The sequence below is a fragment of the Erithacus rubecula genome (assembly GCF_903797595.1).
Source record: "Erithacus rubecula genome assembly, chromosome: Z".
NCBI classification, from domain to species: domain Eukaryota; kingdom Metazoa; phylum Chordata; class Aves; order Passeriformes; family Muscicapidae; genus Erithacus; species Erithacus rubecula.
The window spans coordinates 16,562,662-16,634,750 of NC_136661.1; the positions used below are offsets into that span (position 1 = coordinate 16,562,662).

General features: G+C 39.4%; 1 protein-coding gene across 1 annotated transcript; it reads left to right on the top strand.

The window, feature by feature from the left end:
• The first annotated feature begins 7,074 nt into the window (after positions 1-7,074).
• Positions 7,075-40,086, top strand: LOC306814414 (chondroitin sulfate proteoglycan 4-like). The gene is made up of 10 exons (XM_079330414.1): positions 7,075-7,268; positions 12,213-12,376; positions 12,966-16,526; positions 17,336-17,806; positions 18,596-18,772; positions 24,530-24,728; positions 28,172-28,303; positions 32,333-32,505; positions 36,914-37,097; positions 37,599-40,086. The coding sequence occupies exons 1-10, from the start codon at positions 7,193-7,195 to the stop codon at positions 39,638-39,640; spliced, it is 7,179 nt and encodes a 2,392-aa protein (XP_079186540.1). The 5' UTR covers positions 7,075-7,192; the 3' UTR covers positions 39,641-40,086.
• Positions 40,087-72,089: the final 32,003 nt, after the last annotated feature.

Here is a 72,089-nt window from a genome sequence, read left to right on the forward strand (position 1 = left end):
GGCACAAATGAGGTACAGCTGCCCATAAAGAGCTTCAGCTGAGAGCCACTAATTTCCAATCATGTTCAGGGGCAGTTTTGCAAAAATGGAATTAGATAAAAGACAAGGATGAGTGTAAGCCATCTAAATGCTTTTAAGATAGAGTTCAATAAATGAGTAACAGTGATAATTGTATGAGGTAATGTTTGCAATAGCTGGAAGGTCTCATTTAATGATACAGGTGGTTCCTTCCATCCTATGTCATTATGCACCCACAGCCAACGTTGTTCGTAACCATGGCTAACAGAAAAAAAACAAAAGAGGCAGAATCACATAACTCCTAATGCAAGTGCTTTAGTAAGAGCAAAACAGTCAAAATCATGAAGGTTGTGAAATTAGCTAGTGTGAGCCAGAGGTAATTTAGCCCATGCAGCAGCATCTCTGTAAGATTGATGCAAGATAGGAATCTCATCCAGATATCAACAGAAGGTATTGATTTAGACAGAGATAGTTTTCTGCATAGCAATGGTATGAACTTACTACAGCTGCAATTTGATAAGTAATCCAAAACCAAAGTAATACAAAATACATTTGCAAATGCACTTTTTAATACAGGCAGCAGGAATGAGCCACAGGAGTATCAGAGCAGGAGGGCCATAAAGACACCACTCACTTCTAATGATGTTAAAGACAGCATATGAAAAAGTGTGAGATCCTCCACTGGAACAATAACAGTGACACTGAGGACAGTTCTCACTGATCCACTGATCCAAATTACTTTTATTGGAAGAATCCAAACCATTTGCACAGGGAATTGAGAACAACAGATTTGTGTGGAGGAATATAAATGGTTTTCCTAAAGAAAAAGTGTCTAGCCAAAGAATACCAAGTTACTAGCAACATTAATGAAATTTCTGATCTGCAGGAGCAGCATAAATAACTGCTAAAGCCAAAAAGTATTAGTAAAAGTATTAACTGCTCAAACCAGTGCAACAAAAAAAAGCCCTCAAACCCAAAACAGTAGGAATGTTTTTGTTTGTTTTTTTCTACTTAATTGCTTTTATTCAGCATTCTGACGTACAGCTTGTAAATGAGCTGCCTCTTTCTCTGATCCCTATGCAGTCTCTAACTCGGCCATTTAATGAAACGAGGTATTTTTCCCTAAAACCTAAGAACTTAAATTCTTCAAATACCTTTAAAAAGACTATACAAAACTGCTCTGGAAGTTGCTTTATCTCTTTCTGGGTACTAAAGCCGGGCATGAAAGCATTTTCTTTAGCAGCATCCCTTTGAGTTCCTCTGCCTCCTTTGACCTGTACAAAAGCTGAGTCTCCTCCCTGTGCAAAGATAACTTGCATAGTTTTGCTGCAGTTGTGTTTCTGTTTTTACTTTGCTGGACTTTTGGCTGACTGTCAGTTGCTTTGCTCTGGCAGATAAGAAGTGAAGATCTGTTTCAAGACTCCCAGTTCTGAAAGATTCTGAGGAAAGACTATCTCTTTTGGAGTTGGATGTTTTAAATAGGCACCCAAGAAAGAAATGACCCAAGACTTTTGTACAGATTTGCAGAAGAGAGGACACTAAACTACAGCACATAACACTGAACTTAGGGCAAAGGAAGGTTCCTTTTAAGGCCAGTGTGAAATTTCAGAATCTTTCATATATGTAAATTGGTAAACACCTGAGATAAAGAACCATATTTTCCACATAGTGAAGCAGAACAAGCAAGAAAAATAATACAAGCTAAGGCATCTGCATTGTTTTCTGCACTTCCCTAATTTGCTTTAAAAAGAACAGACTGATTTCAAGAATACTTTATATGCAAGCTTCTATACTACTCATTCTATTCTGTAAATTAAGTAATTGTGTTGCTAGAAAATAATGACAGTTTGATCCGTGACTCGGAGAGATCACAGAGTGAGTGTCCTGTGTTTGCAAGCACTTACCCTACAGGCAATAAGGTAAACTCCATGCCATGGCAGCATCATAATTTATACTCACACTTCTTTGCTGCATGAATCTTCTAAAACTACTGCTTTAGCAGAAAGAGCAGCCTTTATCAGAGCAATGGAGCAGCCACGACCATTCAAGCAGGAATACGAGGACAGCACGTGAGGACAGCAGATCCCTCACTGCACAGTCTGAAGATGTGCTCAGCTGCAAATTGATGTAATTGAGCCTCACCACCATAGAGGAAAACAGGAGGATGAGCGAATCTTTACCCCATGAATAGCTCAAGGGAGAAAAGTCTGCTGTGTGGCCTGGCCTTCTCTTGCCCTGGTAACATTACTACAGTGGTGATCTCCATTGGGCTGGTCATTTAACAGCTTGATCTCAAAGGCACAATACTGCCATGCAGGTAAAGGGCACCACTACCCACCAGGGTCATTCCACCAATTTCTTCTCTGGGCTCTCCAAACCTCTTCCTCCCAGTAACAGCTACAGTCTCCTGTGCTGACTCCTGTGTTGAGTTTCTCAGACTATGCCATTGTAGCAGAAAAAGATAGTTTTATTTTCCTGGATGACCTATGCCTGAGCCAATCTCAGAGCTCCCCAATATTGCTCACTCAACATCAGGAGAGGAGCAAGAGGTGAGCACTCATTCTGTGAGATCCTGGAAGGGACAAGAATATGGTGAATACCTGAAGCAGGCTAAGAGGTATTGGTTTGTGGAATAGGGAAGCAAGGAAGCATTTTGATCCCTAGTGAATGCCTGTGTCTTCCTCCTGCTTCATTCAGAGCATAGAGCTTTGTGTTGCTTTAGGCTTACAACTTAGGATCTCCCCACATTACAATAAATATTCCCAATCCTAGCGGCACAGGATATACTATAATTGTGAACTACTGAGGACTTCCAGTCCTGCATGCATGTGAATTTCTCTTTCAGATACCTACAATTTTCAAAATTGTTAATATGGTTTAGGGACATGCATGGACCAGTATACCACAGTAACTTGTGGGATGCAACATGGTGCTTTTGGGAAACCTTTTTTTAATTGCAAATGTGATGTTTACAGCTGACAACTGATACTGACTTCAGCAAAATTCTTTAGCCTAACTTGAAAACTTAGAGCCTATTGATCTTAAGGCTTCAGTTAGGTATCATGAGAAGATCATAGCTTTGTAGAACAGGTCCTTTGTATTTCAAATTACCAGAACAATAATGTGAGAGTTTTTTTTTTAATGCTGACTTAAAATACATACTTTACTGGAAAAAAAAATCAAGCTCTTATTAAAAAATGCCCTTTTAAAAATTCACTTTTACTAATGAATCTTTGCCAGCTTATAATTTAGAAGTTATATGCTGTTTGATCCCATCTAAATTGACAGCTCCTCCGTTTTTCCCAGAAGCTCTGTTTCAACATTTTCATTTATAAGGCATTGTTTACTTAAGGAATTGTTACAGGAAAAATAGTTTCTTGCTGCATCAGGACTCCCTCTAGTGTCATTCCAGCCAGAATTTGGTATCTGTAGGGGCCACTCAAAGTTTGTGTTTGCTTTTGATGAAACAACAGAGCATACGTCTGCAACTACTTTGTATCTGTGATATTAAGAAACTTTGATCCACTACTCTGCACCTCCATTCAAGAAATCCAACTTCAGCACTTTCCATTTGACAATGTAGTCAGTGTTCAATCCTTCCCATTAGATTTATCTAGGCATGCCTGCTAAGTGTTTGTTACTTACCCATAACTGCAATTTCAGCATAATTTAACCAAACTGAAACAAATAGAAGTTGTTTCAAAACATGTTGAAACCTTTGGTGGTGGATTTTTGCTTGTTTGTTTTTGGTTTTGTATTTCCCTCCCCAGTTTTCTGAAAGCCTAAGTGAACTCTAAGGAAACTTGCAGCAGCAATTTGTAAAGAGTATTGTTAGTCAAAAATTAAATAGAAACTAATCTTTAAAGTGGTTTCCAGTACCACACAAAAATACCATCTTCTCAGTGGAACCTTCTTCCAACCAAATAAAATAAAAAGAAACTGTTAAACTGATAGTCCATCAGATGCAAACAAGCAGATCTCCATCATAGGTAGGAAAGAATATGTCAATTAGTTTCATGATTTTTGACATTTGCATGGAACTATTCAGCACTGCGATCAACTACTGGATATGCAGTTGGCTTATAGGAACCATTCCATGACTGGAACCTTTTGTAGGGAACAAATCCTGTTGTGCTTTCAAGTCACATTAAATCCTTGAATAATACATGCCAAAGATTATGAAAAGGAAAAAAAATTAAACCCCCCCAAATCAGAGACATACCAGAAATGCAGAAATAAAAAAAAGGAAGTAGATCAATGGTGCTTAACAATGAGGAAGTATGGTTTAACAGGAATACTATTTATCCAAATCTTCAACATATTTCTTTAGAAACCTATGTTCTGCTAAAAGCAACTAGGATCAACAATTTGAAAATCTTAAATGACTTAAGCAAATGCGCCTTAAATTATAGCCTTGCAGGCATTTCTCAAGATGTGGCCTTTCTCTTTTCAGAAGTCTCAGTATTCTTTTAAACATCCATGAAGATTTCTGAGTCACAGCTCCACAGAACAGCTGAGATGGGAAGGCACCTCTGGAACTTGCCCAGACCAACCCCTCTCTTCAAAGCAAGGCCAGTGCCAGCTGGTTCCTCAGGGCTATGCCCTCTGAAGTTTTGATGGAGACCTAAAGATGGAGACTGTGTCTGAGCAGCCTGTTCTAGTGCTTTATCCCAAGTTAGAGGAATACTTTTGTATTTAAATGCAATTTCCTTTATTACAGTTTGGGCTGAATTGTGCTTGTCCTTTCCCTGGACATGTGAAGCAAGTCCTACTTCCTCTTTTTCACATGCTCTCATCACCTGTTCATAGACATTATAGACATTGGTAGAATCATTGCTTAGATTCCCCTGAACCTCCCCTTCTCTAGGCTGAACACTCCCAGCTCTATTCCTTCATTCTCTGGCCTTAGAGTCGATTGTCTTTCTTTGGACAAAAGGCAATTTTAAAATGGGCATATTAAAAAAAAAAAAAATATATATATATAATTTTGTTTAAGGAAAATACTAGTTCACTGATTACTGCTGTTACTCACTAGAGACTGACTACATTTTTGTGACTGTACTGATAGCCATAACGCAAAACAGATTACCTAAAATAACTGCATCATATTCCTAAATTTCATCCTATACCATAAATCACAAGGTATTTTAAAAAATATGGCTTGGTTTTTTTTCACAAAATCTTGGTAGCTCAGCATCCAGTGACATTTTTCCTTTCTCTGAACTCAGACCTCCAGTGGTGATTGGGTCCAGACAGATGTGCTGCCTGCTTGCACACCCATGTATGGGATACTGGGATACTCCTTTATTACCTTGTGCTGCTCATTCAAGCACCTTGCTGCAGCATTTTTTGACTACTGCTTCTCAAGGGGGCCACAGTGCAAGTGATGCTGTTCCTTCTGAGGTGTAATCCAACAGCTTTCGCTGCACACTTCTCTGCACAGGGTAGGAATATGTTAAGTGAGACCTGTGTAACTGATGAATGATGCAAAGGCAAAACTTCTCCCCAGGCTTCCCGCTGCAGCACAGGGGTTTATTGATGCATATCTGGAGATCTGTTTTTCCAGTATCAGTCATGCTATAAATTGCTATCCCACATTAAATCCCCTTTTTGACCTACTTGTTCACGTCTTAAATAGAGGTCTTTTTGCAACACCTTCTCCAAGTTTTCACAAATCTTCGAGTTCCAGTCTGAAGTGAATGAAGTTTATTAGGCCTCTGTCTCTGAGATCTTTAATAAAGTTTTTAAGTGATATTTAGGGGAAGATCCCTCCCCACAATTTCCATCTGGGCACAGATTCCCCTTGCTGTCACATACATTATTCTAAAAATGTAAAGATAGCAAAGTCTGCCAAAATTGTAAGGAAAATCTAGACTAAAAGATGATTGCAAACCTCAAAGGAAGAGAAGAACCAGACAGCTGACCCAGAAAAGATATTCATGCCGTCACCATTTTTCTTCTTTTTTTCAGCTTTGGTATCTACTCTGCTTGCTTAGTGTCAGATTTCAGGGCACAGATTCCAGTCCTATGTGTAAGTGAATAACAAGTTGAAAAAATAATCAACCTGTTGAGACACATTGCAATGCACCCTGCCAGTTGATAACATTGCAGAAAATTTTATGACTGCAGGGCGGTTCCTGGCATGGATGATTTATGTAAACCAAGCTACATCTGCCTATTTGAATTAAGTGTGGTAAAGGCTTATAAATGACTGGTGCAAATGTGCTCTTTAAAAACATTTTCTAAGCTGACCCTTCATCCCCTTAAGACAGGACACCAGTTAGGAAATGTGAACTGTATATTTTTTCTAATTTAGGACCTGTTATAATGAGACTTTATCACTATAATTAGCTTGGAGGACGTTGCAGGCAGCTGGGGGTCAGCCTCTTCTCCCAGGAAACAGGGCAAGAGGACATGGTCTTAAGCTGTGCCAGTGGAGGTTTAAGATGGACATTAGGAGGAATTTCTTCACAGAGAGGTGATTAGATGTAGGAATGGGAGGGCTGCCCAAGGAGATGAAGTCACTTTCTCTAAAGGTTTTTGAGGGAAGGGTGGATATGGCGCTCAGTGGCATGGTAGAGTTGAAATGGTGGTGTTCAGTCATAGGTCGGATTCATTTTCGGAGGCCTTTTCCAGTCTAATTGATTCTGCGATCATCTAAATATGTGGAACTGTTGTTTGGTCTACCTGTAACACATTTCTTCCCTAAATCAGTGTGATGTGCTTCTTTATGGAGAGCATGCAAACACTCTGAGGGATGGAGATGCTCCGGCCAGGAGAGGGGAAGGTCTGGGGTACCTCAGAGCAGCTTCCCACTGCGACAGGCAGGCCAAGGGGACAGAGGGTCTGTCTCCATGTGCGCAACGAGTGAACCACGGATAACAGCTGTAACCCACAAGTGGGCAGGTCGCACTCGAAGCACACACAGCCGAGAAGGGCGCTCGGGGCTGCGGGAAGGCCCCGGCCCTGCCCCGTCCCCCGTGCCCCGTCCCAGGCCGGGGCTCCCGGCGCGGGGGCGGGCCGGCGCAGGGGCTGCGCTCGGAGGAGGGCGGGAAAGAGGGGAGGGGGAGGAGGCCGGCCCGGGCCGTCCCGCGGCGCCGACACTCCCCGCCGCTCCTCCGGGCTGCCCCACCGCCGCCCAGGCCGGGGGAGCGCGGCCGGGCCCGGCTCCGGCATGGGCGGCATGCCCGCCGCGGCGCTGCTGGCGCTGCTGGTGCTGCTGCTGGCCTCCGGCCGGCCCGCTCTCGCAGGTAGGGCCGCGGCGGGGCCGGAAGGCACCTGCGCCCGCGGGGGAAGGGGCGGCCCGGCCGCAGCCCGGCGCTGGGGCTGCTCGGAGCGCTGCAGCGACTTGTCGGCGGTGCTCCCGCGAAAGCAGCAGCCCCGCGGGGAGCGCTCCTGCCGGGCCGACAAGCCGCCGCAGCCCCTCGGCCGGGAGCGGGGGCGGGCAGGTGGCGGGACAGCGGGCATTTTGTGGAGGCGTGGTGCCTTTGAGTGAAGGGCGAGCTGTCCGCTCGGGTGTGAGCCCGCCTTGTGCCTGCTTCCCCTCCTACTGCCAAGACGCTGGGACTTGACATAGCTAGTCTTCCTAATGAAAACGTGGATGCTTTGCCAGCAACGTAGATGTAAACCTTTCCCCTCCATCTCTTACCTTAACTGTAGTATGTCATGAGGAAAAATGCTGAGGCATAAACAGGGATATTCCCCAATTCCTTCCCCTGCTCTGGCGTGTGTGTGCACTAGCAGTCCCCATGAGTGTCAGCCCGAAGCTGCGGGTGCCTGGGTTTAAGCTGTCTTGTGCCTGGCTCTTCAAGGCACGCCGGTCCCCTCTCCAGGAGTGATGCACGCTAAGGGGCTCTTGGGCAGGCATCGAAACCATTGAAACAGGCGAACACTTGAGCTGCAAATTCTGTTTCTTCTTGAGATATAACTTGAAGTACATTGCAATTTGAGTTAAAAGACTGGTAATGAAGTTTATTATTTAAATATATTCTAAAAACTATTGGATCAGCACACAGTTGAAGAAGTGTGTTTTTTCATTCACCTTCACCCAACTTCTATCCCTCGCTGCAATCCCATGTGAGACAAACCAGTCTCTAATGTTCTTTAAGAATGTCGGGTGGTCAGTTTCTGTGGTGGTGTTGTGGCATCTGTTTTACTGTTTGACAGGACCGTTAGAAATGAACTAATATTTAATTGTAACCTTTAAAAAGTAGTTTTTATTTAAGAAGTTAATGAAGCGACTAGAGAAGGGGCTAAATTCAGACACTAAGTGAAATACACCAATCTTTTCTTTCCATGAGAGAATTCAGTGCATGGAGCTCTAAGTGATGTTTTTGTAAGTTCTGTGCGTGCAGACCCTACAGCCTGTGTGGATGGAGGAATTTTTCTATTCCTTACTGAGATGTCTCAGACATACCAGGGATTGTCAGAAGATGTCTGTGCCACTGAAATGGCAGTCTCTAGTGATAGTAGCAGTCTTAGATGACATGACAAAGGGTTTTGTGGGTATTACTGCTAGTGGTGTTAGGCCAACCAGTATGGCTTGCTTTAGTGTCCTCTGTCCCTGGCGCTGCAGGCAGTGCAAGGCAAAGCCAGACAATACATTTCCAAACCACCTGGTAGGGACACAAGCCTGCTGCTTTGAGGTGCTCTGATGCTCTGCTTCAAGCTGAGATTTGCTAGGCAATGTGGACTGACATAATCACCAGGAGGGCTTGTTAAAATCCAGCTCTCTTCATTTACTCTGGGTGCTGTTACAGCTTTAACCTCACCCAGAGGTAATCTAGCAAAAGGGAAAAAAACACTCGATTGCTGGGAAGGAAAAACACCCACTATCTTCTTATAGGCAGTGCACTGAAATTAGGTTTAAAGTAGTTTTCTCAACTTTCCAGTTTTCAGTGAATTTCTGTGATAGAACTGGAAAATAACATCATTCATTTCATGTTCAGTGCTTTAACTATAGGATTGTCTTTTATCTGGAAGTCAGAACACTTTGGTTTGGAAGGGACCTTTAAAAATTGTTTCTGGTGTTTAGATGTAACATGGGGATATTCTTCATTGGGTGCATTTTAGGTGAGTGTAAGAGGCTTGTACACTCTGGTAGTGTTTCATTTACCCTCAAAATATCACAGAATTTTACACTGAGAAAGTGTGAATCTACCCTGAATTTTGAATAATTGTTATATTTAGCCTTAAAGGGCATTCTCAATGAATGTGGCAGCTTTCTTTTCCACTTCTGTTTCTCCTGTGTCTTTTATGTGCTGTTGGTATCATCTGCTACGAGCTTAGATAAGGTGACAAAAATGGAGGACTGTTTCTTCATTATGAGGTGTCCTATTTTGATTCTTTGGAGGGTTTTTTCACCCCTCTCATTCTGCTGCGTTACTTTTGCTATTTGTCCTTGTAGCAAAGCTTCATTAACACAACTCCTGTTTGTGAAATACCACCATGTTTTGGAGAGTGTAAGATGTATAAGCAAACCATATTACCTATTCTATGATGTTTTTCAATCCCAACAGTTGAATTTGATCTTATCTGTGATGCAGCAAGTAATGTGTCACAGAAAGAATATTAAAAATATGGTTCTATCTGGCCGTAAAAGAAATCATGCCAAGGCACTGTAGGTGGTCCAAAATCTTGTTTACTCTTGGATCAGTGCCTATGTGCCCCACCTTCAATGACAGATTCTGATTTTGAAGAATTTTATGGGTGGCAGAAGGTTTAACTTAGGTTCCTTTTTTTCTTTCCAGAAAATTCATAAAAATAATATAAATACCCAACTGTTGCCCAGTGGTACTCTGCAAAATAGTGACTTTACATCTTCATTCTAGTTATTCTAAATGGCACTGAGTAATCCATAATCTCTCTGCTTAATTTCTTCCCCCAAAATCCAATGTATACATTAAGCATAATATAAAAGAAGTATAATTATTTAGCTTATTTCCCATCTGATTTTTTAGGCCTTGCATATACTGGGGATTTGCCTCTAGTTATGTTGTTCCAATACTTGCTTTAAAGAGGAGGTCTTTCTTTATTTACCCCACAGAATAACATTTTTATGTACAACAAAGGGCATAGGTCCTCTCAGTGTATAAATTTAATGTAAAATCTGTGAGGTGTATTTGAGCTATTTGATGAAAGCTTATTTTGGACTAGAAGCAAACTGCTGGTGAAGAATTCCTTTGGGAATTCGACTTGGGAATTCCAGTGGGATTCCATTTGGGATCAGTTTTTCTAGGCACAGTGGTGACTCTTCCTTTGGAAGAAATACGTGCATTTCAGTAATGTAAAGATCTTCCCTGTGTTATTCTGGGTATTTAATAGAACTGAATATTACATAGTTGTTGACTGTGGGATTTGCTGAAATCTTGTTCTTGGGAAAGCTACCTAGAATTCTTGTATATCCTAGAGCAAATTTTTAGATACCATTTCTGTTTTTTATTTCATGAATGAGCTGCTAAATGAGGTCTTTGATTTGGTACTCTGCACAGAATCCAGTTCAGAGTCAGAGTTTATTAGATTAAGCAAGGAGACAGCTAGTGTAGGAACCGGAACATTTAAACCTCAAAAGTCCTCTGCAGTAATGCTTGATTTTAAAATGAGAAAATAATTTCAGAATAAAGCTAAAAACTGCAAATATTTAACCTGTGGTGTTCTTAAAAGCTGTATCCAAACACAACTAAAAGCATCATAAACTCTGGCAGATGGAATTTGAAAATAGATATGTCTGGGAAAAAAAAAAAAAAAAAAAAAAGGTCAAGGATCAGCTTGAAGGAATCAAAGCTTTTACTAAATCCTCCTTAAGTACATCAAGAACAAAAACCCTGCAGAGTCTTTGCTCTTGATTAAATTACTAGTATAAAAGAAGCACTCAGAGGGCATGGCTACTGCAGAGAAACTAAACTAAATGGTGTTTACTGCTAATTGGAAAGATTCCCAAACAGAAATTCCTTTTTTGGGGTGATGGCAGGGGAGGAGAGGGGCTAACCTAAAAAAACTTCTCAACGAAATAACTTGCTTGCTGAGGGTAATACCTGTTCTCCTGCTTAAACTCCCTGTTACCTGAAGTATGGATAGTGTAGATTTTATGCCAGTATTTAAAACAAGAATTGCTTGTAAGCCTGACATTCATACCTCAAATTTATAGGTATTGGAACAAAGTTTAAAAGATGCTCAAGTGACAAGGATCAGTTTTGGAGAAGTCTGTAAGATTTCTCTGAAAAGTTCTTTGCAAACCCCTTGGAGTTTTCTTGATAGGAGTGGGCAAGGTGGCTAAGATTTAGAGTTTCAAAAGATTTGTATAAAGTTTGCTGCTAAAGACTTTTTAGTATTCATTGGAGTGCAGGGCTTTGTTTATTAAGTAATTAATTAAAAAGGAGGAGTGGTAGATGACTGATAAATATTTTTTTTATGTGTCAGAGGGAAGTTACCAGCAGAGTTTCGGAGGATTTGGTCTTAGGATCTGTGCTGTTCAAAATAGTAATAATGGGGATGGTGAAAGCAGTGAGCAGTTGCACTTACTGGTATTAGTGTTCCTCAGAGCAGAAAAGAGGGGAGGGGACAATGAAGGAGGCTTGCACAGATCTGAGTTACTGGCCAGCAGGATGGCAGGGGTGCTTGGAGGTTGCATACAAGAAACAAGAGGGCAGTTGTGCCTGGCATAGAGAGATGTAAACATCTGAAAATGACTCAGGTGCAGGGAGACTTGTGGATCTTCTCTGCAGAGATGGCATAGATTGTGTCTGATGGATGTGTTTGAGTATGTTGTGGATGAAAATATTTCCAAAGAGAAATGAGAGAAACACTTCAGGGAGGAATTCGGTATCAGTAGGAAATAGACTGGGTATGACAGGCTCAGGAAAATACCTGAAACAAACCAACAAACAAAATGAAGGAGTATTTGAAATAAATTATACAGTTTAATTGCATGGTTCTTACCTTTCCCAGTCATCACTGTTGAAAATAAGAAAACTGGACTGTATTCATCCTTTGCCAATTCTGGTATGGCTATTGGGCTCTTATTAAATTGCTTGAAGTGATGAATTTGATATCTGAGATTTATTTTCATTTGTATACAAATAACTATTTAGAAAATAATATAAATTGTTTACATGTATTTAGGTATGAATAAGAAAAAGAGATTTGTGTGTGTGTGTGATTCAATTTCTTATTTATTTTCCTTTATTTTTTTTCAGTATCATTTTATGGTAATAGCTTTGTGGAGCTGATCATGGTGGAAGCATCCCCTCAGACATCCTTGCAGTTGCAGTTTCGAACAAGCAAGCCACAGGGAATGCTTTTTCTTGCAGCTGGGAAGACCAATTATTGTTTAATGGAGCTGCTCTCAGGATATGTACAAGTATGCTTTATAGCTGTAGCTGAAAAATACATATAGCCTGCATTGCTCAGAGTTTTTCTTAAAGCTGTTATCTATAACAAGATCTCTAAGCAAGTTTCTGTTTAAATAAATGGAAAAGTCACTTACTATAATTGATAATTTCAAAGTATGGCTTTTATTTCTTACAATTATATCACTATAGCCTTTGAGATCTCTAGATCATAAAATCAAGATTGTTGTGTTGAAAGCATAAGATTCAGTGAAGGCAAAATTTCGGATTTGATGATGATTACGGAGAGTGCTTGAATCTGATTAATTGTTTTTCTGCAAGCTAAGTTCTTGAAAGATCAGTTTAATTTGGGTTTTCAGGAGTTGGTGTTCCTAGCACAACTGTAGAGGAGTCCATTCCTGCCTCTGCAGTTATTCAAATGCTTGTGATGGCAAGTAAACCTACACAGAATATTAGTAGGATTTGCCTTTTTTCAAATATATTCTGTAAATTATATGCTTAGTATGAAAATAGATGAAAATTAATGTATAACTATATATTAATGTATGATTGTGAAAAATATCACTTTGAATTTTGATAGTAAAATTTCATCTCTTGCAGCTGAGAATTAACTTTGGTGTGGGAGAGCAAGTACTGCATTCTCAGCAGAGATCTCAGCTGAATGATTTGGCTTGGCACCTGGTTGAACTACATCATGAACAAGATAATGTCACATTGATAATTGATAAGCGTGATAGAACTAGTGCAAAAATGCCCGGAATTCTTTATGAATTAAACATTGATTATGGATTCTACATAGGTGGTACTGGTAAACTTGATGTTCCCTACCTTGCTGGAGCACTGCCCAGTTTCCGAGGATGTATTGATGGTGTGTCATTCAATCAGTTAGACATTCTGATGCCTCTGAGACCTTCTCCTGGCTTCAAAAACATCCATGAAGTTTCAGTGGGATGCAGTGATGAATTCTTTGCAGGTGAGGAAGAACCCATTAGTTTCTTCAGTTCCAGGTCATATATTTCTTTTCCATCATGGAATGTGGACAACGAGGGAATCTTCGAGTACACTTTACAAACTTCAGCTGCACGTGGCTTACTACTTTATCATCCTGGGCAAGCAGGAGATTTCATTGCAATGGAAATGGAAGATGGTTTAATTAAAGCTTACATTGGAAAGCATAAAAGTACAACCCATCTTTCTTCTCGTAGGTCAGTCAATGACAGTCGTTGGCACTATATCAAACTGAAATTTACTGCAGAATATTTGCAGCTAACATTGGATGAAGAAACTGTGGAAAAGTCATTACCTCCCCTGAGTAAGTTGCCACTTCTGAAGGGATCCTTCTTTGTAGGTGGCGTAGATGACAGCATACGATCAGAAGTGATTAAGTTAATCTCAGTATCTGGGAAGTATGCCAGAGGAGGATCCTTCAAAGGCTGCTTAAGAAACCTGAAAGCCAATTCAGAAAAGAAGTCGCTGAAGAATGTTCTAGTAACTAAGGACATTTCAGCTGGATGTGAAATGCAGAGCTCTTTTAAAACAAATCTTTCTTTAGAGATGATTGTAAAGAGCCCTCCTGTGAAAGCAGCTCCTGTATTTGCCATTTCCCAAGAAAGCTCAATTTCTCTGGACAAGGAAGACAAAAGGCACCTTTTAGTTCTGAGTGACTTGATTGTGCTAGAGGGCAAGCGAGCTTCACTTGAATCTCAGCATATTAAAGTTAACTTAGACTTCCAGAAATTAGGAATTAATCAGTCACAAATTATTTTTGATGTAAAGGAGCCTCCCTCTCATGGACACTTGAAACTGAATGTTGAACCGTTGCGGGGGATAAATACATTTACTCTGCAGGATGTGTGGCAAGGGAAGATTCTATATGTCCATGATGGCTCTGAGGACACTTATGATTGTTTTAATTTCTCAGTTTCTACCAGCAGTGAGAAGATTGTATCTCCATATTTGCAAGGAAATGTGCAGCATATGTTTAACATTACTGTTATTCCAGTAAACGATGCACCTGAGATCATACTTCCTGAGGGAAACCTGCTTCTTCTCTTAGAGAACTCAAAGAAGCGTTTGACTAATGACCTGATAAAAGTTCTAGATGAAGATACGGATTCTGTGGGTCTCAGACTTTCAGTCCTTGGAAATCTGAATGCAGATGCAGGATTTTTAGAAAATTCAAGGCATCCTGGAAAAGCTATCACTTATTTTTCTAATGAGGATTTAAGCAAAGGCGCTGTTTTCTTTGTCCACACAGGTGTGAAGAACTCGAGGATTGTTCTCAGGGCAAGTGATGGTGAGAAGGTGAGCAACACTGTGGTGTTACGTGTCATGGCCATTACTTTGGATTTCAAAGTTGTCAACAACTCAGGAATAAATCTTCTCCAAGGTTTTACAGCTCTTATAAAACCGAAGCATCTGGCAGTGGAAACAAATGTTGTCCTCCAGGAACTGGAGATACGGTATGAGATCACAGTGCCACCTCACTTTGGTCAGGTCCAAAGGCAGCATTCGAGGGGGTCATGGAAGGAAGTCACCTCTTTTTCTCAAGGCTCTCTTCAACGCAACCGGGTGAGATACTGTAGCACTTTTAAAGATATTCAACTGGAAAATGTTACAGACCAATTTAAGTTCAAAATTAGCATAGGAAACAGAATCAGTGAAGAGTATACATTTCCAATCAAAGTGAAATGGTTAAGGTACAGTCTACTGAAACATGCTCCTCTAGAAATTGAAAAATCAAAAAAGAAGTACTTGAATTCTGATAATCTTTTTGCTGTGGTTGCAGATCTAGAAATACCTGAAGATGAGCTTCATTACAAGCTTCTGTCCCTACCAAAGAATGGACAGATACTGCTTAATGACCAGCCTTTGAAAAAAGATTCAATCTTTAGCCAAAAAGATATTAGTGATCAAAAAGTGGCATATGAATTAATCAGCCAGTGCCGTGAAGACTATGATTCATTTAGATTTCTCATTTCTACAAAGTATCTGGATTCAAATTTCTATGACTTTGAAGTCTACATCAAATCAGATTTCAGAAACATTATTTTGACTAACAATGGCCTTAATGTTACTGAAGGGGAAGGAGAATTAATAACAAGCACACAATTGTTTGTGCAAACACCAGATAATAAAACTTTCCAATATGAAGTTATACAGTTTCCCAAGCATGGAAAATTAAAACTTACTAATTGTTCTGGTTCATTTGAGAATAATGGCAATCTTACAACTTTCACTAATAAAGATATAACTGATAAGTGCCTTATGTATGTGCATGATGATTCTGAGACCATGTTTGATGAATTTCTTGTCAGAGCTTCTAGCAAGGAGTCAGGAAAGGGGACAAACTTTGATCCAGAAGTAGAACCTTTGTCACTAGAAATTAGATTCTATGTTTCTGTCCAGCTGAAGAATGATGAGAAACCAGTTCGTGTAATTGATAAGATATTTGACATAGTGAGAAATGGTCAGCGATTATTAACTTTGGCAGATCTTTGCTATCATGATCCTGATTCTGATTTTGATGATGGACAGTTGCTATATTCCAGACGTGGTATTTCCAATGGGGACTTGGTGCTAACAAATGATACTTTGCATAGACTCTACCAATTCAAACAAATGGACCTGGAGCAGAAGCAAGTCCTGTTTATACACCATGGTGCAGATTTTGGGCGTTTTGTGCTTTTTGTGACAGATGGCAAGCACTATACTTCCTTGCTTCTGGAAGTTAATGCCACCAATCCTTATGTTAGGTTGGCAAATAATACAGGATTGTTGGTTCAAAAAGGGAAAGAAGAAACTATTTCAACAGCTAACCTAAGTGCTGCTACAAACCAAGACATAAGAAATGATCATGAGCTTACATACGAGATACTCTCTTTCCCAAAATATGGAAGAATATATGTGAATAATGTATTAATGGATTCCTTTACTCAGCTTGATCTGATAAAGGGGCATGTCACCTACAGACATGATGGCAGCAACAACCTTATTGACACATTTAACTTTACAGTCCATGCTGCAGATGTCCATCTGGATGCTGGATTACAGGTTCACATATATTTGGAAAGTCATCAGCAGCCACCAAGGGTTGTGAACAAAAACAATCTCTTGGTCGAAGAAGGAAAACCAGTTAAAATCAGTAAAGGAAAACTTCAAGTAGGTAAACCATGTTGTCATTTCCTCCAATCTTGTAGCAAGTTTTCCTCACTTTTTTTAACCATTGCAGTGTTTAACTCCTTGTGATTACCACTAATATGACTGCATTCTGGGTGCTTTGTTAGGAGAGGCTTGTACTAGCGAGCTTGTATTTTTAGGAAGGAAAACTGATTATGTTAAAGAAAAAGACTGCCCACAGTCTTTGTTATATATTGGTGCTTAAGAAAATTGTTTGGAGATTCCGCATGTATGCATTTGTTTTAGGTGTAACAATTATTTGTACTCCATGTAATATTCTTAATTGAGCTGGTGGGAAATGCCAAGGAAGAAAGAGGCTTTGTTTGATTTAATTTGGAGCTAGCCCGTTAAAATTATTTGAGAGTTACATCCAAAATTTTAAAAAAACAAATCAAGTCACAAACCGGAGGTAATTTCTGTTAGATTAGTTCTTTCCTGCCCAATTTTTGTGTGTACCCTTCCAGTAACCACCGCCAGAGGGCCCTAGCTGCACATTCCTGAAATCCTGAATACCTTTTTTTCAGGCAGGGATCTATAGCTGTGAGGCCAGTACGTTCCTTTTCAGAACTTAAAAAACATATTTGGGGTTACAAAATGGCTTCTGTGCCACCTTTATTTGACATGTGTCTGCTTAAGATATTGTGCTGTTTTAGGGATTGGTAACCCACCTAAGAAGTGTCAGTTTAGTTTGGTAGACAATCCCAGAATTAAAAGTGAAAAATTCAGAAGAGAATTCTAAAATTTTTCCCACTTCCATTTGAATAATCTTGGAATATGTTCTTAAATTTAAGGTTGCTCATGAAAATAGTTCTCCATCTGAGATTGTATTCACAGTAAGACAGCCTCCAGTACACGGATACATTCGGAAGTTTTCCTCAGAAGAAAGTTACCTCAGTTCTGATCAAAGGCCAACTTTGAGCTTCACACAGCAAGATGTCGACGAGGGCAAAGTTCAGTATGTGCAGACAGTTTCTGACCAACTAGATGACCTTTTTTTTCTGGATGTGACCAATGGTGTCAGAACAGTGAGTGGAATAGAGATCTCTGTAGAAATCATCCCCAGAATGATTCCACTGGAAGTGCAGAACTTTACAGTAATTGAAGGGGGCTCAAAAGCCCTGGTGCAAGACTATCTAAAAATTTCTAATAGACACTTTGCAGGACTCAGTTGTGAATTCATTTTAACTGAGCAGCCGAAACATGGGTATGTTGAAAACTCTCATGTTCCTGGAATAAAGTTGGCTACATTTACCAGAAAACAGGTAATGCCTTTTGTTCTTCTTAGACATAGTCTTGATTAATTATTTGTTTGTCTGAAAATTGCAGAATTTGGTGGGACATGGTGAGAGACATGAGTTTTTGCTTTATTCTGGCCTTGAGTTGAAGATCTTTCTGGTGTTTCTAGCTTGTCATTTGGAATGGGAGGGGGGCTGCCTTATTGTGAATGAACCACATCACTTCTTTGATGGCACTGTTGACATAGACTAGTGTGCAATAACCACAGTAGTCTGGTGGGCCACTCATATACAAGCAGAGTTGTAGACACTCTGGACATGTGAGAATGTGAGTGCATTTTGAAAAGACCAGAGAAATGGTATGTAGATTGAACAAGTAGAAAAGTGGAAAAAAGCCATTTTTAGGTTATTTCTTTTCTCTCAGGTAACCTCTATATGCATAATGTGCTAATTTTCAGTCATTAGGTCCAAGAAGCAAAATGGTCTTGTAGGCTGGCACTGTGTTGAGTTTATAGATTACTGGAAACATTGTTAAGTATAGTGGGGTTGGATTTCTATTTTTCCTTCAGGAGGAATGGAGAATGATGAGACTGGCAAAATATTCTAACTAGAGGAATGTACAGATGATCAGTAAAATTTACTGTTGTGAATGGAGTAAAGATAGAGGTACAGTCTGATGCTACAGCATAAATAAAGTTTTAGAAGCCATCAAATATTAATGCAATAAATACAGAGAGCCCATGACTAGGATATTTTTTAGTGTGACATTTATTTTTCTCAAGCCTCTTTAGTTTTTCAGCTTGGTATATTTTTCAGGTGGAACAGGAATTAATCTACTATGTTCATGATGACAGTGAAGAACTGATGGACAGTTTTACTGTGATAGCAAATAGCACGGAGTTGTGGAAACGAAGTTTACCCCAAACTATCTTTGTAACTGTTACTGCAGTAAATGATGAAGCTCCTGTTGTAAAAGTAAACAGAATTCTTCAGGTATGTTTGTCAACATTTTTAAGGGTTAAAATTAATTCCATTAATTCTGATGCCATCTAATACACTTTCATTAACAGACTATTAAGTTTATGTCTGGTGGGATAATTAGTGTAATATGTAATTAGTCCTTGGATTTAGAAAAATTAATGCTAGTGAAAGGAGGTGATACATAGAATATTTGTATTGAGGAAGATTTTAGACATGGAGAACTCTTACAGCTGTTGTAAAGTTTATCTAGAAGGCTAAATGAGTATTATTTTGTTCTCAAGGTTACATGATGTCTCTTGGACTATTGTAGAACTTGTGAGGGTGGATGGCTTGCACCTGGATGGTTGTTGTGTTTTTGTGCTGTTTGATGAGTGTCTTGAGGGCTGTTAATGAACATGTAACTTAGAACAAGTGCCAAGAATAGTGATGATGAGAATGCCAATTTTTCACTGTGTTTGCACAGCCTTCCAACCATATGCCTCTTAGTCATGAAGTGCACCAAAGAGTCAGACCTGCTGAAATACATTCTTCTGCATGCTCCTGTCCAGATGTGCCAGTGGGATGGTACAAAAGAGAATTTATTATGTGTTGGGTATATCTTGCACAAAACAGGAGTGTTTCCCTTTTCAAAAGTTACAAATAAGATAATGCAATCTGTGAAAATCTAGGGTTATCAAAATATTAGTGTGTGATATACTGTGTGATACTGTGAGTTAAGAAAAAACATGTTAACTTTTTTCTGCCTTCCCCCCAAAAAATCCTGAAGAAAATTTTAAAGTTTGTTGACTGATGCTACCTTTAGTTCTTAATAGCCATGGCTGACTTTTTAATCTATTGATTTTTGAATATTCACCACTACAGAAGTGACTACTTTCACTTAAATTTCAGTGCATTTTCAGTGCATTAGTTTATTTAATGTTTGAATCAGGACGTATTTCTATAGTATTAGTTTGTTTTACAATAGCACTCAATAACCAGAACCATTTTAGTAAAGACACTGTGCCCAAAAAGCTTTCATGTATAGACTTCCAATCTGAGATCTGATGAGTAAAAACAAATTAAGTGACTCCAAAAATCAAGATGAAAGGAACATGGGTCAGCTAATGAACCTGTGGTCACAATAAACCAGCTGGGAGACATCAAGGCACAGAATGTATTTAGGAATTGGCTTGAAAGAAGCTAAACAGGGTATTTTGAGACTTCAGTCATTCCTAGTGCTCTGTGATGCAGTTTATGAATGATTGGTACCAAAACGTGCATTTAATTTTATGTAGTTAGTTGTGTGGAATGGGAGAGTATATTACTGTAGAGATGATTGTAACCTTGTGTTATGTATTTACTCTTTTCATGTAAGAAAATAAGTGAATAATTTTTAAACTAGCTGTAGTGGTAGTGCTGTGCAGCTTCACAGTGAGAGCAGATAATCTGCAGATGTCCACAACAGAAGATAACCTGTCCTGTGCAGAGAGTGCTGGGAGACTGCCTTCACAAACTTTTGAGTGGCACGTAGCAAAAATCTTCCATGGTTGAAGTAATTACAGTAGTACTCTACAGACATCAGCACAGCATGCAGTAATCTTTGTCTAGTCACAGAGAAAAGAGCACAATGTTCTGTCGAGTATTTCTGTGTCTCTGTTCTGGTGCATTGCTGGCATTAAACTGCTGGCATTGAACTGCTGGAATTGCAGTCTGTTAACAGAACTAAGGCTGTGCAATGCACTGCAATGCAGCTTATGGATTTTTCTAAAAATATCTGTGAATCTAGGCTTCCAAAGAGCAGGGATAACAAAGCTTTACCTGCCCTGGGTTGGTCCTCTTTACTGGGGAAGGAGTCTGTGTACTAGAACCAGGATGCTGCCTTTGTGGCTGTGGTTTTGCAAGTCATGCACAAGCTATTATTGGAAAATCAAGTTTGTATTGTGAGTGGCTACCAATATATACACATATGATGTATTCATGTGCAATATAAAACAAATCTGGCAGTCAAGTTATCTGCTGGGAGGAATACACTGAGATGATTCTTCCTCAAATCAAATTTTCACATCCTCAGTAGATGGAAGAAAATGTCTTGCTAAATTCTGAGATGAGATGGGCATTCCTGTGTAGGATCATGGTGGCTGGCCCCATGTTCTAGCCACACAGTGAGTGTTCCTTAAGACCGTTGCTAGTGGTAGATACAGAATAAGAGACAATGTTGCTTTTAAAAACTCAGTAACTCTTTTATGTGTTTTGTAAGGTTGGAAATGTACAAAGCTGTAAAATGACTGACCAGTACTGTGGAAACTGAAGTCCAGTAGAACTGTTTGAGTTGACTGAAGTTTAGGACCTCAGAAATTTTGCAGGTCACAATGTAAAGAAAGAGTCAGAAAAAAAATGCTGAATGATTACAAAAATTGGCTAGGATATGGCATCTGCTGCTAAGAAGTAGCTTATGTGAGGAGGTGCATTATGTGGTCAGTGATGTTGGTGTGGGCATATGGAAATTAATTTGGCCTTTCATGGGCTTCTGTCCAAATGCAAGAAACTACTGGGCGTGTGCACACATGCTGAATGAGTCTAACTCTACCTTCCTTACTTCAGAAACATCAATAGCATCCCTTCCTCAAACACAGCCTTGTGTGTTGCTATCAACATTATGAGCACCATGGGGGAAGTTTCACTGTGACAGACATCCAATCATTTTGGGAGTTCTCTGGTTTTTCTCTAGGAAGTGGAAGTAAATGAGGGTTTAAGGTGTTTTGGTTTTTTGGTTGGTTTTTCCCCCCCTCCGATTCAGAATTTATGACATAGCATCTGAGATACAGGAAGTTTTGCTGTCCTGAGAGCTTCTGTAATGTATTTAATTTAAATCCTTTCCATTGCAACAAATTGATGAGATGTATTTTTATTCAGAAACTTAAAATATCAGCATTTTAGATACAAATTTTTCAAATTCCAAGGTTCTATGGACTTTCTTTTTCTGGAATGAGAATGGGTAAAGGAAATAGGATGTTTTGAAGAAAATCACTATCCTGGCTTTATATGCTGCCATTATATGTGTTTAAATACATGGGTAGCAATGCTGTGAAATTATGGTTTCTTCCTGTTGCCACAAGAGGGCCATATTTTCCTAGAATTAAGCCTTTTTAAAAACCCGCACATTTAAACTGATTATTTTTGTTGTTTTCTCTAAATTGTTCTCTAGAGTGTTAAAATGTGAATACAGTGTTTGGAAGGATATGTAGCATGCAAGAAGATACTGACAAGCTGAGTCCTGTAAGTAGAGCAGAATAAATTATCTCACATCAGCTAGGTCATGAACTTTTTTTTGGACTATGCCTGTGGAATATGTTAGGCACATGAAAAATAAGTGTCATGCTACATCCTGGAAGTTCAGACACAGTTTTCATGGTGCTCTTCAAGAAGATTCTGACCTCAGATATGAAAAATAAGATACTTGTACAATTCTTGCTGTTCTCAGTGTGTTTGCTTCCCTAGGGTTCTTTTCAACTCTTAGATCTCCTTTGATTCCTCAAGGATCATGTTGCAGGCCATGTATAGTACTTAAAAATATTAAGTGGTAGGTAGTATTCTGGGACAACAGAATTAAATACTTACATTACAGGAAAAACACTTTTTTTCTGTTATTAGAAATTTTAATTCTTTTTTCCTTTAGTAAGGAAAATAATTTTAACTTAGTGAGTCATTTTTAAGAGCATGTGTCCATTGTAATTTCTTATATTTTTGCATATTCTGTATATGAATTTTGTTTTCCTCATAGAATACTCTTCGCAGGTGGTACTGAGACGAATTAAAAGGTCTCAGTACAGAACATATGACACTGATGTGCTTATTTGATGCCACTCACTAAGTCACCCTGTGCTGTTAGTTGTTATTCTGTGTCATTCTTTATCAAAATTTAGTATTAATAATTACATTACAACAAAATATAGATTTCAGGGGGAAAACTATTTGCTAGTTGAAAGATATTTTCTATTATAAACTTTTCAAACTTCTGATTAGAAAAAAAAAAAATTGAACTTCATTTTAGTATCTCTTTTTCCGTGTCACATATTTTGTGACACAATGTAGAATGAAATCTTTCCTCTATTGAAGTGTGATAGCACAAATTTCAGTCTCTTTAAAGGTTTTCTGTCATGGTTGATGTTAAAAAGTAGAATTACTATTTAGTCAATTGTGATTGCTGATTTTTGGCTTTGGCAGAGGTAAAATACCCTTTGTTAAGAATAATTTGTCCTCTTCAACCATTTGGTGTGATGTTGCTATCAGATATTTATTAAGTGCACTAAGAACCTAGGAAGACAGAAAGGAGTGATGCAGTGTGTGTTTTGAAGCTCAAGCTGAGTTTATGTTCTCAGGATTTTATGTTATGTTATAGATTGTGCATGGAAAGAGTTGATACTGATGTAGTGAACGTTTAAAGAATTTCACTTCATGTTGAGATAAATATGCATTGTTCTTTGTTAGCACATTTGGCTGTACTTCCAAATACATACAGCAGAGATGAAGAACAAAATGGGCCATTGCTTGTTCTTCCAAACAAGAAATTGTGCAGTCAGATAGGGATGAAACCCAGAGAGCAGTCCTTTCTGCTTGAAGTAAGAGACCTTGAAGATCATCTACTCCCACATACCCCTGCCATGGACAGGGACACCTTCAGCTAGACCAGGCTGCTCGAAGCCTTATTGAGCCTGGCTTTAAACACTGCCAGGATTGGGGAATCCACAGCCTCCCTGGGCAAGCTGTTCCAGTATTTCACCACCTTCACAGAAAAGAATTTTGTCCTAAAATCTCACTAAATTTCCCTCCTTCAGTGTGTACCCATTCCTCCTTGCCCTGTCAGTCCAGTTCCTCTCAGAGAATCCCTCTCCAATTCCCTGGAATTCAGGTACTGTAAGATGAGGTCCCTACACAACCTTCTCTTCTCCAGGCTGAACAGCCCCCATTTTCTCAGCTTAGCCTCATAGGAAAGGTGCTCCAGTCCTTTTATCCATCTTGTGGCTCACCTCTGGAATTAGACTTAGAATGTTCTCTAGTTTTGGATTTGCTAGAAGTAAGTAATGGTTTTTATACCATCTTTCTAAAAACTGGTTAACTATTTTTCTGGAATTGTAACCTTGAAGAATGGTAGACAGCTGTTGGAGGCATTGGTTGTTTAATCTCCCCTGGACTGAGCACCTCTGGGTTCTTTAGTGTACTAAAAAAGGGCCTTTAGTGCATTTTGCTAACGGAAAATAGTGCAGCTAAAGAAGTGTTCCATTTTTATTAGAGTTTGTGCTGTCCCCAGGCTGTTTTTCTTTTATCTTTTCTGCTGATGAAAGTAGAGCTTATTCAATACCTTACCTGCTGTGAAATACATGACTAATATTCATGTGTATGTGTTGGAAAGCAGCTCCTTGACTTAGTTATCATAATACAATTTTTGTTATTTTTCTAAGAGTTTGTGTAATGCTTAACAAATACAGCACTTGTGCTCCAACTGTCTGAAACTCTTAACTGGTCTAGGGTGTGTTTGCTTGTATTTTTTCAAGGTCTTGTATTTTGCAAACTGTTTACCAGGATGAACTATGCAGTGTATGATCAGAGGTTTAGATGGACCATAAGAAAACCTTTTATATTTGCTAGTGTTGCACAACACGAATCTTTATTCTTCCTTTTTCTTGGAGTCAAATGTCATCCATCCCCATCCCTCGTCTGCTGTTGTCCCAATTTTCTTTTATATGCATTTTCTTTCTTAATTTATTTTTAAAATTATTTTTGCTTTTCTAGGTCTGGGTGGGTTCAGTCACAGAAATAACTATTGATGACCTCTGTGCAGAAGACAAGGATTCCTCACCATCAGAACTGGTGTATTCCATTTCTCCACCTAGCAATGGGCACTTGGCTCTGAAATCTTCTCCAAATAAGAACATCCTTACTTTTACCCAGGCTCATATAATTAAAGGGCAGCTGGTGTTTGTACACAATGGTATGTGATTTCAAAAATACCACATCTGATACCAGAATACTGCTCCTATTCAGTGTATTTGTGTTTTTAATCCATTGAAGATCCCATTGTAAGGTCACAAAGATCTTGGAACACTCGTTATGTGAAGTGTTATACCCTGGTTATACATTATCTCAAAAACTAAACAGGAAGGGTCTGACATCTACTTAAATATGTGCTCACTGGGAAACCTTGGTGTTCCTGAGATTCATTAGATAGCAGCCTTTTTTTCTGAAAGCAGTTTTGCAGTGGGGGAACATTTCCATGCATCTTTCAGAGATGGGAAATCCATTTTTTTTACTATTGTGATAGAAAATTTCCTGAAGCTTTTCTATCTTGCTACAGTGCAGAGCTCTTCATGGAACAACAGTCTCACAGATACCTGCCACAGGTAGTGCAGTGATGGATTATGAAGTTATAGCTCATCTGTGTGATGTCAATGTCCCTTGTCCCTTTCAGGCTGTGAAAGAATTAAGTTTTAAACATTGACTCTTTCTCCTATTGTCCAGAGGCAGAGATTGGGTTTTTTGTGCTTTTGAGAGAATGTGTGGGGAGTAAAAGAAGTCAGGGCAACTTCATGCATCCTTGAGAGATAGTGGTGGGAAGCCGCAGGAATGAACTTTCCAGTGGGGTTCCAACCAGAAGAGGTAGGGCTTTCACAGGGCGATAGCTACCTGTTTCCTACCCCAGCTGTATTCCTATGTTACCTCAGTTGAAAGGAGTTGCTACAGAAGGAATAAATCATTGTTTTGGGATGGAGATAGAAGCGACACACTGCTCTCCTGCCAGCCCTGGGGCAGGTTGGAATTCCAGTGCTCCCTTGGGTGCAGCAGTCATTCTGAATTTGTGCTGTGTCTTCATGAGGTTGAAGTACTCTGCCTCACACTGTCTTGCAGAGTGCATATGTGTTGATGAAATTGCTTTACAAGCAGCAGCTGGTGTGCTGTAAGTATCCTGCTCAAATAATTTGGTCAGGAAATGAAAGGTCAAGAGCGTGACAAAAGCGAGCCAAGCTATTTAAATTGTTCCAAGGGAGCTTTTGACATGTAAAAAGCCCTATGATGGTAGGGCAGTGGTAAGTCTCAGTGTGAGGAAATTAATCCACTCTGTGTCCCAGAATGGGCAAATGCATCTGTAGTCTTAGAGAGTGAATCTTGTTTGATAAAACTGAAGAGAAAATTTTGTTTTCCAGTGAGTGGGAGTAAATTTGTAACATAAAATTACCCTCAGTTATGTCTGGTCTTGCAGCCACTCTGGCTTTGCCATCTACTCAACCTCATGGTCTCCAGTGCTTCACAAAGTAGTCTTCCTCTTTGCTCTCATGTTTTTCCCTTGACATTTTTATTTGTTTTTTCCATAATCCTTGATTGTTCTATCACCAGTGCAAATGCAAAACTAGAACACACCTTTCCTTTTCTGTACCCCTCTTTCAGCATAAGAATTCCGTCTCTTTTTCACTCTTGCTTCACTCTAGAGTGTATCACTTTTCCAGTATGGGTCCTGCCCTTAAATCCTGACAGTGTTTTTCTTAGGGCAGTAATGAATTGAACTCTTCTTGATTCTGAGGTCTTTGTGTCTTCTCAATGCAGCTTTTACAAACCCTCTTTCTGGTGTTCTTTTAATCACCTCTGATCAGATGCATCTTAAAATTGTGATAAAATGATAAATGCTTCACCCAAGCAGAACTTTGAGATGCAGTTCTGTTCCTGTCTGCTGATGACAAAATGTCTGTATCAGTCGAGCAGTTGACTTGCCTTAGCTGAAGAAGCGAGGCTGTATAAGCAGGTTTGTTTGTTTTTTTTCCAAATAGTGGTACAAATAGTAGACACCCAGATGTTTTTTAATAACCAAGTGACTCTTTTTGATCAGGAGAATACATCAGAAAATAAAAACTTTTAAAATAAAAGCAAGTAACTAGATCTTCCAGAGTTGCTTCAGCTGCCTGGCTAATATAAGAGCATTTTTTAGGTGTATTGGTAGATACAATCTCAGAACCCACATTTGATTTTTCTGATATGGTAATTTATAGTTAGGCAAATCTTTACATGAAAGTCAAGTTTACATGATACTTTCTGGCTTTCAGTATTTTTATTCTTGTAGCAATATTTTATGGCTAAATTGGGCAAAGCAAATAGGAGATCATGGTCATTCTTTGTAACAGTTAATGTTTCATTTTTTTGTTTTGTCTTTTTACCTAATTGAACAACATGGGGAATCTCTGCTTAAAAGCAGCGTGTCGGTTCTGAGACAAATGTTTTTACAGGAATCCACTCAAACTCCTGGTGGTATTTTGCTATTGGTTGTGCCAAAGTACATACAGGTCCTAAGATTAAAGAGAAAAAATATGCATGTATTATGAGTACACATAACCTCTGAAATAGTTTAAGCTGTGGCAACATACCTTCTTCAGCAAAGGTGAAGTGCAGCAAAGGAAAGGCTAAGAAAACAACCCAAGAGTTTATTCAGACCTTTAAATATAAAACAAATGGAAAGAACATTCTAATTACCTTTCTCCCCAAATTCCTTCTTTGCCAATATGTGAGCGTCTTAATGTTTTGGACCCTCCAAAGACATAAATGGAGTTGGAAATCTGGGAGTCATTGTCTCCCCAAGTTTAACTTGATTTCAGCTCCACTGAGTCAGTGAAGAAAGAGAAGAGGGGGCACTCTTGCTATTTATGTCTCAGGGGATTTCTAGTCTTCACTGAAAACAACAGCCAGTAGTTTTTCCTGGGGAATGGTTTATCAATTCATTATCAATTTATTTAATTCTAATTAAGCCACAAGGGTGCTGATCAAAAGTTACTTTCAGGATGATTTTGTATATATTGCTAAGAAAACTTTCCTATCTGCCCATCCAGCAGTCACACTGACACCACCCAAGACTTTCATTGTTGAGATGGAATCCCTTTCACATCTGGTGGCTCCAGTGAGCCCTGTTTAACCCTCTACATACCCAACACTCACACAGTCACAAGATTTCCACACTGACTTAACTTCAGTTTTCCCTTAGCAGAATCTCAGATACCTGTATCCTTAAAATAACATAATTATTGTGCAACAACAGAGTAGTGGCTCTGGCTGGGAGCTCCTGACAGGGGATCCTGACCAAAAGACACTGCAGCCGAAGCCACACAGGTCTGGAGTCCTTGGCTCCTGCCATGTCTCTGAGTGTCGATCCCCTGGCTGCAGGTCCCCATGCCCTTTGTTAAGCAAAGGCTCAGCAGTTCAGGGCATCTTGCATCAGTCTTCTGCCACCCAGAGCTCAGCCTGCTTCTCCACTGCAGCTGCATACTGAGCTATCTGCACTGGATGTATTCCTAAACACTATTTCACTGTAGCTGAGAGTGAAAGGTGTCCAGTGTATGTTTGTGTTCTGTGTGACAGAGTAATAAAATAATAAATTTATAATTTTGATTTCCACAGGAGCAGTGTCAGGAGGCTTCAACTTTCAGGTGACAGATGGTTTGAACTTTGCACGCCGACAGATTTTTAACATCACAGCTCAGACACTGGTCATTAGCCTTGAAGTGAACAAAGGGCTCAGAGTCTTTCCAGGTCTGTTTTTTGAGATGATCATGATTGAATATAGCCACTTGAAAATATTGCCTAATATAAGTTATTTCTCAGATACTTAACTGATTATCTGTAACTGGGAACATTTCTTTGTGTTTTTTAAAAAAGGGTTAATGTTTACTCAAACAGCATACTGCTTTTTTGCTTTGTGGTCTTTAACTTTTTGCTATGCGCATGCTTGGATTCATAGAAAGTGCAGTGAAATGCTCAAGTGCAATATGATAATAACACTGTCTGCCTAAGCTCTGGAGATTTCCTGTTCATGTTTGTTTAAAATCTCAGTAGTCCATTCAAATATTTAGAGATGTCTGAGGTGGTTGCAATTGTGCCTTGTAAATGCAATAGAGGAGTGAAACTCATATCCATGAGATTCTGAATAGCACATGTAAGCTTTCCAGATTGCTAGCTCACTATTGTTTTGTTTAAAATGAGTTACAGGCAGTAGCACAGACTCATGGAGGAATCAGAAACTGAAAACCTTGATTCATATTTGTGCACTTGTAGCTAGTTGGTTCAGCAGCTGAGTATTTTTTAAATGAAATCATACCATTGAAGTAGTTGATGTGCTAAGGCATCTCACCAGACCCATTTACTCCTTTGCACTGGCAAGAGTAATCCCTCATTGAGTTAGGAGTTTAGCGTTTATTGCAGGATTAAATGAGAGATAAATATTACTTTTCTTTCTGCATTATCTTGTATCACACTTTTGTTTGTGCTGTTTTCTTCTCTTTTATTCTCTGAATGTGATCTGTAGAATCAAAGAGATACTAAGAATTAACAGAGTTCTAGAGGTTGTAATCTGTACATTGATTTATTAATTGGATATGCACTTGAGAGAGAAGCACTTGATCTTCTTAAACTTCCTGAATGTAAGTTGCATAAACAAAGGTTTGCAACAAAAGCCACTTAAACACAGGCAACGAAAAATAAGATTGTAGCAGCATGATCTTCTAAATCAGTCAATATAAATGGGATTCACATAAATCCACTTACAGAGATTAGTAACCTGCAGTTTTAGTGTGTAAGGTTTCCTTGGGTCCTGGGATTTACTGGAATTCTATCTTAAGCCAACGATAATTGTAAGAAAAGCATGCCTAATACTTCCATAGAAGGCAAAGTCTCTAGACTTTCAATTCTCTAGACAATCAGTTCTTCAGTTTACAAAATACAATATTTCTTTCAACACTGCAAACTGTTTTCATCCAGGATTGAAAGTATTTTTTCCTGAATTCTCACTTACTTTGGGTAGCAAAATTACTTTTGAGTGTTATAAAGTGTTACTAGCTTTTTATATGTTCTCTTTATGGTATTTTTAGAGACATTCTTGACCTGTATAGCTTTCAGCTGTACTTTGCCATCATGAAATGACTGTTACAATGATGATGGTGCCAAATGGTTAATATATATAAAAACAACAGCCAGTGTCCTGTTAAATTTATAGCACTACAAAAAAAGGTTAATTTTGAACCAGCTTGAGAAATCTTCTCTCTGGGGTAATAAAAACTGAGTTTATTGTGAAGAATTTACTGTGTCTTCATGACTGGTGTAAACTGTCCTCTAAAGCATATTGCTCTGCAATTTGATAAGAGCATGAACTGCTGTCTTCTTTTGTGTTGGGTATACCAGATCTGTTTATATAATTTATATTTTTTTAAATTTATTTTAACAGAAGCTTGTTTTATTCAGCATTCTTAGAAAACTGAGTGCTAGATACATTAGCTTTTTCTACTATATGCTAGATGTATCGCAATGGGAGGATTTGCTTCTTCAGGAAAGCAGTTGTTCAAACAAGAAACAAGCTGAGTTCCTCTGAGGAGAGTAAGCCTGACTTTTAGTTAATTGGAAGCAGAGCTGTCTAATCAGTCTGTAGATGAGATGATTTATTACTGTTTAGCAGAGACAGGGAGAAATGCCAAACATTTTCCAAATCTTAAATGTAGGCAGTAAAAATGTGTAACAAAGTTATTAGGCACCAACATTATGTTTTGCACTCTACATTCATCGATTAGCTCCTCTCTCTGTTCCTGTCCCCTGTGTTTGGGTGGGGTTTTTGTGACCTCTCCTTCTGTGGGTACAAACAGTCAGTGTTCTCACTTCATTTCCTTCACCCAGTCTTCTGGCTGGTATAACCTTCCTCTCCCTGTTGAGATGTCAGACCAGAGATCTGGGTGCCAGGGAAGGTTTTGAACTCTCAGGTGAGAAGTGGGGGAACTAAAAAGTTATGTTTGGAGGAGGTTGAGGTTTTACAGAAGAGCATGATAGACTTTATTGTCTCTCTAGACTGTATTTCAGTCTGTAGTGTTCAGTGAGTGTGGTTTGGTCTGTTAGAAATCGAGGGGGTTTTGTGACAGATATCCTTGTTCCCCATGGCCCTGCTCTGTGACACCCTGCTATGGCCACGGAAAATTGGAGCAGTAGCTTCAATCACTAGAGTTTCACCATATTTTAGAGTTACTCTGCCCTACTCTGTTAAGTCAATAAGGCCTGGGTTGCATAACTAGCAGGTTATTGATAAATAACTGCACTTTCAGATTGATGTGGTCTGATTCACTGTAGTGCTAATTTGTACATTCTTGACCACATCTGCTATACACACAAGGTCATGGTTCCCTCCCTTCCTGCCACAAAAAAAGGGAAAAGATGGGAGAGGAAGAGGAGGGAGGGTTCTTGAATTAGATGTTTCCTGGGAGTATTTTTCTCAGCCTGAGAGGCTCCTTCACTTTTCAAAGTAGTATGGACAGCATGAGAAGGTAAAAATGGGAAAACAGGCAGAGACAGAAGACTTATATCTCTGTTTCAAAGTGGTTGTTATTTGACCTAGAGCACAAACAGATGTGAACAGGCAGACTCCTGGTATTAATAATGGCTTTCAAAGCATCCGTATTCTTCACTGTCCTTAGCATACTTTTTTCTTCTGAATATCATAGCATATATGTGTGTATACACACACACACACACACACACACACACACATATATATAAATACATTTGTTATTTTGTTTTATTCTTGCATGAGATGGATTGACAATTCAGATTGCGGGTATGTGTACTACCACATAGTCTTTTAAATTATGTATTAAAACCTATATAAGCTTGTTGCTCAACGAGAAGAGAAAATCTGAAAATGGAGGCAGAAGTGGGGATACAGGAGGAATAGGATGATGGGAATTTTGCTTCAATATCATTGAACATAAATTTTAGTTTCCTGATTGATTACCTTGAAACTGCATCAAAAAGAAGCCAGATTTTTTTTTTTTTCTTCTAGGAAATGACTAGCTTTTAGAAAATTACTGCCCCAGCTGTGTAAAAATTGTCTTCGTTTGACTAATGCCAGAAAGCTCTTTATAATCTTTAAGCCAAGAAGGTAGTAACCTTAGTAAGGTTACTGTGGTGCTATGCATTAAAAGGATTTTGTTACCATTCAGTCTGTATCTATCTTAATAAATAATAAATTATTTCAGTTCAGGCTGTTATTTCTTTTATATGGTGTTCTTCCTAGTTTGTTTAATTTTTTAATTGTATTTAATGAAAATCCTATTTCATGTCGGTAAACTGTACTTTTGTTAATGATTGATTTTGGTTTATTTGTTCACTAGAAATTTGCTGAGAGGCTTCTCTCAGTCAAATCATCTATGTCTTCTGTGGCAGCTGGGAATACCAAAAACATTGCAGTTTGAATTTGGTTCTAGACGTGTGATATAGAGACAGCACTTCTTATACATGCTCTATTCTGTAGCCAGTCTTTAGCAATTACATGTGCTGAAGATAACTGCACTTTTTGCATTTTTAAAACAAGTTACATCCTTCTAATGGGCTTTTTAATTGAAAAAGCTGTAGAAGGGTTGTAACCAGAAGGTAACTAGAAAAAGAGTAATCCTGCTGATCTTATAAAATGTTATTAAAATGCTAAGTAGAATACCTGGGTGAGAGTGTGAGCTGTGGTTACAAAACTTAGGCCTTTGGGGAAAAAATGCTGTTGTAAATCTTCTTTCTATACTTGACATTTTTTAGGTTCCAGGAAATCTATTTCACAACATGATCTTAAAGCTGTAACCAATGATGTGATCAATTCAGGAAACAGAACCATAACTTTTGTGATTTTAACTTCCCCAAAACTTGGAAGACTTATCAGAGTAGATTCTGATGATACCACTCAGGAAATCTTCAGTTTTACACAATCTATGGTAAGCATTTACTTTATAACAACTAGTTGAGGGATAGATTTTTGCTTCAGAGGGCATCTCAGTTGCTCATTCTTCATGTGATCCATTTATATCTGTTAAGTAACCAGGCATATGTGACCCATCAGTGCGATCACTGAGATTTGCTATGTCATTAAATATCTGGCATCTAGTAATGAACACAAGAGGAGCCTTTGTTCCCCTCTGCTTGGATACTAGCAAGGTCTTGGCAATTCCCAGTGTTTTGCTTGTAACACTTTGTCAAGAAGAGCTGTTCTGGTGCCATTAACCAGCAGTCAGAGGTTGGAAGCTTTTAGTTTTTGGCAGAAGGAGCAGCCTTTTTCTCTATGAGAAGTCCAAGTATCAGTCATTTCAGCTGTACACAGTCCTCATGGGTGTCCCCAGGATGACTTTTATTGACTGGATTGGCTGTGGTACTAAGTGTTTGAAGTGTCTTAACTGTGATACAGATTCTCTTACTGAATGACTAAAACGTGGCAGCTTATGTAACCTGATGGAAAAATTACTTTGCAAAAGGAATTACTTGCCTGTGTGCAGAATCTGTATATAACTGTATTCACCGTGCATTAAGCTATTCTCAGAAAATTGAGGTGAGGGAGATAAAAGGAGGTCAGTCTTCTGACTGCTCATGGAAAAATACATGTTTACAGATTTTAAATTTAGCTATTTGATTTAGTATATAAAGTAATAAGAAAATCTTTTGGCCAGAATTTGAAATTTGTGCAGTAAAATCTGGAAAAAGGATTGACAGTTTTGTTTGCTGTCATCAGACTTTGAAGCAGCCTGACCAAGGACAGTTGTAGAATGGGTCTTCACCTTGATTTTAAAAATCCAGATGAACACAGAGTGGTTCTCATAAAAAAAACTTTTTGTGATGCCATTATGTTATTGGTCTTGTTTCAAAAGTTCCTGAGTTTTGTCTTGTTTTATGAAAGAGATGAATTTTATAATGACACTGAACCCTTCTGATCCTAAAATGCATGATTTTTATGAGTATTATATAAAACAGTTAAGCATGTTAGGCAGAAAATCAGCTAAGGTTTTGAAGTGTTACTCTTTTCTGCCTATGGATATGACCATTAAGTGTGTTTATGAGATAGTACCATGTCAGAATGTGTCACTTATTCTCTGTAGCTTTAGGTTTTTACTAATGTATAGCTAACTTTCCTTTTAACTTTGTAAATTGTGTAAGGTTTTGGGCTGAAATAATATGTATGCTTTTCTTGTCTGTTTGAGGTATTTCTATTGGCCATTTTAATTTCAAACAAGGAGAGCTAAATGACTTCTTGCAGGTGGAATTCAAGTATCCAAACAATCTTACTATTTATTTTGGTAGAGAATGCGATATAAGGAAGAGGAGAGGGATCCTAAATAAACTTTCAGTCCAGTGTGTTGTAATCACAGAGAGTTAAATATGAGTGAAGAAAACTGCGTTTATGTTACAAACATTGTACATTTTCCATGTAACAGAGACTAAAGCATTTAGTTTCTGTTTGGTAATAAGCTTGTGAAACTGATCTGAATTGAAAAAAAATTTGCATTGCAGTAGGTCTGTGGGTTTTCATTGACTTAATTCTTTGTTGAGGAACTTGAAATTTCACTTTGGAAAAGTAGTTATTCCTTTTGCAGGGATGCTGAACTCTTCCGTATGCCCTGTGGTTTATTTCTTTGTTGACAAAGGAAAAAAAATCAACAAAAATAAACAGAAATTACTATTGCATTCTAAGACATTTTTCTTGAACAGGTGTTGTTCAGCTAATATAAGAAAATTATTTGCACATTAAACACTCTTGAGTAACGCAGGAGTTTTTCACCCTAATGTTTGATGTTTGTTTTTCTCTGCAGTACTTTCTGTGGTATCTTAGAAGTATTATCATCTTGCATCAAGCCACAGCTTCTTCATTATATAGAGTCAGTGCAGAGGTAAACAGAGAAATCATTAGCAATTCCATTCTATTCTTAGCCCAGAAATTAGAATGGATTTGCAGTCAAAAAAACCCAAAGCAGCCAACCAATTAAGATTGATACTAAACAACACTGAATTTAAAGGATGTGTATTTGTTAGAAAAATTTGCTGTCCTCTGCTTGAAGTCCTAGAGAGGTTTTGGAAAGCCACCCTGAACTAACATATCCTTTTGCTATTAATTTTATTTTTGTTTGTCCTATAATAGCCATTAAAAATTAAATCAGTATAGGGAAAGCAGAAACCTGGAGATGCATATAAAGGATTTTATCATGTCAGTCTCAATTTTTTGGAGAGAAACTGGGATGGTTTTGAGGCTGCTGAGAAAACTGACCATGAAGGCCCAGACTGCCTAGTGATCTCAGTGGGGGCTGTTGCAGTAATTTCAGGATTCAGTCTCTCTGTATTCACACCTCAGACTCTATCCTTCTACAATGCTTCATCTGTGGTAACAGCAGGGGGGTTTTGTTTTCTTTTCTTCACATCTTTCAAGTGTATGTGATAGAAATGCTTACTAATGAGTCCCTTCAAGGTCTTTGCAGGTTGTGATGAGTGTTAAAATTGTAAATTTAAAACCAGCACCATCTCAGACAGTTATCTCTCTGGCAATTGCAAACTAACATCCAATCAGTGGTTGCCTGGGAACTTGCCAAGGATTTAATAGGTGTAACTGTCATCTCTCCAGGCCTGAAAGTGAATTATCAAGCAGACCAGTTGCTGAATCTACTGGATAAGATTCAGTAAGTGTTCTAGTCTTCCTGTCATTAGGAATTCTCTTACAGTTCCAATGTGTTACAGTATTGATCTTAAAAATCAAGTATAGTTCCAGCTGATGAGAAATCTGAAAATACTGCCTTTTGCTTTGGGATCTAAAGAGATAAATAATTTTATTTTGTGTGTGCATTTGTTTCTCTGGAGATTTATTTATTATCTTGCAATACTTTGAAGCTTGATTACTCACAGTAGACTGATTATATTAGTGGAATATGATGGTCTGCAAGGTGAGTGCAGGCAGAGATAGGACAAACCAGATTCCTTCTTGTCTTTTAGGAATCTCTGTCTTGCTGTGATGTAGAAATTTTCCACTGTGTAGTTCTGTCAACTTTTTTGCTTATGAGTGAGAGTAGGTATCAGTGTTCATTACACTTCCTTCTGGTTTTCTTAGTTTCTTACCAAGTACCTTTTGCTATTTGCAGGAAATAACTGCATCAAAGTCCTTCTCCAGCCTTCGGCCTTTCATATGCTTTATCAGGACAAGTAATCCAGCCCTTTCTCCTTACAAAGAAAACCCTAGACATTGATATTCTGATTTACTAAAAATACAGTCCAGCTGAGCTTGTGATCACCATTGCTAATTTGAGATAGTTTGTCAATGTTACATGTCTCACTGCTCTTCATGTAAGACTTTTACTAAGCATTCATGCCCAATAACATTTCACTTACTTTCATATGTTTATCTGGCAACACAGAATCCATCTTAAGAGAAAGAGAAATGCAGGATAAACTCAATGTATATACAGGCTGGTTTGATGGGCCAAGGCCAATGGTGTGAGGTCCAACAGGGCCAGTGCTGGGTCCTGCTCTTGGGTCACAACAACCCCAGGCAGTGCCACAGGCTGGGACAGAGAGGCTGGAAAGGACCTGGGGATGCTGGTGGCAGCAGCTGAACATGAGCCAGGGTGTGCCCAGGGCCCAAGAAGGCCAATGGCATCCTGGCTGGATCAGCAATAGTGTGGGCAGCAGGAGCAGGGCAGGGATTGTCCCCCTGTCCTGGGCACTGCTGAGGCCACACCTCGAGTGCTGTGTCCAGCTCTGGGCCTGAGTGCAAGAGAGACACTGAGGGGCTGGAGTGAGTGCAGAGAAGGGAATGGAGCTGGGGCAGGGTCTGGAGCACCAGAGCTGTGAGGAGCAGCTGAGGGGGCTGGGGGTGTTTATCCTGCAAAAGAGGAGGCTCAGGGGTGACCGTGACTGTATCACTTGTCACAGCTGCCTGAAGGGAGGTTGTGACCAGGTGAGGCTTGACCTATTCTCCAAAGTAACAAGCAGCAGGAAGGGAAGGCATGGCCTCAATCTGTGCCAGGGGAGGTTTTAATGGAATAGTAGGACACCTTTCTTCATGTGAAACATTGAACCAGACTGCCCAGGAAAGTGTTTGAATCACCAACATGGATATTTTAAAAGAGGTGTAGATGTGGCACTTGGAGCGTGGTTTAGTGGTGGACTTGGTAGCTCTGGGTTAGCAGCTGGGTTTGATCTTACAGGTCTTTTGCAACCTGAAGAATTCTGTGATTATGTGTACACTGTGCGTGGACTAAGGTACAAAGGTCTCTTTGAACAATGTGTTCAATGTGTTTTTTCTGTCCTTAACACTCCTCTGTTTCCAATCACCTTGCTCTTACATGTATGTCTTCTGTTTACCTGGAACAGGTTGATGAAGGTGTGATCATGTATGAGCACTTATATGCTGACTCAGCTGACTGGAGTGCTGAGGATTTCTTTACATTTACTATCTCCTCTCCACCATCGTTTCTGGATATCCAGATGTTCCGTGTTATCATTTCATATGAAATTGATAGGCATGATCAGAATAGTCATCTTCTAGCAAATACAGGTAAAAATGCTTCACTGTTTGAGCTCAAAATTCTTTTGGATCTGTCAGAGGTCCAAGAAGAAATGGAGAAAAAACCAAAAATTTCTTCTGTAAGCAGTGACCAGAAGACTTCTGAGACAGAGAATACTGTAAGGTAGTAGCTTGGAAAGCTGTGTTCACTGCACTCTTAGAAATGAGATAGCCACATGTGTTTGATGCTTTCTATGCTGTAGAAGATACTTTGTTTTCTATAAGAGTAGGTGAAAAACACTATCAGAAGCTTTGAGATACTGGTATTTCTTTAATCTTTATGTATGCATCAATCAAAAATCTTGTCTCTGATTGTATTTTAAAAGTAGTGGTAATATATTTTTAGCCATGACATGTGAAATTAAAGATACCCCAAAAGAGAAGATTTTTTGAGCATCATCAGTGTTTGATATGATATTCTGAAATGGTGTGTGATATTATGAATAGTGCATAATATGTTCAGTTTCTAATATTCTTTTTTGTTTCTTCCAGGTGCCATAGTCCAGGAAGGAGGTAGAGTATTAATCAACAAAACAAATTTAGATGCTTCAAACCTGTTGATTAAGGTACCTGATGTACAGCGCTCCATGTATGAAGTCTGGTATCAGGTTCTGTCTTTACCCCAACATGGCATGATTGTTGTTGGAGAACGAAACATTACCAAAGAAATGCCTAACTTCTCCCAGTACATACTGGACAAATTTGGAATTATGTACATACATGATAATTCTGAATCTCTAAATGACAATTTCACTTTTGCTGTTTGGTTAAACTTAAAGAGCAAGCCTGCTACAAAGCCCCATAGTGAAGTTTTAGAGGAGATGTTTAATATCACTGTTTTCCCAGTGAATGACCAGTCTCCAGAACTGAAGACGAAAAGGCTACACTTGAAAGTCCTACAGGGAGATGTGTCAATGCTGGGGGCAGAGAATCTGAAAGTTGAAGACTTAGATAATGACGCAGCTGAGCTGAAATACACCATTGTTAGCAACCCTAATAATGGTTACCTAGCAATGAAAAGCAATCTCAGTGTCTCTATAAAAGATTTCACACAAGCTGATGTTGACAGTGGTAAAGTCTGGTTTGTACAGGATGGAAGTTCATCTTCTGGGGTGTTTTATTTCAGTGTGACTGATGGTAAACATCGCCCTTTTTACAAACTGTTCAGTATTGAAGTCGTACCAATTGCTCTTGTCCTAGTCAATTTTACCAATGTGGCGCTGCCACAGGGCCAGACATCTGTCACTATTACTGATGTTCAGCTTTCAGCTGTCACAAATGGAAAAAGCACTAGTATTATGTATGAAATAACTCAGCCACTCAAATATGGGCAGCTCATGATTGGAAATGAGCAGGTCACTAAATTTGCGCAGGCAGATTTGTACTCGGGAAGGCTCTCTTATCACCTGACAAATCTCACTGCTTTTGGAGAAGTACTGGAGTTTATGCTTTTTACTGCAGAAGTCAATCTAACAGGACAAGTGCTGAACATCACTGCGAAGCCTTTAGTACAAATGCTATCTGACCTAAAGATTTTAAATCAAGCAGCTTATAACTTTGGAAGCAGTGACCTGGATGCTTCTGAGCTAGGCAATTTGACAAACAGTAATCCTAGATTTGAAGTGATTGTGCCCCCCTCTCACGGAAGGATAGTAAAGAAAAGGTTTGTGGATGATGCAGTGTTTGAAGACATTCAGATGTTCACCCAGGCTGACATTGATAGTGGTGTTTTGCTTCTAGACATAGACACAAATATGACAGGCATCGATCTGTTGAATGACTCATTTACATTTGTACTCAGGGCAGATGCTGTGCAGCCTGCTATTGGCTGTTTTCAGTATTCCATTGTTCCACACAGTTCTTCACTTGTGCAGGGTTTTACAACAGAAATGCCTTTTGTAACCAGCATGATCACTTTCAAGGCTCACTCTACCTCAAAGGATGAGTCACCAGCCTCCTCAAAGAATGAAAAGCCTGCACCACAGAAGACTGAACCAATTATGTGGCCAGGGCAGAATCACTGGGGAAACCTGCATGAAGAAGGTCCATTGCTAAATCAGGAGGTGGGGAAAAGTGTATCTGTGGAGTTGAAGATAACAAACCAGGTTAATGGCAATTCCAGAGAGCAGGCAGGTGAAAGCAACTCTTGGTACATCATTATCCCCCTGGTTCTGGTGTCTGTGCTACTTGTTGTTGCTGTTACTTCTGTGTGTGTTTTGTTCATGTATCAGAAGAAAGAGAAGACAAAACCTTTAGTCAAAAGTCAAACAGATACAGCCCTCAGTAGTGCTGCTCAGCGTCTGGAACGGAGCTTGACTGTGCCCACTGTCACAGTGACTCCTCTCCTGAAGGGCACTGAGGGAACTACAGCCTCAATGTTTGTGGCAGTGAAACATGAACAGCTGCTTCCTACAATGGTTTCTCCAACTACAGAAAGGTGTCTGAAAAACAGCTTTTTGAATCTTGATCCTGAAATGATCCAATATTGCCGAAGAACAAACCCAGCTTTGAAGCACAGTCAGTACTGGGTGTAGTTACACCAGTTTTGATCATGCTAATTGATGTAGTATGAAAAAGTGAATATACATTGTTTACATATAATTTGTTCTTTATTACACTCATTTTTCGTAGATCAAATGATAGATTAAATGTGTGTTAGATGAAATATAAATATCTGTGAAATAGTAAGAAGAATCCTACTCATTACAGTGGCCGTAGTAGAAGATTTGCTGTTGGTATGTCAGGAAAATTTTGCCTAATTCAGTGGGGAATTTGGCCTCATGGATTTTGAGTGCACCCCATGTATGCAGTATATTTTATTTCCCGTGACAGGTGAAATAGAATGTTCTGTCATGGATTATATCTTTTTAATAGAATTGTTGGTTTGCATTTTTTTAAAAACTAATTTTGCTATAAAGTTCTTTTATTATTTCTGAATCACTGCTTCTCTTTGAAGAACTTCAAATTGTTTCAATAAGTAATTTTTTCCATGGTGCTGATTTCAATAATGAAGGCTGTTCAGAGGCCAGTACTGAAGAATATTTTGACAGGTTGCTGAACTGGATATCCAGAATTCAATTCAATAACAACAATACAGCAGTAAATAAGGATTCTGGTGGAGTACTGTGGGATGTTATTTGTTCTTTTGGTTTCTTTTTTCCTGCTTTGATACTGAACTCTAGCCTTTAGTGTCTGAAAATTGGTGAAATATATCCTTTACGTCTATTCCACGTGACAAAAACTTGAGTATCTGTCACTCTGTCTGTCTTCTTAATTATCTTTAGGCTTAAATTATGTCTGGATGGGCATAACATTTCCTGCTCCTCAGAAAGGGGTAAATTCCACTTTCAGTGAAGCAAACACAGCTTGCTCTGGAGTCCATGTACTCAAGCAGATGGCAGTAGAATCAAGTCCTGAGCTGCATACTGTCATGTGCCCTGAAAGTGCTGATAGAAGCAATCCTGCAATGCAGTGTATATCCTCTTCTGAAGCTTCACAGTTTACCCTTCATCTTTCAGAACACTAAACAAATATGCCTTATATGCTAGTACAAGTACTACTTACTCCAGGTGTGCTCTGGTGATAAAATGTGCGATAGTTTCTGTGCAAAGGGAATATTGCACTATATTTGAAAATCCAAGCTCTATAATGATGTGCAGACTCCAGTTAAGGCCCAATTTTATTTCCACTGAGAACAAATAATAAAATTCCTGTTGACTACAAAGAATGAATTGACATCAAGGAAATGGTGCTGTGATCATACCCAGTCCCTTATTAACAGTGAACTTCTCATCTATTTTCCACCTTTAAATTGCTACAGGTTCCATCCAGTCTCTTTGTAAAAACACTGTTCTCAGCAGTCTCAGTGCTGCACCCACTCAGTAAATACTGGAATACCATTTTTATTTAGACCTAATTTTATTTAGGTACTGCTATTTTCGCTTTTATAGAATGGATATACTGACCTCAAGATCCTTGGTGCTATTCATTTCACATTGTTTTGTTTTGGATGATTTTTTAGAATTGTTGATGTTTAAGTGTGTTTCTGTTATAGAAGACAGTTTTGGGAAATTTTCACCAACAAGGAGGGCCAGATGTAAACTATTCTTACTGCTGTGTTCTGGGAGCTGAACACAGGAGCAGTGGGGTAGTCCTCACGTTTACCTCCTCTGCCATGGGGCAGACATGATTGTGCTGCATTTTTTAGAGCCCACTCCATGAAAAGCAGTCCATGTCTGTGGAAAGTATACGAGCCATGTCTTCAGCTGGTCAAGTTATCAGAGCACTAGAGACTAAAGATATGAACCTTTTGTACACTCAAACTAAAATATATTAGAACCTTATCACAGTTTTTGTGTTTGTCAGTATTATATATCCCCTGATGCCATTGTGTGAGTTCGGGTATGTGGTCAGCGTAAAGGGCTCTGGGTGTTCAGCTGTCTTGGGTGGATCACTGTAGGTCTGTGTGGTGGACCTTTCTGCTTTCCCAGAGGAAAAGTTGTGACTGACTCTCAGCCAGAGAGCTGGTGTTGCCAGCCACCACAGGGACACCCCTGCGCCCTTTGCGTAGGTATGGCTTTACGTCTCTTGCCATTTCCTGGGACCCCTTCAACCAACAAACAGCAAACCAGCTTCCTCCAGATCCCAGCTGTCAGATGCAGCCTGCCTCCAATGCCTTCTAGACAGAAGCAGCAGACTGATCCCTTCTCCAGGCCACACTCCAAGGAGGAGTAAAGAATTTTAATCTCAGCAATTTCCTGGCACATGAAGAAGACTGCACTTCATTTTTCTAGCTCTGGGACCTTTCTGTTAACAGCAAAAGACATGCTCATTCTCCAAAGCCTCCCAAATCCTACCTACATTTTGATACCAAAGTAGTGCACTGCTGAAACAACTGGAATCTGGTGACAAAATCCACACTGTCAGCTTGTGAGAGGGTGAACAAATATACAGAAATGAAATGTGTTCTTTCTGGGATTTTCCTAAGTGTTTCAGTGTAAAGACATGTGTGCCTTAATTCATGGTGTTTAGTGTGTAGTGGAAATGGAACATAGGGCTTGATGTAGTGCTGGTGATGTAAAAAATGAGACTATGACATAATAGTCAAAGAAACTGCAGTGCAGTTATAACTCCAGAATTTAATGGGCATTTGTGAATTCAAGCATTTGCATGCTAGGAGGAAAAACATCTGAACATCAGAAAAGGTGGTAGAATTTGTGCTGACTCTTTTGGCTTTAACATAAAGGTTTGAAATCTTCCTCTGTTTCTGAAATGGTTTTAGTTGACAGCAGACATTCATTTCAAGTAGGTTAGCCGTTATGGGATTGTATATTGTGCATTTTGCTCAATTTTTGAAACATTGAGGGGTTGGGGTTTTTTTCAGTTTTGGTTTTGTTTTTGTAATTAACATCAGCCTTTAAACCTAATTAATCAGGGAAGAGTGCCAGCATTCCGTTTTCTTCCTCAGTTTTTGCTGCTGTGAGAAAACTGTGTCAAATTGCCTGCCATATTGTGGAATGTTTTGATGAAAACTTTATATTAGTGTAAGTTGATTGTGAATTGGTGATTACTTGGTTTAATGCAAAATGCAGAGGCAATATTGTAACTGATAACTACATACAAATTTAGCTTTAAAATCCCACCCTGAATCCCTATTAAAAAAAGCCCAAAATTAAGAACTCTGATTATGTTAAACTTATCCTGTGGACAGTGCAGAATAATCTTTGCAGAGGATGGTTTATCTTGTTCATAAATAGATATTTAATAAAGATAAGTCTGCTAGAGTTTAGCTAGTCCATGTTTGAGATGATAAAACTAGCTAGCTTGAGTCTCATACTGGGTTTCCTAAATTGCAATCAATCAAGAAAATTCAAAAAACCACACCCCGTTTTGTGCTCATGGATTCTTTTGAGATTCTAGGGATGCACGTATTTTATGGTCAGAATCTTGTTTAAATATTTTTGTTGTTTCCCTTGTCCTTAAATTTGTGTGTTTTATTTAGTGAAGATGTGGTTTCTGAAGGATTCCTCTTTTTACTAAATGGAGTTCTAAACTGCAACATGAAAGTGCCTTGAAAGCATACATTAAATAAATAAACTTTTTGTTTATAATCCATGCACTTAATGTTTTTGTGCTTTCTTCAAAGACCTGGGAAGTGCAGAGGCACAGAGGATCCCGTTGTCAGTAACAGCATTCTTCTGAGTTTTCTAATGTTGTGTTTTTAAAATTTCTCATGTGCTGGCGTGGGTGCTGTGCTGTGCCCTCTGCAACTCTGTGTGTGTCTGGAAAAGGAGAGACACCTCATTGTGCACCTAATCTGGCTGTGGACTTGCAGGAATGCAGCATCAAAATAAATGCATTTATTTGAATTTGCTCTAACAGGACTGCACTGGGTTTCAAAAATATATTTTTTTTTTATTTAACTGCACCTGATTTTAAAATACTAAGTTCTTAAATACATTAATGTGAATACATTAGTGCCGTTCCTTTTTTGATTTTCATCTTGATCTAAAAGTATCCCCTTACTCCAGCCTCACAGTAAATGCACTGTTCAGCCTGGGTTTTTTTCTCAGTCAGAACTTAGCTGGTTTGTAGTTGTTGCTGTAAACTGAGGTAAGGAATTTCCTCTTGAGACATCAGAAATGCTGATGGCCCTGGGGAGCAGCTTCCCATGCACCATGAAATCTGTCAGCAGTAGTGAGTTGTGTCGTGCTCCTACACTTCAGAAAATACTGGGTTGTAAAAAAGAGAAAATAGGACCGAAATGGTGAGAAACCCTTCACATTTTCCTTTTATTAAAATATGGGTGAAGGCCAGCTACAATTTTTGCTGCAGTAGCCTTTGCTACCTTCTACAATTCCAAATTCAGCAGAGCCTACTTACGTGGCCTCCAATCTGCTTTACACCACTTTTTTCAAGTCAGTTCAATCCTTGTGATGCTATGTTGAAGTACATTCTGTGAATATTTTTAAACAGGCTGAAAATAATTGTCCTGGCATATTCAATGGAAACTGTATTAATTTATCTTCACTTATTTCAAGCTAAATAATTCCTGCCAGAGCTTGCATATCCCAAATGCAGTCCCAGAACAAAATGTTCTTTCATTGCAACTGGTGAAATCTATATTTTCACATCTGTTTGCAGAGAGATTCTGCATGGTGAAATGCTTACTTTACGTGATCATTTCCTCATTTTCAGTCTTTCTGCTTGGTTATTTCTGTGGGAATGTTTTATACCTACTGGTAGACACTTCTAGACTTGCAGACTGAGGTTTTAGCTGCAAAACATTTGCATGGCTTCACAGTGAGAGGGGCATTAGTTTACATAAACTTGTTGGGGAAAAACAAAGGAGGAGCAGAGTGAGCATTGGGGTGGGACTGTCAGAACTCCTTGCAAGAACACAGGCAATAGATCAGAATAAGTTTATGCAATGTAAACCGTGTGACTGATCACAGTGATCTGCTCCAACTCATATACGTCATCTTGCATAGGTACAAGATGTGGTGCATGAGAGCACACTGGTGAGTAGTTCTTGAGAGACTGAAAAATGAGTAATCAAGAGCTTGCATTTCATATACAAGTATAGGCATTCAAGTACATATCAATGAAATTGAATCTCTAAGGGAGAGGCATGTAGGAAGTTGTTTAGAGACATGCAAAGCCCCTGGGAAGCTGCTTTGCTGGCAGTGAGTGCTGAGGAAGGGTTTGGTTGGAGAGGCAGGGAGAGATAGGAGGATTACAGAGGCAAGCTTTCTGGGATTAGATGGGGTTTCTGAAAATGGGAAGGTCATTTGGAAGCAGACCCGTGGGTTTGAAAGACAGAGGTGATGTGCTGGGCTGTTTCTTAGGGAGGGATGTCAAGGCCTAGAAGCTCAGTTTGCCTTTTCTTTCGTTTCCCTCTGCAGCTGACAAGATCTATTATTTATATTAGAAATAAATGATCTATGGCATGAACATTTTGAATTTTGACTTAAGACTTCTTTCAAGAAGTTCAGTTGTGGAGTTCATCAGATCAAGTCACTAAAAGCCTTCTTTAAATAACCACCACCCAGACTGGCCAAATTTAATTGTTTAGGGTGTAATTCAGATGTTAGGTCTCTTGGCATGAATGCTATCTTAAAAATAGAATTGCAGTGTTCCTAGTGTCCTGGTCAAAGTGCAGAAAGGAACAGGATGAACTTGCTTTGGATTTTGACTGACTGTACTAATTGGAAGTAATTAATGATTAATGGTAAATCAAACAATCTGCAGATACTGAAAGGTGTTTGTAAGTAAGGCAACATAGGTCTTGATTTTGAGCACTGTGCTAACTACAACGGACAAAAATAGACCTGAGTTTAATCCTTGAAAGAAATGAATGTATCTGGAGAGCTGATCTCATTTACACATGGTTACACAAAATACTGTTGAAAAGCAGCACTAGGATAAGATTAGATCGGGTGTAGAAATTAGCAGAAATAGGATTAATCAAATAGAACAAACTACTACCTTCTTCATTGACTGTCTGAGTGAGACACTGACTGTCTCATTCAATCTGTATTAGCCATTTAAAGTCCCATATTCTTCTAAGAATGCTGCAATATGATCAGTGAGTTCCCATTTTCCTTCCCGAGGTCACCTTGTTTCTGGTTGCAGCACTTGGGTTAATTCAGTCTTCCCTACGGTGCTTTTTTCTGGGATTCAGAGACATCTCCTTGGTTCTGAGCATGGGATCTGCCCTCAGAAGACAAGTACTTTGTGTGTGCCATTCAAGGGCAAGGAGAAAGGTAATGGTCACCACTGATCTCTGTAGTGGCCTACTCTAATCTAAACCCACAATTTAAGCTTAAAGGCACTTTAAACCCATTCCCATTTTTTTGGTTCTCCAAAAAGCCTGAAAAGTTGCAAAAGGGCGGGTTCACAATGCCTCTTCTCGACTCCACAGCTCAGGAAGCAGCAGCTTGTTGCTCAGCACTGAGCTCAGCTTGTGGTGTGCTTGGCACACCTTGGGCATTTAGCAGCCTCTTTCATGTCTCACTAGGCTGCTGCACAGAGGGAGATCCTTCACTGCCCGGCCTCTCTGTGCTTCTCCTGCTGTCAGAGAGAGGCCCTCTCCTGCATCTTTGTGCAGCTGCAGGAGGAGTTGCTCTCAGGAGCTGTCAGTGGAGCCCTGATCTGGTTTCACAGATGCCCTACTGGGGAGTTCTCAGGCTGGCAGCTGCGAGCAGCGGGCTGTACTTCACCAAGAAACACGTAAGTACATGTTCTGCTTTAGAGTTTTAACTTCCTTTAAAAAAAATCCCAAACCAAAAAAACTCTAGTTTTTTAAGAAACACAAACACAGAAGAAGAATATATAGGCACATATATAAATCAGACCCTGTGTGAAATGCTGGAATCATTGTAAACAGTGCATCTCCTCCCAGGCACTAGTTACAATCTGTATAGGATGTACATACTGAATGCAGTTTTGTCCATTACCTCAGTGATAGTTTAAGTCATTCTACACTGTGGCTACTCTCATTTTCTTTAACAAATCTATCTCCCTAAAAATTCACTTGCCTCCACTAAGGAACTGTTATGTGGTTTAATTGCTCATTGGCCACAAGTCACCAATGCATGTTTATTTTATGGGAAAGTTCAATGAGAAGATGTTCCTGTGCATAGATTTTTGAACAGAAAGTCTCTGGTACTTCAAATGTTTGAAAGTCCTTGTAGTCCAGACATCTTGGAACTGCTAAGTGTATTTCAAGGAATAGCATGGCTGCTGTTGGCAGCTTGTCCAACTTTCACTGCTTTGTAAAAAAACACACCAACCCTGTGCTGCACATAGGTAACTGTAGAATGATTTGAAATAAACAGCAAAATTTATTTTGTCTTCACACTCTTTTCTGGTATGCAAGACGTAAATCTGTTTATTTCTTAGCTGTTAATATAATAAACAAAATATAGCAAAAATTATGTAGCCAGTTGTTTGTTCAGCCAATGCAGGGTCCACTGAGACTGAGTGCCTTTCTTTAGAAAGTGCAGAGCAGCTGTAACTGGAAATATATTTGGATGCCCTGTGGGTAAATCATCTAACTGGTCATACTGACAGCATGTGCTTAAGAAATAACAAAGGTGGATCCAGCAAGTATCTCAAAAAGGTGTTTTATTTTCTTGTTTACAGTTTCCATAAAGGAATTAAAGTTGTTGTTTTCCTATTAGAAGATATTTATATTTACAAAGTATTTCACTGAGCTCAACTTTTTGTCCCATGCTAGAATATATAACACAAGTGACTAATATCTTCCGCACAAGCATGTGATGTGGAAAGAGGGATATGTCTGACTCAATGTCTCTGCAAACTGCCTTTGAAGATTCTACAGACACAGGAAATGTCATGACCTCTCTTGCTTTTAGGGCAGAAAAGTGGGACTCCTACTTTCTTTGAAAATAAAATGGACGCTGGAAACATGGATAGTTACACAGCAGATCTGCAGCCTCTCTGGTTGGAAGTGACTGTGTCATTTTGTTCCTTCAAACTTGACTTGGGGGATTTCTCACAGGAGTGTAATGGGAGCAAGCACTGTTGGCACTAGGGTGTTGCTCAGCCTGTGAAATCTTGTGGGTTGGCCAAAGCCACTGATAAAAAGGAAAACATCAAGTGAGCTCTTTCACTCTGAGGTTAAAGAGCAACAAGGACCTGGAATTACCATACCTGCATGTTGATGACATACACCAGCATTCAACAAACATTCAACATTCCCATAGGAGCCCTGACAGTGCCTGGATTCACTGGAAGATGCTGAAATCAGTGTGGCCTTTCTTTGGGCTTGCCTTGGAATTACACTCTGCTGTGATGGCATAGAGAGCCTGGGCTGGCAGTTCAGGATCTCAAGTGATCCAGCTCTAGCCTGCATCTTGCCACTATATTTGCAAATCCCGTATACTCTGGGAAAGTCTTGGTGTGGTGAGGTAAGGATGGTGATTGGGGCATTCATGTAATTTTTGGGAAATCCAGATTTAAACCTTCTGCTTCTGACTGAGAAAATGTCCCCTTCCACTCACAGAGGCGAGTCCAAACCTGTGATTCATAGAGATTTTTTGCAAAAATACTGAAGGAGCAAGAGGACACTCAGTCACGTTGGGTGCTCTTCAGAGAACTGGGGTCAAGACTTCAGTAAGTTAAGTGAATGTTCTTTTTCCATTACTGTGTGCAAAAAGCAAGGGAAAATACATTTTGCTGTGGAGGATCCTCCAGGGCCTTCTGGAGAGAACTGCTGAGCTGGCTCACCTATTACCTGAGTCAGTGACTGGTGACTGCTGGTATTCCATGGTGAATGCAGACTGACCCTGTCCTGCCCACAGCTGGGAACCAACCTGTCTTACATGACACAGATCTTGCTCCCTTTTTTTGGCACAGGCAGCTCCAGGCCCGTATCAGTAGCTACTGTGAAAAGATTGTCTGTGCCTAACATACTACCTTGCTGCTTTTATTTGTAATTTTATTTGCAAATATTTTTGAAAGCCACTGACTCACAGCATATTTTTGTCTAAGTATTCAGGTGTTCTGCAACAAAGGCATTGCATACATTTTCTTCTCCAGCCAACTACCTCTAGATGTTAATACCAAGGGTTTTTCTTTTCCAATTGTTTTACCACTTCTTTTTTGCTGTTATTTTCAGTTCTCACATGAATGGTCCCACAGAAATCATATCATCACACTTTCCTGCAGCCCCAGACAAACAAATTTTCTGACATCTTACTGCCACACAGCAGTTACCTGACAGACATATTTTCCCCATTGCTTTTGCAACAATGCTTACTCGGTTAAATTTTGATGGATTATATTCAGCTATGTCTTCTTTGTCTTGACTGATTGTTTTCCAATTGCTGTTCCATCTTCAACTATTTTCTCTAACATCCAATAAATGGGCCTAGCTGGTAGCAGATGTGATTTCACCATGGTAGAGTCTCTTCTTCAGATGAGTACAACATAAAATCACACTCAAAGACCCCTGCTGTTTTGGAACCACCTTTGCAAGAAAAATGCCGGAGACTGCACAGGACACTGACCAAATTTGCTGCAGAACAGACTATTATTAAATGCTGCTTATTGAGTGTGGGAATAATAACATAAGGGTGCAGAATCCTTTGTGATATCCTATCAGGTTTCTCAGGTCAGTGTATTTCAAAACCTGGTTCTGTACTTACCTGAGAGCAATACAAAGAGCTACAGGTCTAAGCTATGAGTAAGTTAGCAGCAATATTGGCACGAAGAAGAGCCTCTCATCAAGTGTAAAGAAAAGTGACTTTTTATAGGAAGCAGACATAAAATTTAATCAGCTCAAGTATTTTAATTCTGCACTATAATCTTTTACATATAATAAGGATGGTGTGAGGTGATGGCTATGCATTGGGCAAAGCTGGCATAACAGGTGTGTTTCTATAGCGCTGACATCTCTTCATGGATTTTTCTGGATTTAATGGAACTTCCTAGTGTCTTGTCTGTGCTGGTACTCATTATAGTGAAATAATTAACTAAAGCCACTGATGATCTGGTACTGAGTCCAAAATTTATCACTGATTCTCCCTTGTTATCATTAACAAGGTGGTAATTTCTTTACTGTTAATTGGTGGAAGATAGGAGCAGCAAGATGAAGAGCTTCCTGTAGTTGTGTGTTTTATAGACCCTGATTCTGGACTTCCTCAGGTTCACCTTCAACTCCTTCCCACAGTATTACACAGCAAATGTTCAGTATTGCCTGCTGCTGATCCAGAGCGACATGTATAGGCTCTGCAGAGGGATCTGAGTAGGCTGGATCATGGCTGAGGCCAATGGTGTGAGGTTCAACAGGGCCAGTGCTGGGTCCTGCCCTTGGGTCACAACAACCCCAGGCAGTGCCACAGGCTGGGACAGAGAGGCTGGAAAGGACCTGGGGGTGCTGGTGGCAGCAGCTGAACATGAGCCAGGGTGTGCCCAGGGGCCAAGAAGGCCAATGGCATCCTGGCTGGATCAGCAATAGTGTGGGCAGCAGGAGCAGGGCAGGGATTGTCCCCCTGTCCTGGGCACTGCTGAGGCCACACCTCGAGTGCTGTGTCCAGCTCTGGGCCTGAGTGCAAGAGAGACACTGAGGGGCTGGAGTGAGTGCAGAGAAGGGAATGGAGCTGGGGCAGGGTCTGGGGCACCAGAGCTGTGAGGAGCAGCTGAGGGGGCTGGGGGTGTTTATCCTGCAGAAAAGGAGGCTCAGGGTGACTTTATCACTCTCTACAGCTGCCCTAATAGGAAGCTGTGCCCAGGTAGGGGTTGACCTCTTGTCCCAGGAAACCAGTGGCAGGATGAGAGGACATAACTTCAATCTATGCCAGGGGAATTTCACATTGAACATCAAGAAAAATTTCTTTATGGAAACGGTTGTTAAACATTGGAATGGAGTGTCCAGGAAGTTGGTGGAATCACTGTACTGGGATGTGTTCAACAAATGAGTGGATGTGGCACTTAGCACTACTGTCTGGTTGCCAAGGTGCAATCAGTAAAAGGTATGCTTGGATATTTTTTACAGCCTTAATAATTCTGTGATTTTGTGACTCTGTGATTCTATGTCTTGATAAACCATTCAAAATGTGCCTACATGCTGGCCAGATGGCTGCTGCCTCTTCAAATAGAGACATCAAATTGGATCTGTCTTTGACTCACCATGAGATACTAAATTGGGCAATTTTCCTCTTTTAGGCTGATAATTTTCCAGTGAACTTGTAATAACATAGCATCTTTGAGAATGTTACACCTCTCTCAAACTTGGCTCAAGTTGGATATTGCACTGAAGTTGTAGCTGGGAGGCAGACAGGCAGATGGCATGGCTGTACAGGGGCGGTGGTATGGAAAAATAAGATAGAAAGCAAGAAATACAATTCAGAATTCAGTGAATTTTACAGTGTTTCATATATTGAGAGACTGAAATGTGAAATAGCTACACAGAAGGAACCTAGTAGCATGATATTTTTGTTACTTTTGTTATTTTTTGTTCAATTTGATAATTGAAGAGTGAGGAATTTCATTTTAAGACATTGTTCTGTTACTATCAAGGATAGCTGTTATTAGCACACTGCTACAGTTTTCCCTCCCGTACTCCTACTTATTTGCTTGGGGCTTTTTTCTCCCCCTTCTGACTCAATTTTTTCTTTTCTCTGCTTCAGTTGCAAGAAAAGAGTGGACTTTGGAAAAACCTTCAAGTGTATTCACACATAACCATATATGAGGAACAAGGGGAAAAAAAGACAAAAATGGAGTTTTTCCTCTCCTTAGAAATCAGTGGCACTGTACAGGACCTGCACATGAATGCAGATGACAGTGGAAAACCTGATCAGTTTAACCTGATCTGCAGACCAGTGTTTTAGATCAAAGAGGATAATCCTTGGCTCTAGTAGCTTAAGAAAAAAGTATTATCTCCATTCAGCACTGATGGGAGCAAACTTAAACAGATTTTTTGATGCTGATGTCCATGTTTGCAAAGGTAGTTGAAATACGAAAGGAACCTAAACTAGAGTGCTATAGTAAGGAGAGATATTTGAGGAAATCAAATTTCTCCCTCTTATGAGAAGATTAATGAATCATAAATATTTTGCTTTACAACAAAATGACCAAGATCTGTCTTGATGATGGCTTATGGTAGGTTAACAAGTAATCAAGGTAACAAAAAAAGGCAAAGTGAATAGAAAACATTTCTGGTGTACAGCTTAAGTATTGCAAAAATATGCAGAGGAGCATCATTTTACTGTCGTTTATTTGAAAGTCTTCAAATTAAGCCTTCAGGTTTAGCCTTTCTTAAATGTGAAGACCCAGAGACATTCACAGACATAAAGTCTGAAAAATTATGAACTCAAGGACAGAGTAAAGTGTTGAAGTGCTGTGCTGAAAGAATGAAGTAAAAATGAATGCCAGCAAAGAAGCAAAGAGATCTACTCACCTCGTCTCCTTGAGGAGGGGGGAAATGAATGGCTGGCCTGTCCTGATGCCTGAGTACATCCTCATGGGCACAGCACGTGAATCCTGCTCTTCCTCACCTCTGCAACAATCTCCATTTCCTGGGTCCAGTGGGGGTAGGTGCTGCCTGCCTGAGCACATGGACCTCTGCAGTAGTGGGATGATCCTTTCACATTTTGCTCTGAGAAACAGGCTGGTATTGAAGGTTTTCCTAAAGTAACAGAGCTGTTGTATACCTCTTTGAATCAGACTATGGTATAAATGTTCTGCCAGGCATTTTGGAGTCTAATCAAAGCCCCCTTAAATTTTGGTCCCAGTGCGCTCAGTCTCTGTCAGAGCTGATGTTTTTCTCAAGGACGAGTGAAGTTTTGGGTTGGGAAGGAAGTTAAAGGCTTGGAAGGAAAGAGCAAAGCTGGAATGGTTGCCTTGTGCTTCCTTAGGCTTTTGTTAACTACTACTCTTATTTGGAAGAGTTAAGTAACCATCTGGCTGCAGCTGAGTGCCTGTGCAAAGCCCAGCAAAGACCTCACTGTGCTCCCTGAGCACAGCTGCTCTCCTTCTGACCAATGCAGAGAGCTTTAGGTCATTCCCCATGTTTAATCAGAAGAAATCACTATTCCTTTTCAAAAGGAAACATGAAAATGAACCTATCTACCTCAATGAGTAAGGCAAGGAAGTTTCTATGATATTGAAGAAAAGTATTCTACATGTTTTGTCCTGCATTTTCACACTATCTATACAGCTTCCATTCTTGGAAAAATGAAGAAAAGATGTTTCTCACTCTGTTCAATTCCTAAAAGGCATTTTTATTACATAACACCTAGCTGCTGTTTAGTGTCCTTAATGAAATAAGGACAGTAGTCTGAACAGGCATTCACAGACAGATGTCCATATCAGTGGAAATTACCAAAATAATTGATGAAGAGGCCAGAATCCCTGGGGATATGCAGGGTAAGAACCTTTTCTTAATGAACATTTTTAGACTGTTAAACTGTGTAAGGCTTTTGGTTGGGGTTGTGTTTTTTGATTTGTTTTTTCTCGGACAAAAATATGAAACACCCTGCCCCCAAGTTTTTGGTATTTCCGTATTTCTAGTCATAGGATGGCTTAGGCTGAAAGGGGCCTTAAAGTTTCCTAGTTCCACTGCCCCTGCCATGGGCTGGGACACCTTTCACTAGACTCAGCTGCTCAGAGCTCCACATGGTGGGTGCTGTATCCCTGTCCTGGGCATCTTAACCAGGAAATAAATGTTTGTGTTACATTAAATTATGGAAAATACAAATAAATCCAAAATTATTTATTTTTAGAATTATAATAGCTGAACTGTTAGGGTGAAAACAATGAACATTATTTCAATACAAAAAAAAACCCCAAATAAATATACTATTAGTTGCATCTCAAGAAGTAAATGACATGAGCCTTTCACATTATAAAAATATGCAGTATCTTGTAAGGATGATATATCAGCAAAATAAATAAAATCAAGTTTCAGATAATTCTTTAAACATTTAAATTGCAAATCAACAACAAAAAATATTTTGAGCAAGAGCAGATTTGAAGTGGGTTTTCTACCACTGAGTGGAATTGAAATTAGATTGAATAATTCAGTAGTTTTATGCTTTTTAAGGCCATTAGATGATGATACCATCCCAGCAGAAAACTGTCCAATCAATTTGAAAGACTCCTAATGGGTTGTTTTAAAATGTACTAAATTATTTGGTTTGCATTTGTAATGTCAAGAACTATATATTCAAAGCAGAATATTTATATATTTGGGGAATTATAGCAGGTGTAAGTACCTTAATTTTTCTAATAACTTGAAAATATTTTGAGTGTGACTTTTAGCTTTCAAAGGTTAAAGGTAGACAAGCTTTCCCCTCTCAGCTTCACAATGACTGAAAAATGACACATACTTGTGGTTAGTTCTGCTTGAGATTTCTCTTTCATTACCCAGAATTTACTGCTGGTCACTCACTTTGCAGGAAAACATAAGTTTTTGTTTCATTTCGGCTTACTTCAGTTACAGTAGATACACTAGTGACTTCCTAAACAAAAGGCACATTTTGTATTCTTGTATTGATTAGAAGAGCAGATGATTCGAGGATTCAAACTTACCACCAGGCAGGAACGTTAAGACAAGCAGTTAAAATCTTGTCTATATGCTCCTCATATTTCAGTTCAATTATTTCCACAATTTTTACATCATGTGCAAAATGTGTAAATCTGTGATTTATCTGTGACCACTTGCGCTGCATAGGAGGAAGAAGATAATAAGAGGTGGCTAAATATACCTATCAAGATTTTAGAAACCCTGGCTTGTCATAATTCACACTGATTTAGTCAATGTCTTTAGATGAAGCTCATTAGTATGGAGACAATTTGCACACATCTTCAGTGCCTAAAAATGAAGATCATCAGAAAACAATGGCTAAATCAACACCTACACCTTTTGTTTTCTATGTCCCCAAAAAATTTTCTTAACTCTGAATGATAATCATCATCTTCACTTCATCGACTTGGCACAATGATTTACATATTAATGTTTTTAAAAGGATTTTGTAATGTTTATTTTGATTAAAAATATTCGGCTGTATTTCAGTCTCAGAAAAGGAGGAGAGCGTGGGAAGTGAATTGCTGCTCTCAGGGGAATATATGAGTGGGAGATCTGAATGTGGTCCGAAAGCCAAGGTCCCTGCAAGGACTGGGCAGCAGTTTGGGGTGCCAAGAGAAGGGCTCAGGCTCAGCTGTACTCCTTGTGCAGCCCGTGTTCCCACTTGTGCCCATGCAGATCGCCCCGGTGGGCAGCAGGCAGACGGTCCATGCCCTGCAGTGGCACCACCCCCTCCTTTCCCAGCACAGTGGGAGTAGACCACCTTCATACAACAAGGACATGAGGTCCCACGCCTGCTCATGTCTTTTTCCATCCTTCTCCATGCCTTGCTCATCCCGCTCAAACCACACAGCTAGCTCTGCCCTTCTCCTGCTTGCTTTAAGGCACAGAGCCCTTGCCAACAATTTTAACTCCCTTTAGTTGCATTTAACTGGCTCAATATTCTGTATATCCAGATATTGCTACTTCCAATGGTGACTCTTTCAGTGAGTGGTGGAGTAGTGCTGTAGTCTGATTGGCCTCTCATTGTCCAGAATTTTCAAGGCTGAGAGAATTCCTAAATACAGGATTAATGTCTCCTCAAGGGCATTAAAAGTGTCATAATGATAGTAGCTGGAGGCAGAGATATCCACATGTGTCTGAATCTGTCCTAGTGGCAGTTCTTAGCAGTTCCTCTTCCTTGCAATGAATCTGTTCATAGCATACAACCATGCTATAGGCTCACCGTGTTCTTTTTTATGTGTTTGTGGAAAATGTTGTTTTATTTTGTGTGCTGGCAACAAAAAAACATTTTGCCTGACTATTGTGAGGTCTTTCAAAGCAAAACAAAAAAAGTGATGGTACTAATGTGCATAAAACTTGTGTGACTTGGCTTGCAATATGTCTAAGATGAAGAATGACTGAGATTCAGGTTTTCTTAGTAACTCCGTTATGTCAACATTTCCTGGTTGCAATAGTCTTGGGTTTCTCTTTCACTGGAACATAACGAATTGAGCAATTGGGCTCCTGCTGGGCAGTCAGGAAAGATGATGCTACAAACTACACTAAATCCACTATTGCAGATTCCCTCTGTTCTCTGCTCCCACAGTGCTTTGTTTTCCCTTTGTTCCATGGGCACCTATGCTTTCCAAATGTATTTTCCACTGGTCTGATGAAGAAACAAAAAATGAAAGAGAAATAGTGAGGGAAAAAATACAGTAATTGCCCCAGTGCTTAAATAAGGCAGCCTCAAAGTGCACAAAGAATGAGGTAGTCCTTATCTATTATTATTTTTAAGTTATTTATTTTTATAGGACTCTTTCTGACTTAGAGGGATGATACACTGATTAAAGATGACTGTCTGCATGATATTCACTTTTTCTGAAACTTTTCCTCTTTTGTTTTATTCTGGTATAACAATATCAGAATAATTATATCATGACAGTTTGCAGAGCTTAACTGCAATTATATCTGAAGAGCAAAACTGAGAAAAAAAGCAGCCAGTTTTTATGAGTAGTTATTTTCATATGTGGTCTGTTCATAAAAATACCAACAATAAAACTTCTATTGGCTTCTTTGGACTGAGTTCCTATTGCTGGTATTTGTTCTCTCTTTCCATCCAGGAAAACTTTAAAAATTTCATTCCAAAAGCACAAGAACTTGTTAGTGCTTCTTTTTTTTTTTTTTTTCCTTTTTTTTCCTTTTTCCTTCTTTTCAAAGACAAGTTCCATTTTCCTATGTTAGTTGTCCAGAAGTTATCAGTTCCGCTGGAAGGTACTCATGGAGAAACAAGGTCTCACATCATCAGCCACAGAAGGAAAAGGGAAAAGTTTTTATTTAACCCAAGGTTAGGCCAGGGGTGTTGCAGACAGTGAGGTATTGCTGTGCATGCTCTGGGGCAGATTTGAGCACCATAGTATGATCTGTACATACCAGCTGCTGTAATAATAAAACCCAAAGATCACAATTAGTGGATCATTGAAGTAAGAGTTCCATTTGTTGATTACATCTATCCTTGTATATCAATCATAACAGATTTTTAATGGCACTGAGGCCAATCCTCTTTGAATTCTGAGCTCATGGCTTCTTAACCCCACTTATATTTCTAAACATGCTCGCTGCAACTGGAAATTACCATATCTAGGAGGTCTGGGGAGTCTATTTGTGTATTTGGATCAAAACTGAGGGTAATCCTAATGATCTAACACCACTGAGTGTCACTACCTAGGCAAATCCCACAGCAATTCCTTAGCTCTGCCCTGCTTAGCATGACTGTATTCCCTGAGCTTCAGTGCAGTGCTAACCACCAGCACACAGTGGTGCAGCTTGTGGCAGCACCATATTATATCACTTTTTTGTGCAATGCTTCAGTTCCTGGACCTTATGTTGAAAGAAGTACATCAGCCCTAAAATATTAAACCTCTATGAAAGAGAGATTTTTCTCCTGAGCACTGGAAGGTTCCACGGGAGGAGATGACAGCAGTGAGGTACAGCAGTGCCCTGAGCCTTGCAGCTGTATGTTCCATTGTTCTGGCAGTGTCATGTGAAAAATAGCCCCAACTTCTGTGGGACTGAAAACTCCCCAGAAAGATTTCCATATATAAAATCAATCTGGGACGCGATTCAGCATCAAAAAGTGTAAAGACGGTTTACACCAACAAAATACAGTGACAAAATGCTTAAACTGATAGTGGATAATAAGAGAATATAGAATCCCAGTGACTTCACTGTCATATACAGTTTCCATCAATGAGTTGTGTTAGCCAGTCTTTCAAAAATACGTGTGTTCATATGTATTGTTTGGCGTCCTGATTCTCTTTGCACTGAATTGTTCTTCAGAACATGAAGGCTTTTGTACTTGTTGTTGGTGAAACAGGCCATTAGTAGGCAGGTATGCTCTAGAGGATGTTGTGTATGTGTATGAAGGAAACAGGAGAGAAATGAGTGATCAGAGCAATTTTCATGACCTCAGCATTAAGGAAGACAAGAAGTGGCTTACACTCTTTTTGTGAGAATTATGACATCTAAGGGGAAACTGAGTCCTGTGAAACTACTTGTTTTTATGGAAAAAAGAAAAAACAGCTGACTGAAAACAAACAGGAATTTAAGATTATGACCACAGACATTCAGCATTTGACATAAAGTGCTGAGTGAGTTTGAAAAGATTTCTTTGCCAGCAAACAGGAGCTGTTAACTAATGTACCAGCTTAGTTCTGATGTATTTTTAAAAGAAATGTCAAAATCTTTGGGGTTTGTCTCCTGAGAGAAAGGTCTGATCCTATGATTACCCATCCCAAGTGTTGGTGAGACTACCTACCCTAAATTCAATTTCTCAGCAAGGTGCACTTTAACCTGGCAAACTGAGTGTTAAAAACTGGGTTTTTTACAGTAATTTTGCTCCTCTGGAAGAGAATAGACAGAGTGACTCATGAGAGAAACAAGGAAAGCTTGATCTTTTAGTTACACATAACTGAACTGAATGACCAAGTGTCTCTATGATCTAACAGTCCTGCTTGTACAAATGAGGACCCATATTTAAAAAGAAGAACTGAAGACAGTGCTTCACTTCCTAGGGAATTCAGATTATTTCACCTCAGTGGAAGGAACCTGATTTATCCATATTCAGTTCCTGACTCCATCCTGGCTACTGTGTCCTTAATTGTGGTAAGAATTTTAAAAGTATATTTTAAATATTCAGAACTAGTTTTGCAGATGATCACATCATTTTCATGTGATTGGGAGCCTAGGAGAGGTATCTGGACTGCCTGATTCAATGATTTAGTTATTTAATGGAGGTGAATGAATTATTAATTCTGAGTAATTAATCTGACCAACATGGAAATTTCTCTTTTTAGAAATAATACAATTAAAAATATTGTTATTGTTAATAATGCCTTCCCTTTTAAAATGCTTAGAATTTGGCCTTGCATACATTAGATATTTCAAAATGTGTGAAAAAAGATCTTTTGTATCAGATTGACTGCCTAAATTGATTTTTCTTCCTTCTTTTTGTTATGATATTTTCGGGTAGTGTGAACAAAAACATCATTGTGACTCCCAATATGAAAGAAAGAAGTGAGACAACGCGGAAGTTCCTCATGCAGATGTTAGGTCAGGAGAGCTTGTGCTGGTTTATACATTAACAGTTAAAAGGTAGGGAAGGCATCAATTTCCGTGTGCAGTTGCATATATTGAGCAATGTTTAACAAAAGCACAGTGCACCCTTTTCTGCTTCTCTGCAGAGAAGTATGGTAGTATTGAATTAACTGATAAATCAGTTCCTTGTTGCCTTTCATAAAACTGGGACTGCCTTTGGAAAAAATCAGATGTTTAAAAAGTTCTATCTGAAACTGCACAAAATGATTCTATTTTATTCCTTCTTCTGCAGATGACACCAGTCTTTTCCACTGCATGGAAAAATACAGTTCATTTAGAGGGAATTCAAACCTTCTGGCAATTGGCTTGCCTTTTTGTTGCTGCTTGTGAACCTCATAGTAATAGTCTACAGGTCATAAATTAAAAATGGCAAACAAGGAGAGAGCATTGTAAAATGCTTTTAAATTACTTCTGTCATTTCACTGGTAGGATAAAATGCCTGAGTTACTTAAAATGAGGAAAAAGAGTGCTCATACTCATCACCAGCTATGGTGCTAATCCAGGAAAATGGAAATATTCACACTGAATGGTACTGGGAGAGTTATGTATCTGCCTTGACATTCCATAAAATAACCACCAATGGTGATTATTCCTCCATGACTTCACTGTAAACCTTATACTGGATCACTACACTTAAAAGTTAGGTCATGATCTGCATGTCTGAAATAAAAGTATTTTCAGCTGTTACTGGTTGTCCACCATCTTACTCACGTTTCTTTACATCTGAGCTCTCCTGGGACTATTGTCATTACACCCAATAATCCAATTAATCCATTACCTGCACTTAACCCTTATCAAGACAAAGTGACATATCGATTTACAAGCATTACACAAATTGACAAAGCAGAAGGTGCCATTTGAACATTAGTATTCCTCTGAAGTCAGGTTAGTTCTAAAATTCTCAAGGCCTCAGTGTTACCTTCTGAGTAAACAGATTCATTTATAGAAATGTGTTGTACGTGACAGAGATATAATGTGTTCTAAAATAAGGTATTTTGGATAAGAGTTTTAAGATGTTTGGAGGTGTAGTTCCCACAAATAGTTTAAAAAATATGTTTCTTCCATGTTATCACCAATTTGTCAATTGTGCACACTGAATCCACACACACAATTTACAAACCTGTGAAGACTGGGATAAATCCAGTGGGGATTGCAGAAGATAGATGTGTACAATTATCAAATGCAAAGGTCCATCTACCCCATTACCCTGTGTCCACCAGTGGCCAGTACTGGATCCTAATCAAGACAGGCTGCATACATAACATTTGCTCATGTGCTCCTAATATCTACGGTGGCTTTCTTTCTCTGTTGCTATTTTGCTTAGTTGCTTCTTAAACATATGTGATTTTTTTTTGCATAAGTTCCTGTGGTGCATGACTAAGTAGCTAGCACTTTGTTGAGATATTAAAAAAGAAAAGAGTGTTATCCTAAATCTCTTAATGGTGTTAGTGAGCTATCAATGTCTTTAATATATTTTCTTATTTGCCAGTTTCCAATCCCAGTCTGTATTTTCAGTCATCTGAGTCCAGTCAGGATCTTATTTATTGAATAGCACTATTTTCCTAAGTGGATATTGAATGCATTTAGAGAGTGTGCCAGCCCCAAAGCAGGTAATCCTGGTCATGGCTAGACAATGAAGACACATCACAAACACATACATTCACGAGTTTTATCCCTTGGGTAATGTTGGTAAAAGAAAATGTGTGTGCTGATAGAGATACCTTTCTGGCTAATCCCAGCTATCTCTGCAAAACATCCCCTCTGATTCCCAAATGCAGTATCTGTAAAAAATGCTTTACTTAATTGCTGAGCTCATACTAAAATTGGCATAAAACTTGCATTGCTGTAATTTTTCAACTGAGCTTGAACACTAAGCTGTGTTCCAGTGACACCACTGTCCAGCACGAGGCTACTGCCAGCAATAAATTCATACTAAGAATGATAGCTGAAATACTTATTCACAAACACAATTGCAAGCTACACGATTGCTCTCTGCATATGCATTTTCAGTGGCATGGAAATTACTCTTTTCCTGCTTGGTGTTATTTCTGCTTCGGCTGCTTGGCTCTTGCTCACACTGAAGCCAGGCTGCCAGGGGAGCAAAGACTAACTGCAGACCTTGGAGACAGATGTGCTCTTGTCAGTCTGATCGATGAGCAAGGTGGAAGGCAGAGCCACTTGTGCTGTGGCTCACAGGGCTCTCATTTACTGTGCTACCTCCAAAAGAAAAATGACATCTAGAATGGAAGTGAATTTTCTAATTGAATTATCCAGTGTCCCAGATTGAAAAGACCTTAAAAGCCTAGACTATTCAAAGAAGATCTGAAAGAAAATCTGGTTCACATGGCACATTAACCTGTGCATCTTTCTGAATTTTGCCCTATTTTTGACACAATGCATGCAGTATCTGTTATATTTTATGTCTAAGAAAAAGATTTTTCTCAGTTTCTGATAAAGATTTATCTCAGTTTCTGGGACTGAGTGGATAATACAGGAAGCCCTTCTGTTATTGTTATTATTATCTTGTTGGAACAATAAAGGGTTATAGTTGTCTCCTAAGTTATTGGCAGCTCTCAAGCAGTTCACTTGGGATTGCCACTCAGGACTCAGTTAACACCTGTTTGTGAGGTCATGCTGATCTCCTTGGCATTGGGAAGAGGCAACCCCAGGAATGCAGTGAGCCTGGGAATGCTGTGGGGCTGGACATGTGGTGACACTGGGGATGTGGTGTGTCCAGTGCCACACCCTGCACAATGCAACAGTGTCTGGCTATGTGCTGGCTGCAATCCAGCCACCTGAGGAACTCTAAACCCTGCTTTTTGTTTTTGGGAGCCCCTCCAGGTTCTCCTCTTCAGTAATGTCTTCAATAATCACTAGCCATCTTGAGCCTTTGATTCCCTGTCTCTTACCAACACAAGAAATTTGTAGGGTCAAGATGGTAGGATGAACCCTTGGCAAAGCTTGTGGCCCTGTCCTGCAGGGCAAGGGTCAGTGGCTGCCCTTTTCGGTGTGTGCTGACATCAGGGCAGAGGCTGCCTGTGGCCACCCCACTCAGGAGATGGGAAGGTCTGGTTGGTCCTATAGGATGTGAAAGCAGACAATGAGTATTCCTGTCTTACTGCAAGGAAACTGGGTCACAGAACTGTCAGGACACATAATTTCATTTGATTGTATCATTGTTCCTGACAATTTCCTCCAGATATTCACCATCCGGAATGCTAAAAAAAGCCCACCACATTTCCTCATTTATCATGCATATTTGTTTGTTCCAACTTCCTGGCACTGAGACTGTTGTTGTCTGAATTTGGTAATAATATTATACACACATTCTGCATAGCTTTTTTGGTTAATATTTTGATGAATATTACTTGTTGTGTATTCATCCTTCACTTCCAGTGACACCAATGACAAACAAGAATATAGTAACCTTTATAAAGTAATGTAAATAAAATTACCAATTTTTGTGCGTTGTCAAACATTAGAACTATTCAAGTTGAAAGAAGAATATCACAACACAAAAAATGTATCAGGCAACAGATAGGAAAAGGAGGATTATCCTGGGTTTATACTTTGACATTGCAAAATAGGCTAGCAGGTCTCAAGTGAAAAGGAGAAATCTTACACCTAGAAAAGAAAAATTCTTTCTAGCTGGTGACTCAAAAGGTCTCTATAATCCAATAGCTAATTCAACCCTTCAGTTTTCCTTTTTTTTTTCCAGAATGGGAGGAAAAGGGGAAAAACTATTTCCCCATTAAAAAAATATTTGTTAAAAATGCTCTGTTTTGGATGACTTTCTCTTTATGAGAAATTATATGTTATATATTAAAAAATATTGCTGTTGCATACAGGAACCAGTTAACAGTGAATGCATTGCAATACTTTACATAGGCTGTTTTCCTTGGGAAAAAAATTGGCACTAAACTATTAAAAAGATTTTCACACTCTACTTCTGAGGCAAAGAATAAGCATATATAGAAGGTTTTGTACAATCTGTGGAATTTAGTGTAGCTTTCTCACTTTTTGCGGGCCAATGAAGTGGAGCAGCAGGAATAAAACATTGAAATTCTGAAATACTGGACCAAATTACAGAAAAGAGAGCAATTTATCCTAAATTTAGGTGGACATTTTTCATGTGGTTGTGATTTTACTTGCTGTTTAGAGTACAAGACAGCTTGGTAGAATGGTTACTAATGTGATTTGCTTTATGTGCACTTGCACCCTTTGATTTATTTCACTCTGTTCCATTTAAAGTTTTGATATTCATGGTGAGGAAGCAGGTAAATATTTCAAATAGGTGCAAGATTATGTAAAAGAATAGAGGAAAAATGCATTGATGTGGAGAAAGTAATGCATGCACTGTATTAATAGTCTTCTTACAGAAAAGTCATTGTAAATTTGACCTGGTTTGAGGTCTGGTTCAATTCTCCAACTCCAGGCAGATACTTGACTGGGGCTGGGACCAATTGAAACAAAGTATTGAAAATTCAAACTTTTATTTGAGAAGTCAGAGTCTGGGCCTGAGCTCAGTTTTGTCATATATCTACTGACAATGACAAGGCACAAAAAGGTCACCTTGAGCAGAGCCTTGGTTTCATCATCAGTTTATGCTGGCCTTAGCTGTCTCTGCTGGCTTAGACCTGGCCAGAGAGGCACTGCCACCCCTCCTGGTGGCTTTGCTTTCCTCTTGCCCCACTCCTTCCCCTGTGCTGCACCAAGTCAGGGAACTGATTTTCTATTTTAGACAAAACGTATGGTTGAAGTAGGGACAAATGTTGTGGTTGTCATAATCAAACAAGAACATTGCTTATGAGGCTGAAAATTTTCTTGTTTCTTACTGTTTTCAATGAATCACATTCACATCACAATGAGAGGTTTCTGAGGAGGCAACTCCCTAGAGTGTGGAAAAAAAGCAAGGAATACATAGATGTACATAGGAAGTTGGTAGAAAAAGTAAGAGGAAGGAAAAACCAGCTAAAATAAGCATGAGGTGAATAAAGAGGAAATAATATGAAGTGGTGTGTAGATAACCTAATGCCTCAAGAGAAAACAGGAAGAATAATACCAACAGAAAATGGCAAGCACCAAAAAAAGTAATAGAAAAAGGTCACTGTTAAGTGTCTGCAAACAAAAACAAAAATATGAAATCTGGAGATCATGGTAGAAGCATATAATGATGAAATGGTTGATGTCTGTCTTTTGTATCCATATTTTCACAATGGAGGAAAATGGATACTCTTCCACCAGTAGCATGTACATACCATAATTTTTAAAACTCTATTTTCTTTGCGAACTTCAGAGAATTAGAATTAGCTTTTGACAGGGTCATCATCCTTCAACTGCAACATAATTTGAGCAAAAAAACCACTTCATAATCAGACATAAAGTCTGTAAGCTTCAGACCAAGCCTTTGAGACCCTGGGACATTCCTGTGAGCGTGAGACCCATTTATGATGTGCTAGAAGGAGCTTAAGCTGCCTCTTTGTGCTTGGGGGGCACTTAAGGGGTAGGATGTGGACTCAGCTCCATAATCTTTACATCCAAACACCTGAAGATACTGAAGAAACCATCTCAAGTTAGGAACATGAAAGAAAATGTTCTTCTTTACTCCCAGACCATCTTACTCTGGCTCAACAGGGCCATTTCCAACTCAGCAAGTGGCTTTGCAGCATCACACACTTACTTATCTCAGCCTCTACTGAGCTGCCCAACATCCTAACCTGTATACCCTGCCTTTGAGTTTTGGATACGGCAAGGACAACCACAACAAAATGTTTTAATAATAAGCAGTGCAGAAAGTTTTGTAGAAGGTGAACAAGAAATATGAAGGCATCAAGGGGCTAATATAACAGGTTTGATTTGTATTGCAGTTGTACTACCACTGCAGGAATAAAAAATTACAAATTAGACTGCAATGTGAGTAGCTACTTAGATACCATGAACATTCCATGGTACCATGTCATCCTCAGATACCATGAACACGTCAGAGATGGTACTGAGCAAATACTGGAACTGTTCTGTTTGGGAGTAGCAGAAACTAAGGAAAAATATTCCAATCTGTAGAAAACTTCACATAAAATAAAGCTGACAACATGCTATCTAACTGGAAATTTGACCAGGAAAGAAGAGAAAACAAATCTATGATTTCAAAAACCACTATCAAAATCTAAATCACCATAGGTGCCACTAACTTTTTCCCATCATAGATAGTGTGGATGGAAGTTAATTTAGAACATCAAGATTGGAGGCAAGCTGAGCTGCAGTGATCATGCACTCTTGGAATTTGCGGTCCTGAGGGATATGGGTCAGGTAAGGAGCAAAATTAAGATACAGAACTTCACCTGAGAAAATTTCTAGCTCTTCAAGGAGATAGTGAAGAGGATCCCCTGAACACTGCTCTCAGGGCCAAGGGAATGGAACAAATGTTTAAGAAAATCTTTCACAGAGTGTGAGACCTAACAAACCCCAGGGGAAAGAATCTGGACAAGGAAGGCAAGATACCAGCATGTCTGAGCAGGGACCTGCTGGAAATACTGAAAGGAAAGAACCAAGTAAAGAGATGTTGTTCAATTGTGTAGGGATGGGGTGAGATAGGCCAGGTTGGAGCTGAAGCTGGCAAGTGATGCAAAGAACACCTGAAAGGGTTTCTATGGTGTGTTGACCAGAAAAGGAAGGACAAAGATGGACCAACCCTGATAACCAAGGCTGGGAAACTTGCAACAACAGGTGAGGAGAAGGCTGAGGTATGCAACAACATTTTTTGTCTCTCCCTTCAAGGGGAGTATCTCTTCCCACACCTCTTGAGTCAGTGGGAGTTACTGACTTGTAAGTTTCACTTTGTGCATGAGATCACAGAACAGATCCTCCTAGAAGCTGTGCTAAAGCAGATGGAGGACAGGGAGGTGATTTGAGACACCAGCACAACTTCACCAAGGTCAAGTCCTGCCTGACAAATCCAGTCCTTCCTTCTGTAGTGCACTGACTGCATCAGTGGACAAGGGAAGGGCTGTGGATGTCCTGGACTTCTGCAAACCTTTTGACATTTTCCCTTACAACATCCTACTCTCTAAATTGGAAGAGAGATGGATTCCATGAGTGGTACGTTCTCTGGATGAGGAATTGTTGTGCAGTCACATCCAGAGAGTTGTGGTCATGGACTCAGAGTCTCAGTCAGTGACAAGTGATGTGCTCAGGGGTCAGTATGGGACCAGTGCTTTTTAGTGTCTTCATCAATGATGTAGACAAAGGGCATCCTCAAGGAAGTTTGCAGATGACCCCAAGCCAAGAGGTGGCACACCTGAAGGATGGGATGCCAGCCAGAGGGATCTGGACAAGCTCAAGAATTGGGTTTATGGAAGTCTCATTATGTTAAAAAACCAAGTTCAAGGTCCTGCACCTGGGTCAGGGCAGTCCCAGACAAGCGTAGAACAAGAACTGCAGAACATGTAGCAAATAGATTTTCTGCTGTAGCAAGAACAAACACTTCAAACTGTCTCCTAATGAGGATCTGAAGGGGCTTCTTGCCTTGCAAGCAAAACTTAACTATCTTTTTTTTTTTATTTTTTTTTTTTTTTTTAAATTCAGGCTTTATGATTCAGCCAGATTCCTGGTGATCTGCCATCAGCAATAAGCACAAATCAGCCACAGTAGGATGCTTCACACTCACCTTGCCTGAAGGCACACACAGTTTCATACTTGCTGGGGCAATGGCCTTCTCTGAGGAGCTATCCTAGCAGCCAGTCTCTGGAAAGAGGTGCACAGGCTGTAGCTGAGTTAGTTACAGGCAAAGGATTTATCCCACTTCTTGTAGCCAGGCACAGAACAGATCATCTCATAAAAAAGAAAATGAGGTGAAGGGAAGAAATAGACACAAGTAGACTGGCAGCTTGACACATGGGTGGAAACTGTAATGACATCAGCCTTTGTTCTAAGAAGTCAATAGGTGACAGATGTTGCATGTGAATGTAGATTTCCCCAGGGAGGAAAAAGAAATGGTGAAGTAAACTGAGTTCACAACAAAGAAATTAAAATTATGAGGCATACATCAACATTTCAGATTAAAATACATGTAGAAAGTTAGCTATTCCCAGAGGGCAGATGTGAGCTGGATGGAGCCTGGCTGTGAAGCAAGAATCTAAGGCAATGTCCCTAATATAGAATAGGCTCCAAAGAAGCTTGGATGTGGGTATCATCCTCATGATGATACACTCAGTGCTCTTTAAAAAGCAAAATTTAACACAGACAATTAAATGTAATCACTTAGTCATATGTCACCCTGAAAATACTCTGGTACATGTTAATTTTTGAAAGTTGCTAAGAAAAAACATGTCCAGGCTCAGTGAATGCTTATGCTAGAAAATACTGTGAATAAAAGACTTACTGAAATTAATTTATATTATCTAAACATGCAAAAGTTGACTCAGCTCTGTCTAGTTGCACAGCTCAATATCTTCTTTGCTCTGCACCTTTGAGAACATGTTTGTTACCCTAGAGTAGAGGTGATTGCTGAATGAAGATGAGAAATTTCACAACAGGATATTTCACAATAGATATTACTGCCCTTTTCCTCCATTCCTAAATACAGGAGTTGGTGTGGACATTGTAATGGATATTCAATAGAACTATTGCATTTTCTACACCAGAGATATTCTCCAATCTTCCCCATAATTTTTTCATCTTCTGCCATTTCCACTGGCAGGGTGTTACTGCATGCAGGATAATGACTGGGGCAACAGTGAAATTTTCAGAAAAAGCTTATGTTAAGCAGCTCAAGCTTTTATGAAAATTCCCAAGTCTCCAGACTGTACAGACACAGAGCTTACAATATGCTAAATTATGGTTTGCAGTGTTTTATTGGGTTTTTTTAGTTTTGTGATTAAAATTAAAGTAGCTGGTGATTCCTAGTAACTATCCAAACTGCCTGCAAGTTTAAAGTTAGCCTCACAGGATCTGGGAGTACTCATGTGTTAGAGAGGGGGCAAGAGTGAAAGGAATGTATAAATAAACTCTGGAGTGTTTTTTGACAGCTAAAAAATTTGAAGAATGCTGACTGTCACAGCAGTAGAAATTAAACCTGCAGTTGGGCTCCTACTCGTGAGGTTTAAAAACCCAAATGGGATTCATCATTTTCCTATCCTATTCTATCTGAAGACCACAAAAAAATATAAAGTAATAACACACCCAGCTTCTTCTGCTGTGACAGTTGTACAATGCTCCAACAATACATGCATGGAGCATCAGCAGCTGGGATACAGTCCTTGGGATGCTGTCATCCTTAGGCAGTGTGATTTTGCCTCTGCCAGCACCTGGGAGAGGAGCAGGATGCTACTGAAACAGCTCTTGCTGGTGCAAAGGCACAGGAACAGACAGACAGACTTTGCATCTACAGCCCTGTGACTATGAGCACATGATTAATGCACACTGGCACAGTTGGATGATTTATCACCCCAAAACTGCATTAATTAACTAATTGCTTCTCCTATAGATGGTACCAGGGCTGCAAACATAGTTAATTATGATGTACATGGTGTTCTTGATTCTGGTCAGTCAAATGTGGGACAGACACCCAGCCTGTACAGGACAACCCATTATATCCCCTCTTACACTCAGCATTTTGTGCCACCCTTTGCCTCACCAAACAAATTGGGGCCATATGATTGGAACCCTATGCAAATACAAGGAAGTAAATGGAAGTAACTCAGACTGGCTGGTTCCTTAGTCTAGTTTTATTCTACTTTTTACTTGTAAGATTACAAGTGCATTTGCTTGCTAGTCGAAGTAAAGATTTTTAAAAAGAAAAATACAGCATTGTCAAAGTGACTTCTGAAGTTCATTTAGAAAGAATTCTGGGAAACATGATTACAAAAAGCCTCCAGTCAAAAAGCTTTATAGTCAAGCACTGACCACAAAGTCTGCCGTCCAAAGTCTGCTCTCAAAGTAGCATAAATCTAGTTTAATACCCATGGTTTTGGTGGAGCTACTCCAGTTTTATACAGCAGTAACTGGAAATTGAACCTGGATCTTTGCCTTTAATTTTGTCCAAAAATGGAAAAGTAGAAAAGAAATATTCTTTCAATATGGAGTCCCACAGGAATTCAGAGGATCATCATACTGAATAATTTCTGAATAATTTTCCCAATCATTCTCGATGACTTCCCACCAAAAAAAAAAAAAAAAAAAAAAAAAAAAAAAAAAAAAAAAAAAAAGAAGAAAGAAAAAAAAAAAAAAGCGGCTCATTTGCTCAGTGTTGTGCCAGCTCAACTATCAAGAGAAAAATAATGCAGATTTTCCTGATGTACACATGCAGTGATTGAACATAGCTGTGAGATTTGCCATATGAGACATTTTGATAACTTGCTTTACAGTAGCACTGTGGAGAATTTGTTATTTTCAATGGCTTTTTAAGTGTTTAGATGAATTATGACAGCTATCACATTTACAATCATTGTAAAAATCTTAATTAAGAAGTTAATAGCAGAACTGCAGGTATGCACTCTTTGATCTTTGCAATGGCTCAGGTATAGATTGCATTGCACAGGCACAGTGCTGAGGGATTCTGTGATTATCACCTCGTACCCAGGATGTGGTTTGAAGCCTCAGCATCCTTCTGAGTGGTGTGTTAAATGTAAGGGCTTGTCTGTATAGGGACTCACCCCTGATTAACTCCATGTGTGGACACTCCTATTCCAGCATAGTGGGTGGAGAACAAGTCCCTAAGCTGGAGAAGCATTGTCTCCCTCTCGGTGTTATCCTTGGCCATGACCCCAGTGATGGTTCTGGGGACATCTGCCGAGGAAGCTGAGGACAAACTGGCACATGAAACAAGGATTGCCTCCCCAGGGAGCAGAGAGGCCCCATAGGCTGGGGTGCTCTCCGAAACAAAGCCCTGGCATGATTGCTTTTACATACAGCAGTATGGCAGGCTTCCCCTGGAAGGAAAATTGGAGTCAGCTGTGTCAACATGTGCCATAAATAGAATACTTTTCTCAGGAAAATAGCCAGCAAAAATAGAGCACAGTAATCTTCAGCCCAATATTTGCATATTGCTAATACCAGAAGAAAGCATTAAAAGGGACAATGGAAGAGTATTATTCTCCTTAGAAGAACAAAGCATTAAGAAGGATATTGACCCCAGTATTAGAGCTTTACAAACCTGTGCAAAGAAAAAGCAATTTCACGACAACAGATGAAAATTCAAGAGCCTCATTATGGTTATTTGAAATAGCTTGAATCATTATAGCCCTGAAGAGTCTAGCTGGGAATCTACCCACTGTGGCATGTAGCCAAGATGAGTGTCTATACCTCAAAATCCTTCAAGGAGGCAGTTTATAAAACTGATAAGAGAAAAGTAAAAGAGAAAGAGACTAAGGTGTTTTATTAGATTCTCTCTTCTCCTAAGACTGTGGAATGTAACTGACAGATTCCCAAAGGAAAGACAGCTTAGGCCAGTACACTGGCATGGGCAGGACCTTGTGGCTGTAACCTTCCTGAGTTTAGTGTTTGTAGCATGTATCACTGGCTGTTTTCATCACCATTTCTTGAGTGGCACTTGGTCCAGCAGCTGAGCACACCTTACAGCAGCTAAGGTGCTGTTTTATTATGGGAATGTTTGCTGCCCTGGGGGGAAGCACAGGGCAAGATCACATCATTTTGAGAGGATCTTTGTCTGATTGCAATACTGAGGTTTAAACATCCATACATTTTTCCTTTCCTGTGCTGCAGGGTGAGATATATGCAAAAAAAATAGACTGTTTTATTGAAATATTTTCATAGCCAATAAGATTTCTGTCTCCTCTATGCACCAGAGGGAAACAGGTCCTACTTTAAAAAAAAGGCAAGCAGATTACTAAACTTGTCTTACTCTTCTTTCTCAAGTAATTCTATCACATCTCAACATGAGTATCTCAAGAGGTGTTGTTACTCTGTAAATGATTGTTTTTACTGTTGTGCTGAGCAGCAGAAGATGAATGTGGATTTGCAGGGAAGGCAGGGAAAGGGCAATCTGCCTACCAGTAGTGATGATGCTGAGTGATATCAAGGGCCAGTTCCTTATGATTCTTGTGGCATGCTTGAATAGATTATTCATTTGGTTGAGTGGCCACAGTATTACTCAGTTGTAAAGATAATAAATAATAGCCTGTGTTGAATTCAGTAGGCTGTGATTAGATGGAGCCAAATAATCATTCATTTTAAGCAACTCACCTTTTTATGCATCTAACACTCCATCTGCTTTGGAATTAAACACATGAAAAGGACAATTCCAGCCACCTGTTCCTCACTTGTAGTGTTTTACTAATATAATGCTTAGATATTTTAATGTCTAGATTTGAACAGTCTATGCCAAGTTTTTCTATTTGTGAGTGATTTAACACCTTCAGAGGCACACAGTGCCATTTCAATTTACTCTGTGTAAGAGTGTGTGTGTGTGTGTGTGAATGGGGGTCTGAGCATGACCAGTTGAGGTCAGAGCCCTGGTCAATGGACTGGTGTGTCCCTAAGGCCAGCAACTCTGGCAAGTGAGTGTGTGCAAGTGTGGGATCAGTAGCAGGTGCCAAGTGGGACCCACTGGTGAGTAGATTTAGTGGCCTGGGGACCACTCTGAGGCAAGTTTCACCTTCTTGTTACTGGAGCAGATGTTAAGACATCCATCTGAGATTACCAGATATAGTTTGTATTTATAATGCTGTACTCAGGATGATGGCTTATTTCTAATTTTTGTTTAATGGATAGATTTTTGATATATTGTTAACAGGAGAGTTATAGGACCTTAAAACTGAATGAGGAATGAGGAAAGATCCAGATTATTTTCAGGAAGAAATTCTTTACTGTGAGGGTGGTGAGACAGTGGAACAGGTTGCCCAGAGAAGTGGATGCCTCAGCCCTGGAAGTGTTCAAGGCCCCATTGGGTGGGACTTTGAGCAAAATGATTTAGTAGAAGTGTCCCTGCCCATGGAAGAAGGACACTTGGAATGAGAAGATCTTTGCAATTCCTTACAACTCAAACCATTCTATCATTCTATGGTCCAGTGGCTGTTATTCCTGCATGTCAGAGCTAGCAGGAAATGAACACCTGCTGAAATCAGGTCAAGACACCTAAGGAATATTTTCTAGACAATAGGAGGAGAAAGTAAATGAGGAATACATAATTTTTTTTTTTTATTGTTTTAAGATTTGTTTTTTTAAAAGGATTGATATAAATCTTTTAAACCTCTGATGACACAGAATCACAGAACTGTCTGAGCTGGAAGGATCATCAAGTACAACTCATAAGTGAATGAGTTGGGAGTGTGAATGCAGGG

What these genes read in the sequence shown, in the direction of transcription:
- LOC306814414 (XM_079330414.1), top strand. Translation starts at nt 7,193, where the DNA reads ATGGGCGGCATGCCCGCCGCGGCGCTGCTGGCGCTGCTGGTGCTGCTG. An exon ending in TGCTCTCAGGATATGTACAA is followed by an intron (nt 12,377 to 12,965) that starts GTATGCTTTATA and finishes CATCTCTTGCAG; the next exon opens with CTGAGAATTAACTTTGGTGT. An exon ending in TCAGTAAAGGAAAACTTCAA is followed by an intron (nt 16,527 to 17,335) that starts GTAGGTAAACCA and finishes CTTAAATTTAAG; the next exon opens with GTTGCTCATGAAAATAGTTC.